Here is a 72,089-nt window from a genome sequence, read left to right as displayed (position 1 = left end):
GTTGGCTTCGATCGGTGTCAGCCCAGAGCTCTTCTTCTTTTTTTTCAGAGGCATTTCAAGTGTGTCCTCACTTTCTTCTTCAGGCTCAACTGGCCTTTTCTGTTTTTCTACTGACTTAGGTTCCTCCTAACCTTGCTTAGCATCAGCTTTCTTCGCACTTGATACAAACCGAATCTTCTTCGGAGCTGAGTTAATATCTTTGGAAGAGGTTTGGGCAGCTTTCCTTTTTTTATCCTGTCTAGTGCGGTCAGCATGTTCCTTGTTCACCACCACTTTCTTTCCTTTCTTGGTCGGCATAGCTTGTGCTCTTTCCTCAGCATTAACTTCTTCCTCATTTTCTTCAATAACCCATTTTCCTTTCTTAAACTTGATGGGTTGGCCGTATGCTAATCTGAACAGCAGTGTCGCGGTGATTTCCGTACCCCAAGTCTCAACTTCTTCGACCGTGCTCACCTGATGGTCCTCAAGAATTCTTGTGATGAGGGAGCCCATCCTGAGTTTCCCTGTGCTCCGTTGAAATGCACCGATAAGAAATACGGGCATGTTGAGCGGTTTGTAGGTCAGCATGTGCCAAATGAAGCACTGCTCAAAGTTGGAGGCAGATGAGGTGGAGTTAACCTTTGGGAATAGGAAGTTGGTTAGGATGTAGTGAGCCATATTCTGAGGCTGGCCCATGCAGGTGCTGGCTATTTCCCCTTTTGTGATCTTCTGGTTTGCAGAATACAACAGGGTAGTCAATTTTAGTATGATCATTTGTGGTTCTGAATTCAGTACCTTTGGCCGGCAGCTTTAGCAAGGTTGCGAGATAGGAGGGAGTTATCGTGATGTCCTTGCCTTTGACCTTGGTGACAAGATGGTCAGCGTTGTCCTCATCCACTATGAGATTCGAATAGAATTCCTTTACTAACCGGGGATAGGTTTTACCGGGGAGAGAGAAGAGTTCGGACCAGCCATTTTTGGAGATCCATTCACAGAACGATTGCTCAGCTGTTACAAAGCTTGGGGAGAACCAACGGCAACGAAGTACTTCACAGTTCTTCACATTGTTGTATACCTGAAGAAATGCCTTTTCCTTAGGTTGCTTCTTCTTCTTCTGTTTCTTTGACGGAGTTGCTTGGTCAGCTTGAGAGTTCTTGTCGGAGGTGCTGACCTTAGATTGGTCATGCTGACCATGTCCTTGAGACTCAGTTGAAGTCTCTTCGTAATCCTGCTGAGTAGGAGAAGGAGGATTTTCATCGGAGTGATTGTCGTCGTAACCGGCACTGGAGATGTTTTGTGAATCGTCAGACATGATTCCTTGAGAAAATTTGAGAGGTTTTGGGATTCAAGAGAGAGAAAGATTGAATGCCAAAGATTTCAGATGTAAAGAGGGATAAGTGGGAAATTGTCCACTATTTATAGGAGTGCCGAGTTGATCTGAAGGGTTGGAATAGTCGTTTTACCTCGAGATGATCAATCGACAGTAATCTCTGGCATTTATGACATGTTCGGCGCATGTGTTTTCTAATTATTGTGCTTACGTCATCCTAGGTGGCTATTTAATGTGCGTGCTAGCATTTATTGTGCAATTTTGCTTTACTCAGTATTTGGAATGCTAATCGTTTGGTGTTCTGAGTGCTCAGTTTTACGTAGAAAAGTTTTCATCATGCTTGGTAACTCAGTTTATAATAATCACTTAGTATGTATGTCTACTCAGTATAAAGTGATTTTGTATTATTCATATTAGCTCAGCATGAAATAGTTACGTATTAAGCATAAATCACTCAGCATGTAATAATCACTCAACATTCATTAAGCATAGAAGTTTATTGAAGAGGATTAGACATACCGATAGCTTCCCTTAGTATGTTAAATTGCTCACGAGCCAGTGGCTTCGTAAAGATATTCGCTATCTGTTCATCTGTTGGAATATAGGTCAGCTTGATCTCACCCTTGAGTACATGATCTCTAATAAAGTGATGCCTTATGCTGACATGCTTCATCCTGCTGTGTTGGATTGGATTCTTGGACAAGTCAGTGGCACTCTTATTGTCGCATTTGACTTCAATTGTATCAGTTTGTACTCCATAATCCTCCAGTTGTTGCTTAATCCATAGGACCTGATCCACACAGCTTCCAGCAGCAATGTACTCAGCTTCAGTTGTAGACAGGGCCACTGACGATTGCTTCTTGCTGAACCAAGATACTAGACAGCTTCCTAGGAAGTGACATCCTCCTGAAGTACTCTTACGCTCTAGCTTATCTCGTCCATAGTCAGTGTCAGTGTATCCAATGAGTGTGAAGTCATTTGTATTTGGATACCATAAACCTGCATTAACTGAGCTCTGCAAATATCTAAAAATTCTTTTTACAGCTATAAGGTGAGATTCCCTGGGGTCAGCTTGGTATATTGCACAATAACATACTGAGTACTGAATGTCAGGCCTACTAGCAGTAAGATAAAGTAGAAAGCCAATCATACCTCGATATAACTTACTGTCTACTGACTTACCTTTCTCGTCAGCACAAAGGACAGTGTCAGTACCCATTGGGGTAGATATGGGCTTACATTCTTCCATGTCAAATTTCTTTAGCATTTCTTTGGCATACTTAGACTGACTAATGAAGATGACATTCTTCCCTTGCTTGATTTGTAGTCCAAGGAAGAAGTTGAGTTCGCCCATCATTGACATCTCGAACTCAGTTTGCATCTGTTTACTAAATTCTTTGCACATAGATTCATTAGTAGCACCAAAGATTATATCATCTACGTAAATTTGAGCCAGCAAGGTATCTTTACCCTTTTTCTTAATGAATAAGGTTGTGTCAGCTTTGCCTCTGACATAGTTCCTGGTCAGCAGGAAGTTGGTTAACCTCTCATACCAAGCACGTGGTGCTTGCTTCAGGCCGTATAGGGCCTTATTGAGTTTATAAACATGGTTTGCAAATTTTGAATCTTCAAACCCTGGAGGCTGACTAACATATACCTCTTCGTTTATAAATCCATTAAGAAATGCACTCTTGACATCCATTTGATATAATTTGAAATTCATAAAGCTAGCATATGCACATAATATACGTATAGCCTCTAACCTAGCAACGGGAGCAAAGGTATCACCATAGTTAATGCCCTATTGCTGACTATAGCCTTGAGCTACAAGTCGGGCTTTGTTCCTGACTACATTGCCTTGCTCATCTAGTTTATTTCTAAAGACCCACTTAGTTCCTATGGTCTTTTGATTCCTAGGTTTTGGTACTAAATCCCATACCTCATTTCTTTTGAACTGATCAAGCTCCTCCTGTATAGCATTGATCCAGTGTTCGTCGTGCTCAGCTTCAGTGAAGTTCTTTGGTTCATGAACTGAGACGAATGCAACATTGCTGAGGTACCTCCTGAGCTGATCTCTCATCATCAGCTTGTTCTCAGCAGTATCAAGAATGGACTTCTCCGAATGTCCTCTTGGAATTTTGATTTCTTTGGGTAATGTTGAGTTGTCAGGAGTAGGTGTTTCTACAATATCTGCAGGAGTAGATTGGTCAGCAAAGGTAATTCTGGGTTCGTGTTTACCTTTGCTCAGCCCTTGTGGTGATGACTCAGTGGCTCCATTTTGGTCAGCGGAAGCTGAGCCAGGGTCATCTTTGGCGGACTGAGTTGTCTTTCCTGCAGGGTCAATTTCGTCAAACTCAATATGTACAGACTCTTCTACAAACTGAGTTCGTTTATTATACACCCTATATGCTTTACTGTTAGTTGAGTACCCTAGAAAGATCACTTCGTCAGCTTTAGCATCAAATTTACCAAGGTTTTCTTTTGTATTGAGTATAAAACATTTACACCCAAAGGCACGAAAGTAGCCAATGTTGGGCTTTTGTCCTTTCCAAAGTTCATAGGGAGTTTTCTTAAGAATAGGTCTAACTAAAGCCCTATTGAGTATGTAGCATGCTGTGTGGACAGCTTCACCCCATAAATACTTTGGAAGCCTATTTTCGCTCAGCATTGTCCTAGCAATTTCAACTATTGTTCTGTTCTTCCTTTCAACAACCCCATTTTGTTGAGGAGTTCTAGGAGCAGAAATATTATGGTCAATGCCACTGACTTCACAGAATTCGTCAAACTGTTGGTTTTTGAATTCTCCGCCATTATCACTTCTGATATGAGCTACTCTTAGGTCTTTGTCATTTTCAAGCTTTTTGATCAGTGTTGTGAACATCTCAAATGTTTCATCCTTGCTACTCAGCAAGATGATACAAGTATACCGAGAGGAATCGTCTACAATGACTAAGGAAAATTTCTTACCTCCCAAGCTGAGTGGCTGGACAGGTCCGAAAAGATCCAAATGTAGTAATTCCAATGGACGTTTGGTTGAGACAATATTTTTACTTTGAAAATACTTTTTCGTTTGTTTACCTTGCTGACAAGCATTACATAATTGATCTTTTTCAAACCTCAGTTTGGGCAATCCCTCAACTAATTGCTTTCTTGCTAATTTGGCAAGGAGATCCATGCTTACATGACCAAGTCTCCTATGCCATAGCCAGGAGTTGTCCTCCTTTGACACTAAGCATATGTTTTTCGAAAAATTCTTTTCTAAACTCAACATGTAGACATTGTCAACACGAGGGGCAATTAAAATCAAATTGTTTGTTTTTCCCTCGAGTATTCGACACTCAGTGGCATCAAATACAACCTTTCTACCGTTGTCACACAGCTGAGCTACGCTCAATAGGTTATACTTGAGACCCCTGACTAAGGAGACTGACTCAATAGTAGGGTTACCTCTGATAGTACATGAACCTACTATCTTACCCTTCTTGTTGTCTCCAAAGCTTACACTTCCACCTCGTTTACGCTCAAGTGTGATGAATTGAGTTTCATCACCGGTCATATGCCTCGAGCATGCGTTGTCAATATACCAAAGCTTTGACTTCTCCACGCACCTCAGGCTCACCTGCATTTTGAACTATTCATCTTTAGGTACCCAATTCTTTTTGGGTCCTCGTTGGTTAGCATAAACAGGTGAAACATCATATTTTGCTTTGTGACGGCATATATTTATGGTGTGGCCATTTTTACCACAGAAGTCACAGTAAGTTACCTTTTGAGGGTGATGTTGTTTTTTATCAGCATGATTATGCTGAGCATGCCAGCATACCTTAGTGGCATGGCCTTTCTTTCCACAGAAGTCGCATTGGACATTCCGCCGAGTATTCCAACACACATCTATGGTGTGTCCTCTTTTCCCACAATAGTCACACTAAGTGAACCGTCTATGCTGACCAGTACCTTGATACTCAGTATTGGGATAGAACCCTTTCTTAGCCGATTTACTCAGCTGGTTCTGTATAGTTGTGATGTCCTTTCTCAACTTCTTTGAGTCTGACTGGACTTCTGAGACAAAACCATGTATGATTTTTAGATTTTCATCTTGCCTGGTGTTGTCTTGGAGAAGATGTCGGAGATCACTCAGTTTGACCTCCTCGATCTCATCACACCGCCTACTGAGTGCTCATATTTTCTTATTGCACTTTTTAGTTAGTGCATAGAGATCACTCAGGGCGTTAACCATTTCATTTCTCAGCAAGAGAAGATATGTTACCTCATTGGAGTGTTCCTCCTGTTCAGATTCTTCTGAGAGGTCAGCTTGCTCAGATCGAGTGTGGTCAGCAGCATCATCGGCCATGAAACAGATATTTGCTGACTCGGTGGCATCAGCTTCTGATGATGTTGACTCGTCGCTGTCACTCCATGTGGCCACCATTACCTTTTTGCTTCCCTTCTTTTCTTCCTTTAAGTTAGGGCAGCTCGGCTTAATGTGCCCAGTTTGATGGCACTCGAAGCAAGTGACAGGCTTTGAGCTGTCCTTCTTATATCTGCTATCATTGGACTCAGCTTTGTACCTATCGCCTCTTTTGTATGGCCTCTTGTTGTTCTTGTCATTCTTTCTGAACACCTTCTTCATCTTTTTTGTGAACATTGCCATCTCCTCATCATCTAATGAGTCAGCTTCGGTTGAGTCAGCCTTCATGACAAGTGATTTTTGCTTCTTGTCTTCTGACTTCTCTTTTGCTTCAAATTTTTTCATGGAGATCTAATGGGTCAGCAGAGATCCGATCAGCTCGTCGTATTTGTACGTGGTCAAGTCCTGAGCTTCTTCCACAGCTGTCTTTTTAGCTTGCCAGCTCTTGGGTAGACTTCTCAAGATTTTCTTCACCTGCTCTTCTTCTGTGAAGTTCTTGCCGAGTCGTTTAAGCTCATTGATGATATTTGTGAACCTTGAGTTCATCTCCGAGATGTCTTCATTTTCATTCATCTCGAACAGCTCGTATAATCTCATGTGTTGGTTCACCTTTGATTCCTTGACCTTGCTTGTGCCTTCATAGGTCACTTCGAGCTTCTTCCATATTTCCTGTGCTGACTCACAACATGAAATTTTATTGTACTCTGCAGCATCTAACGCACAGTGAAGCATATTGATAGCTGAAGCGTTATTTTGTAATTTTCTAAGGTCATCTTCTGACCACTCAGTTTCGCTCTTAGCGACTTTCTCGTTATTTACCATTTTGAAAGGCACAAATGGGCCTTGAACTATTGCAAGCCATGTACTCATGTTTGTGGCTTGAATAAAGTTTTTCATCCTGTTCTTCCAGAATATATAATTTGATCCGAAGAACAAGGGAGGCTGACTAATTGATAATCCCTTAGGGAGAATCTGTGTTGTTTGATTTCCAGGAAAGAAACGAGTGCTGTTCTTAGCCATTTATAGGGATCAGCTCAAGATAGTTATATCTTTGAGTAGTGAGCTACTGAGCTCTGATACCACTTGTTGGTCCCGTGTGATTAGTTCCAAGGGGGGGTTAGGAACTAATATAACTTTTTTGCTTAATTATGCTGACTTAATCAATTCTTTAAATTACTTAACTCAGTTTTGGTCAGCACGGCCGAGAGATATAAGACAGCCTTAGTCAAAGGCTGACTAGAACTGTTTTACTTGTGAGTTGGGAATTAACACTTAAGGTCAGCTTCTAACTCAGCACTCTGATTACTCAGTGTCAGCTTATACAAATTATATCCTGAGTAATTTAATCAAACATCACATACATATATATTGAGAGAAAGGGTTAGAAATTACTCAGCAAGATTTATCCTGGTTCGGCCTCACCGCCTACGTCCAGTCCCTAGAGTCCTTTTGGGCTTTTTCAATCCAATACTGAGCTCTTTAAAGGTAGAGCACAAACCGTTTACAAGGCAGTTGAATATGCAAGAGTACCGTCCTCTATTCGTCTACTCAACTCCACTAAGCGCTATAACCGAACACTTAGATTTTCTCTACCGTTGAGTACTAAAACCGAGTACTCAGCACCACTCTCTTAATTTTTACAATTGATACAAACTTGTTCTTTCTAGATGAAGAACACTTTAGATGAATACAAATTCAATCTAACTTTTACACAGAAATAGAAATTTGGTGTAAGATATTCTTTTTCTTGTTTGAATGTGCTTTGTATGTATTTTTTTTTTCTCTTATATTTCGGCAAAGGATCCAAGAAATGGTCTTGTCCTTTTATAGTGGATTCTGAAGCTCTAATTATTTGAATCTGGAAGTATCTGTTGGATTCAAATGGCTCTCTTGCGTCACACGCTTGGTCAGCATTCAGAAATCATAGGCCAATCCTGTCGTCTGAATTTAGCAAGCGCCAGGCTTGTCTTCTTCCTACAGGTTCGTCTTCTAGCGCCAGTTTCGTCTTTTAGCCAAATGCCAGTTGACCCATGCGTCTCGAAATTGACTCTGTGCGTAATTCCAAGGCTTCTGTAATGGCACAGACGTTGTCGAATATTGTCTTTTAGTAAACGGATCATTGACGCTGTCCTGATGAACACTCAACTGGACTTTGATAGACGTTGCCTTTAATCTTTGTCTCTGGCGAGGCTAAGTCACGTTCTACTCAGTTTCTTAGGTCAGCTTCGTCTTCAAGCGTTTGTTCTGAAGAAGACTTATCTTCTATAATGTTGAGTTACACTCCACTCAGCTTGTGTTGTGTTCTCATGTTGACTTCGTCCTGTCTTACTTTTTATTTCTGTTTTCATTTATACTTATACTCAACATTGAACAAACACATTAGTACAATTAAATCAAAGCACTTAAATTTAATTGCCCCTTAATCATGGATTAACTTAAATAATTTTGTCAAATCAAAATCATGTGGAAAGGTGTTTCAACATAATCCAATCACTCCATTTGTGTATAACCCTTTGCAACTAACTTAGCCTTGTATCTCTTTAAGGTTCCATCAGACTTGAGTTTTACTTTAAAAACCCATAAAGACCCAACAATGGTCTGACTAAGAGGAAGCTCGGTGAGAATCCAGGTTTTGATTTGCTTCTAGAGCTTGCAATTCTGTTTGCACAGCCAGTTGCCAACATGGATGCTGACTAGCTTCTATATAGTTTATAGGTTCCGATATAATCTCTAAGTTCGTGATATAGTTTTTGAAACTAGGACCAATTTTATCATATGTCAAAACTTTGCTTAGAGAATGAGAAACTTGATGACTATCAGTATTATCTAGATATTTACTAGAACTATCCGAATCTGTAGAAACTTGATTGCAATGAAAAGCATGTAAGTAGGTAGGGGTTGTCCTTGTTCTACTAGATCTACGAATAGGTTCATTGTTAACATGTTCAATACTCTGAATAGGCTCTATGTTTATAGGTTCAACATTGTGATTTGGTATAACAGAATAAAAAATGTCAGTATCAGGATTGCTAGACTCTAAAATTTGAGATTCATATTCATTAAAATGATAACAAAACTTCACTAGGTTGACATTGGGTTTGCTCAAATAAACCAACAGCAAGACTATCACAAGGACTGTTATGGACCATAATATTACCATCATTAATGTGATTGTTGTCAATAATAGCATCATCATGACTATGAACACTTTCTAAGTTTTTAGGCATACTTCATGAGGAAAAAAGATTGTCATCAAAGTCATAAATCCCACTAATAAGAAGATCCTGATGTTGTATATCATTTTCTAGACTTCTAATAAAATCTATACTAATATTATCACTACTCAATTTTTCTACTGTCATAGGACTAGCATAAGGAAAAATATGCTCAAACCATTTAACATCTCTAGAAACATGATAAGAATGTGCAGTGAGATCAAAAACCTTATAGCCTTTTACATTAGCCTTAAAACCTAAGAAAACACAAGGCTTTCCTCTTGGCTCAAACTTATGTTTGGAACTCTTCAAGTTATAAACATAAACTAAGGAACCAAATACCTTCAACAAGCTATAATCAGGTTGTTGTTTGTGTAACATAGAATATGGTGTTTTTCCATTCAACAAGGGAGTGGGAAACATATTTATAAGATACACAGCATGCAATATACAATCTGCCCAAAAATTTAAAGGCAAAGATGCTTGAAACCTCAATGATCTATCTACTGCTAAAATATGTTGATGTTTTCTTTCCATTATGCTATTTTGCTGCGGAGTATAAGGGCATGAAAATTGATGTTTAATGCCATTCTTCAAACACAAATCATTCAATAACAGTTCAGGAGCATTATCACTACAAATGCATTTAATTTGTGTATTAAACTATACCAATACATATTTATAAAACCCAGAGTGCACTATGGTGCTTGAGTCTTGTTTTTCAGCAAGAAAGCCCAAGTGGAACGACTATAATCATCTATTATAGTCATAAAATACTTATAACCAGCATGAGAACAAGTGGCAAATGGTCCCCATACATCAATGTGTATCATATCAAAGTTAGCAGAAGAAACATTAGAACTAACAGGAAAATGAGTCCTTTTCATTTTAGACATAGGGAAAATAGAGCAATCAAAACAATATGTTTTACAACTTTTGAAATCAGGAAAAAACTGACAAAGAGAATCATATTTAGACACTGGATAGTGACCCAACATGTATTGCCACAATTGCTTATTATTTCCAAACTTATTCACTACTGCATTAACAACAGGTAAATCTAAACAAGAAGTAACAGATTCATCAAGAACATAAAGTCCCTTTGAGTATTCAGCTGAACTAATCATCTGCTGAAGTTTGTCCTAAATCTGACAATGAGATTGATTAAACACACAAGTTAGTCCTTCTTGAACTAACTTGCTAACTGAAATGATATTAAAGTGAAAAGTTGGTATATAAAAAGCTTTATGTAAAACCAATCTATTACTAAAACACACATCTCCAACAAACTCAACTTTAACACTTTATTTGTTAGGTAGTCTAACAAAAATATTAGAAACTAATCGGGTATCGAACTACAGTGGTCGATTATGGGCCTGCTTTACGGATAGCACTTCCTCGAGGTGCTCATATCCTTTTAATGCTGTCTCTGTGGGGGGATCGGTCCCTGCAAACCCTCTGAAGCTTAAGACTGTTAGAGGTTCTAAGCGAGGTGCACAACTCAGAATAGTCGAAGTGTATGTGTTTTTATGCATACCTTTAGGGGAGTAGTCCTTGGGTATTTATAGGCCTTACTAATGGGCCTGGGGTGTCCGATGGGCTTTTCGTATATGTGGGCCTGATGGGCCGTATCCATATTCCGGATCAAGTAGTCCCCCCCCCCCCCCGAAGTCGCCCGACGAGTATTTTATGCGAGGTGTCAACGACGTCCATTGCGTGTCGGGTTACACAAGAATGTGTGTGATCTGGTTGTTCGTGCGGGATGATCGGCGCTCTTTTGCCTTCCACACGTGCGTCACTATCTTTATTATGCATTAAATGCTTCTAAGAAGTGTAATTTCCCATGCGCAGTCAATTAGCATCCATTGGTCCGTTGTGCCGGTGCGCTCAGTGCTATAAAAGGGGCTGGGGACACTCTCATTTCTCTTTTCTTGCCATAGACTTTTCTACTCTTCTTGCTTTTGTTGCCTCGACCATTCCTCTTGTGTTTCTGTTCGGTACTGCTCGGATAATTTGTTGGTCATTGTTGGTGCAGGTGGGTGCGAAAGGATTGTGTCGTGCCGTCGTCGCAAAGATTGAGGTCAGTACCATCTCATCCTCTTCTTTTTTTCCTATTTTTCCTTTTAAATTTTGGGGGAGAGAGGAGTATGTTAAAGAGTTCATCACGATGGTCTTTGAAACGGTTGGCCCCTGTTGCTACGGGTGATTTTGCCCTTCGAGACGCTGTGCGCAGCTGTGTGCCGAAATGGAAGGTTAGAGTAGATGTAGAGGGTGAGGCCAAGCCTCAAGTTAAGAAGGCGAAAACCCGTCGACCACCGGTGCCGCGAGCCGAACCCAACGCCGCGCGACCTTATGGCGGTGTGGCAGTGAGTATTCACGAGGTGATTGTCGAGGTACCCGAAGGTCTAATAAAGGAGGGTGAGACTTTAGGGACTCCATACGAGAGGATGCGGGCCAAGGTATGGTCAAGGTTGCCCGGTGCCTATGGGTCTGACAGCATACGTTTTGATAAGTCTAGGCGACCCAAGCGGCCGAATAACTATACCGTCAAAGATGCTTATACTACGATAGTATCGGCGGACTTGACGTCACTTTTGGTGGCCTATCGAATAGGCGAGCCTTACGATTTGGTGGCATTAAGGGCCGAGGATCGGGCTTGCTATGCAGGGGAGGCAAATAAGCTCGTGGTTTACGAATAGCAACTCGAGTCCAAGATGCGGTTGCTGATCCTATTCTTCTTTGTGGAGGTGATGAGGGAATTTGACTTGTGCCCAGGTCAGATCCATCCGAATGGGTGGAGGATGTTGGTGGCGTTCTACTCCTTGTGTAGGTCTGCCAGTTTTCGAGCAACTAGCTTGGTCTTCCGTCACTTTTTTCGACCTAACAAGGGTCCCCACTAACAGGAGAAGATCCACGAGTGGCGACACCAGTACTTCTTAGTTCGCCAGCTTTGTGGAGTCTTTCCCTTCCGGGTGATCTGGAATGAGGACCCTATAGACTTGGGTCGCTGGTTGGTAGATCAGGAGATGCTGGAGTTAGAAAAACAATTGGTTATGTATTTGAAAGGTTTCCCATGCGACAAGGAGAGCAAGCAGGTTGTTAACCGGTTGATCGGGCATTTCCTGGCTTGCGGATATTCAATCTGGAATCAATGGAGGATGGCACAGTTGTCGGGGTGGTCAGCGAAGGACTTCGAATCGTGGAAGAAAGGGCATTAGTTCACTAATAGTGAGTTGGCAGAGCTGGAGTCCATCGTTGTGAATGTTGCCGTAGTAGGTGAGGCATTGGGGTGTTCTTGGGTGTTTTATTCTTGTTGAATTCCTTGTGTTCTCTCTAAGTGTACATTTTCTTTCTCGCAGGTGCTGGAGATCCAAGGGTAAGTATGGAATTCGATACCAACGAATTCCGTGTAGGGATTTTTACCCCGAGGTAGGGCTATAAACGAGTCGAGCCGAGCCGAGCTTTGGCCTTCTCGAGCTCGGGTCGGCAGTTTCTTATCGAGCTCGAGCCGAGCTTCGAGTTCGGTTCGAGCTCAAATTTCTGTTCGAGCTCGGCTCGTTTAGCAGCTCAATTGTTCACGAGCCGAGCTCGTTAATATTGCTCACGAGCTTGGAGGAGACGATGAAATAAGAGGGAGGCGGAGGCGACGACGTGGAGGAGACGATGAAAGAAGAGGGAGGCGGAGGCGACGACGGCTTGGAGAGGGAGGCGGAGGCGATGACGGCGTGGTGAGGGAGGCGGGATTAAATCTATGTTATGTGATGAAACTGATTCATAATATGCAGAGGTCATGGAAGCTTTGACTGGCGGAGAGAAAGCTTAAGGTTGGGCGGCGGAAGAAGAGTGAAAAAAACCCTAGACAGTTAGCAAAGAAGTCTTGATGAAATAAGGGTTGAGTTCGAGCACTCATAGGTGTAATTTGGTGCCAAAGACTTAGTTAGTCATTAGTATGGTATATGGGCTTATTTTGAAATCAAAATAAAAAGTATTTTTGAATGGTCTTTTAAGTTAGATGGAAAAAATGAATGGGCTTCGGTTATAATGGATTTGACTATATATATTTCTACCTTCTCATTTTTAATTTGATATAATATTATTTAAACGAGTTTTTATCGAGTTTGTTCACGAGCTTTTATCGAGCTTGTTCATTAACATTATATCGAGCTTGCTCACGAGCTTTCGAGCCGAGCTTTGGTTTGCTCAAGCTCTGCTCGTTTACGAACCGAGCTTGAAAATCGTGCTCACGAACGGCTCGTTTATAAATCGAGCCCAGCCGAGCCGAGCCGAGCTTAGCTTTTATCGAGCCGAATGCCGAGCTGCTCATGAGCGGCTCGGCTCGTTTACAGCCCTACCCCGAGGGAGGCATTCGAGGGTGCCTCGGCTTCCCTGGCCTCTTTTACCTCGCTGGAGGATGTGAATCAAGTCGTTCAAAGTATGGGCGGAGTACTTGGTGCGTCCGAGGATGGAGCGGTCGCTGCCGATGTACCTCTTGCGATGCCCGTGGGGAGCTCACATGAGAAGGGGGTTGAGGTAGAAGCTGAAGTTATACTTGTGGAGGAGGAGGATGTGGAAGGGAAGTCTGATCATGCTGACTGCAGAAAAAGGAAAGCTGGTCGAGCAGAGAAAGCGAAGATGTTGGAAGGTGCTGAAAAAGAGACAGGGTAAGCAAAAGATGACGGGGGAAAAAGTGAGAGTTCTAAGCGGATTCGTGCTGAAGTTGGGCCTGGTTTGGCTGCCGACCTGGTGGACAAGATTGGCGACCACCCTGAGATGGTTGCGAGAATGAATGCGAAGGTGGTGAGGTACCTTGAATTTATCCACCAACTGCTGGTTAGGGCCGATATGATGAGTTCAGACCTCCTACGCGCTTTGGCCAGAGTTGTGAAAATCCTCGGAGAATCGCAGCGGTTGTGGGATGTCTTGAAGATTGACCTCAAATTGGAGGTTTTGGCTTCCCTCGGAGTGGTAAGATCCTTATATTCTTTTGGCATAACTTGTAACTTTCGTTCTTAATTCATCTCTTGTGCGCAGGCTACATCTAATGTGAATAGGATATTCGACATGTGCGTTAATGATGAGCACTCCTTTCACTCATTGGAGATTGGTCTGTGGAATTCGATAACTGAGTTGGAGAAATCCAATGAGAAGATAGCCGCGGCAAACAAACCCCTGGATGCACAGACCGCCGAGTTGACGAGTGTGCGCGATCAGCTAAATTTGGAGAGAGGGGAAAAAGTTAAGCTGCAGTAGAAGGTAGCCGAGGATCAAGAGGAGCTTTGTTGGTCCCGTGTGATTAGTTCCAAAGGGGGGTTAGGAAAATATAACTTTTTCACTTTAATTACGCTGACTTAATTGAATTCTTTGAGTTTCACAACTCAGCTTTGGTCAGCGCGGCCGAGTGAGGCGTAAGACGGCTTTAGTCAGGTACTGACTAGAACTGTTTTACTTGTGAGTTAGGAAATGACACTTTTGTGGTCAACTTCCAACCTAGCACTCTGATTTACTCAGTGTTAGTTCAAACAATTTATATATTGAGTAAATATGGCAAGCAACACATACAGATATATATTGAAAGAGAGTTAGAGATTACTCATCACGACTTATCCTGGTTCGGCCTCTCCACCTACGTCCAGTCCCTAGAGTCCCTCCAGGCTTTTTGAATCCAATACTGAGCTCTTTAAAGGTAGAGCACAAACCGTTTACAAGGCAATTGAATATGCAAGAGTACCGTCCTCTATTCGTCTACTCAACTCCTACTAAATGCTATAACCGAACACCTAGATTTCTCTACCACTGAGTACTTAAACCGAGTACTCAGCACAACTCTCTCAATTCTACAATTGATACAAAATTGTTCTTTTTCTGACAAAGAACACTTTAGATGATTACAAAAATCACTCTAGCATTTACACAGATATGGAAGTTTGGTGTAAGATCTTTTTCTTGTTTTGATGTGCTTTGTATGTATGCTTTTTGTTCTCTTGTATTTCGGCAATCGGCTAAGGATCCAAGAAGTATACTTGTCCTTTTATAGTTGAAACCTGAAAGCTCAATCATTTGAATCCGGAATTATCCGTTGGATTCAAACGGCTCCTTCCAGTGACATGTTCTGGTCAGCTTCAGATTTGCAGGCCAATCCTGTCGTCTGAATTCCACAGTCGTCAGGTTTGTCTTTTTCTCGCAGGTTTCATCTTCTTGCGCCAGTTCGTCTTTTAGCTAACGAACAGTTGACCCATGCATCTCGAAACTATATCCATGCATAATTCCAAAGCTTCTGAATTGGTGCAGACAGTTGTCGGATCTTGTCTTTTAGCAAACGGATCATTCGCGCTGTCCTGAAGATCACTAAGCTTGACTTTGATAGCCGTTGTCTATGATTGTTTCCAATTCTGATACCGAGTTCTCTTTTACTCAGCTTCCATGGTCAGCTTCGTTCTGCAAGATATAGTTCCCAATAAGACTTCTCTACTTTTGATATTGAGTTGCATTCCACTCAGCTTCATTGATTAGCTTGATCTTCAAGCTTCTGTTCAAAGGATGACTTATCTTCTATTACGCTGAGTTGCACTTCACTCAGCTTATGATGTGTTCTCATGCTGACTTCCTCTTGTCTTACTTTTTATTTCTATTTTCATTTATATTTAAGCTCAACATTGAACAAACATATTAGTACAATTAAATCAAAGCACTTAAATTTAATTGTCCCTTAATCATGGATTAACTTAAATAATTTTGTCAAATCAAAATCATGTGGAAAGGTGTTTCAACAAACTCCCCTATTTTGATGTTGGCAAAATATTTAATTGATGAAACTCAGTGTTGAGATTCCCCATGATTGAAATTCTTTTTATGCTTCTGAAATTACTCCCCCGTAAGGGTTGCATATATTGACTTAACTTAACTCTAAACCTTCTAAGATTTAATCGAGTAAAATTAAGACATGCCTATACTGACTTAGTTCAATTCTTAGACCTTCCAAGATCTAATTTATATGCGCCTAGGTCAGATTTCAGAAGAGTTCAGTACATGTTTTACTCAGTTTAGGTATCAGAGTTATGGAGAGAAAAAAAAATGTATCAAAGCTAATGTGTACTGAGTATTTTCTTTTGTTTTTGTTTTTGTTTGTTTGTTTAATTAAGACAGATCAGCATTAAGCACAATACGTAAGTAAGCATCATATAAGATTAGTCAAGTTAAATAAGGAATGCATAAATACATAGATGGTCAGCAAGACAAAATACGCCAGATAACAAAAAATTACAAGTCAAGATCTAAACTTAGCAAATCTAGCCAAACTATTTCTTCTTGTTGACTTGGGGAGAATTAACTTTGCCTTTTCCCTTGGCGTTTCTTTGTTGCTGACTGCCAGATGCTTCTCCTCCTGTTTCCCTTGATTTGTGCTGAGTTCCATCAGCTTGTTCTTTCTCCCCCGTTTTGCCAGCATCGGGCGGAGGAGGAATGAAAGTGTCATTGAGAGCAGCACGAGTTAATCTCACGGAATACGCCTTAAGCCTTTTCGTGCTTTGACTTAGACCATCGAAAACAGGAACACCATCGTCCAAGATAGAACCGGGAATCCTGATAGAGGCACTAAGCATACTCAAAATATATTCTTGGGATTTGCCTACCCAGGTGATAGTGTCAGTCAGCATGGCATAAGCTTGATGATACATCTTGAGCAAAGCCGAATCGTAGAACTGACGTTGAGCATTCGTGTGGCGCACATATTTGAAGGTGGCTTGGGAGTATTGCAGGATTTCATTCGTCTTGACTTGGTCAGTTTCCATTTCTTCCTTACTCAAGTTGAGTAGGCGGACAACCTCACTGATTTGCTCAATGGAGCACTGGGAGGAAGAGGAGATTAATTCACGTGTTCTGGTTTGCTCAGAGTTGAGCTGGGTAAAAAGTTGATGAACCTCAGCAGAGGTCGCATACATTGAGTTCACAGCGGACAAATTATTGAGTTGACCCTGGAGAGAGTTCATATGATTTACCATTGTCAGCTGTAGTTCAGCTAGCTTCACTATAGATTCCTGCTTGGGTTGTTGAGACTGAAGTGATGTCATGACACTCAATAGATCCTTAAGACCCTTGATTTCAGTCAAAAGTTGAGTGACAGAAGAAAGTTGAGTTGGCTCAGCGTGAACAGACCCAGCGGCTTCGGCATTAGATTGATGAATATCCTGAAGTAGGGCTTGAGCTGAGTCGATGATTCGGCGTCCAGACTCAGTAGCATGCAAGTACACGTAGGATTCATCATTTTGTGGCCCAGATGTCGGAATATGAGTAGCACCGGATGGGGGAGGTGTTTGGTGCTGTCTAGAGGCAGATGTGTCAGCGAGGTCAGCGGCTGGACTTTTATTCAGATTACCAGCAAGAACTAACTAGTTAGCGTTCTGCATTGAAGGATTTGGAATAGGATGATCGGTAGAGTTATTAACTGGCTCAGTGTCAGCTGGAATTGGAGTTGAAGATTGAGGAATTTCAAAGCTGACTCGAGCAGACTTTTCCTGCGCTGACTCAGTGGTTTGACCAGCAGGAACTTCAAGCACTTGCTTGGTAAAGATTGAATTTTCTAGAGTCTTGGGATCAGCTTGTTCCTCAGCTTGAGAAACAAAGGCTTGCTTTTTCTGGAGTTTCCTTGGAGAAGGCTCAATGGCATTGGAGAAGAATTTGAATTGCATTGTAGTGAGGTCAGTGATGGGATCCCGTAGAGGAGAATCATCCAGAAGGTCAATGACTGGAGATTTATGAGCCTTTTTCTTGAGCCGTTTGAATTTCTTATCCTTTGGAGGAGAGGGGTCAGCTGGAATAGAGTCAAGAGATTCAGAAGATGAGTTTACCCCTAGGTCAGCATGATCCTTCGTTGTTGGCTCAGTTTGTTCTTCAACCTACTCAGCGTTAACTGTCTGTACATGCTCAGTAGCCATTGTCTCCTCAACATCAAACTGACCTCCGAGATCACCCAACTCTTCTTCATCTTGGTCAGTAGGGGTTTTCTCGAGATCAATCTCTTGGCTTATCACAAAGTGTGAGTCTTCAGATATTACAGAGGCTAGAGGGGGTGCGTCAATAGGGTTCAACTCAGAGGAGATCTTCTTCTTCTTTCTTAGAGGCTGCTCGGGAGTGTCCTTTTTTTCCTCCTTGGGCTCAACTTGCCTTTTCAGTTTTTCTGCTGACTTGGGTCCATCCTGACCTTGCTCAGCTTCAATTTTCTTTCCTTTGGATACAATCCGAATATTTTTCGGGGCAGTATCAATGTCTTTGGAAGAGGTTTGAATAGCTTTCCTCTTTCTGTCTTGCTTATCAGCGCGAGCTTGCTTTACTTTCTTCCCCTCTCTGGTCAGCATGCCCTGTGTTTCCTTAGTTGCGGCCCCTTACCTTTCTTGCGTACGATGGGTTGGTCGTAGGCCAGATCGAACAGTATGCCAGCTGTAATCTTCGTTCCCCAGACGTTGATTTCCTCAACTAAACTGACTTGGTAGTCTTTAAGAATTTTGGTGATTAGTGAGCCTAACCTAAGAGTGCCAGTGCTTCGTTGGAAAGCACCGATGAGAACCGGCATGTTGAGTGGTTTGTAGGTCAACATATGCCAGATAAAGCATTGCTCAAAATTTGACGCTAAGGATGTGGAGTTGACCTTCGGGAAGAAAAAGTTCGTCAGGATGTAGTGGGCCATCTTCTGATTCTGACCCATGGAAGTGCTAGCAATTTCCCCTACATGATCGGTGTGCTTGCAAAACTCAGTGGGATATTCGATTTTAGTGTGGTTGTTGGTGGTTCTGAGTTTGGCTCCTTTGTTGGTCAGCTTGAGCAGGGTGGCAAGATAGGGAGGATTGACAAAGATTTCTTTCCCTTGGACCTTGGTGACCATGTAGTCCCTGTCATCATCAGCGGCCCTCAAATTGGCGTAGAATTCCTTTACCAATTCTAGGTAGGTAGCTTCTCGAATGGAAAATAGCTCGGTCCAGCCATTTTGAGAGATCCATTCGCAGAAGGGTTTTTCAGCTTTGACAAATCCATCAGAGAACCAGCGTGAATGGTCAACCTTGTATACCCTAACACTGTTGTATACCAGTGAGTAAGTACGTTCCATTGGTTTCTTCCCCTTATCCTTTTTCTATTTCTTTTTCGACGAAGTTGCAAGGTCAGCGTGGGGGCTCTTTCTCGGAGTCTGGTCATGCTGACCATGTTTTTGAGACTTGGTGGGAGTCTCGCTATATTCATGCTGAGTAGGGGATGGAGGGTTTTCATCGGAGTGATTGTAGTCGTAATCGGCTCTGGAGATATTCTGAGAATCCGACATGATTTTCAGAGATTTTTGAAAGGTTTGGGAATTTTAGATAGAGATAGATTGATTGCCAGAAATTCCAAGTGTAAAGAGGTATAAGTGGGAATTCATCCACTATTTATAGGGGTGTCGAATTGATCTGAATCGTTGAGGTGGCGGTTTTGACCTCGAGATAATCAACCGACAATGATTCTGGCATTTATGACACAATCGGCGCATGTGTTTTCTAATTATTGCGCTTACGTCATCCTAGGTGGCTATTTAATACGCGTGCCATCATTAATTGTGTAACGGATCTTTTACTCAGCGTTAAGAATTTCAAACGTTTGAAATTTTGAGTAGTCAGTTTTACGTAGGAGAATTATTCTTGTGCTTAGTAACTTAGCTTAAGATAATCACTCAGTATGTAAGTCTACTCAGTATGAAGTGATTTTATATTATGTTTGACTCAGCATGCAATAGTTACTAATTTGGCACAAATCACTCAGCATGGTAATCACTCAACATTCAATTTAAACATAAAATTTTATTGAAGAGGATTAGACATACCGATTGCTTCCCTTAGTATGTTGAATTGCTCACGAGCCAAAGGCTTAGTGAAGATATCCGCAAGCTGTTCATCTGTTGGTACGTAGGTCAGCTTGATCTCACCCTTTAGTACATGATCTCTGATGAAGTGATGCCTTATGCTAACGTGCTTCATCCTGCTGTGTTGGATTGGATTTTTAGATAGGTCAATGGCACTCTTGTTGTCACATTTGACTTTTATTGTTTCTATTTTGACTCCAAAATCCTCTAGCTGTTGCTTAATCCATAGGACCTGGGCCACACAGCTTCCAGCAGCAATGTACTCAGCTTCAGTTGTAGACAGGGCTACTGACGATTGCTTCTTACTAAACCAAAATACTAGACAGCTTCCAAGGAAGTGACATCCTCCTGAAGTGCTCTTACGTTCTAGCTTATCTCGTCCATAGTCAGCGTCAGTTTATCCAATGAGTGTGAAGTCATTTGTATTTGGATACCATAAACCTGCATTAACTGAGCTCTGCAAATATCTGAAAATTCTTTTTACAACTATAAGATGAGATTCTCTGGGGTCAGCTTGATATCTTGCGCAATAACATACTGCGTACTGAATGTCAGGTCTGCTAGCAGTAAGATAAAGTAAAGAGCCTATCATACCTCGATATAGCTTGCTATCTACTGACTTACCTTTCTCGTCAGCACAGAGGACAGTGTCAATACCCATTGGGGTTGATATGGGCTTACATTCTTCCATATCGAATTTCTTTAACATTTTTTTGGCGTACTTGGACTGACTAATGAAGATGTCGTTCTTCCCTTGCTTGATTTGTAAACCAAGGAAGAAGTTGAGTTCCCCCATCATAGACATCTCGAACTCAGTTTGCATCTGTTTACTAAATTCTTTACACATAGATTCATCAGTAGCACCAAAGATTATGTCATCTACGTAAATTTGTGCCAATAGGGTATTTTTACCCTTTTTCTTAATGAATAAGGTTATGTCAGCTTTGCCTCTGACATAGTTCCTGGTCAGCAGGAAATTGGTCAACCTCTCATACCAAGCACGTGGTGCTTGTTTCAGGCCGTATAGGGCCTTCTTGAGTTTATAGACGTGGTTTGGAAGTTTTGGATCTTCAAACCCTGGAGGCTGACTAACATAGACCTCTTCGTTTATAAATCCATTAAGAAAAGCACTTTTGACATCCATTTGATATAGTTTAAAGTTCATATAGCTAGCATATGCACACAATATTCGTATAGCCTCTAATCTAGCAACAAGAGCAAAGGTCTCACTGTAGTCAATGCCTTCTTGCTGACTATAACCTTGGGCTACAAGTCGGGCTTTGTTTCTGACCATATTGCCTTGCTCATCTAGTTTATTTCTAAAGACCCACTTAGTTCCTATGGTCTTTTGATTCCTAGATTTTGGTACTAGATCCCATACCTCATTTCTTTTGAATTGATCAAGCTCCTCTTGCATAGCATTGATCCAATGTTCGTCATGCTCAGCTTCTGACAAGTTCTTTGGCTCATGTACTGAGACGAATGCAATATTGCCGAGATACTTTCTAAGCTGGTCTCTTGTCATCAGCTTGCTGTCAGCAGCATCAAGAATGGACTTCTCCGAATGTCCTCTTGGAATTTTTATTTCTTTAGGTAATGTTGAGTTGTCTGGAATAGGTGTTTCTACAATATCTGCAGGAGTAGACTGGTCGGTAAAGGTAATTTCAGTTTCGTTTTTACCTTTGGTCAGCCCTTGTATTGATGACTCAGCGGCTCCTGTTTGGTCAGCGGAAGCTGAGCTTGATTCATCTTCAGCGGACTGAGTTGTCTTTCCTGCAGGGTCAGTTTCATCGAACTCGATATGGACAGACTCTTCTACAACTTGAGTTCGTTTATTATACACCCTATATGCTTTACTGTTAGTTGAGTACCCTAAAAAGATCGCTTCGTCAGCTTTAGCATCAAATTTTGCAAGGTTATATTTTGTATTGAGTATAAAACATTTACACACAAAGGCACGAAAGTAGCCAATGTTGGGCTTTCGTCCTTTCCTTATGGGGTTTTCTTAAGAATAGGTCTAACTAAAGCCCTATTGAGTATATAGCATGCTGTGTGGACAGCTTCACCCCAGAAATACTTTGGAAGCATATTTTCGCTCAGCATTGTCCTAGCAATTTCAACTATTGTTCTGTTCTTCCTTTCAACAACCCCATTTTGTTGAAATGTCCTAGGAGCAGAAAAGTTATGGTCAATGCCACTGACTTCATAGAATTCATCAAACTGTTGGTTTTTGAATTCTTCGCCATTGTCACTTCTAATATGAGCTACTCTTAGGTTTTTGTCATTTTCAAGCTTTTGAATCAATGTTGTGAACATCTCAAAAGTTTCATCCTTGCTACTCAGCAAGATGATCCAAGTGTACCGAGAGAAATCGTCTACAATGACTAAGGAAAATTTCTTACCTCCCAAGCTGAGTGGCTGGATAGGTCCGAAAAGATCCAAGTGTAGTAATTCCAATGGTCTCTTGGTTGAGACAATATTTTTACTTTGAAAATACTTTTTCGTTTGTTTACCTTGCTGACAAGCATTACATAATTGATCTTTTTCAAATTTCAATTTGGGCAATCCCTCAACTAATTGCTTTCTAGCTAATTTGGCAAGGAGGTCCATGCTTACATGACCAAGTCTCCTATGCCATAGCCAGGAGTTATCCTCTTTAGATACTAAGCATATATTTTTTGAAAATTGTTTTTCTAAACTCAACATATATACGTTGTCAACACGATGGGCAGTTAAAATCAAATTGTTTGTTTTTCCCTCGAGTATCCGACACTGAGTAGCATCAAATACAACCTGTCTACCGCTGTCACATAGCTGAGCTACGCTCAATAGATTGTATTTGAGACCTTTAACTAAGGAGACTGACTCAATGGTGGGGTTACCTCCGATAGTACCTGATCCTACTATCTTTCCCTTTTTATTGTCTCCAAAGCTTACGTTTCCACCTCGTTTAAGCTCAAGTGTGATGAACTGAGTTTCATCACCAGTCATGTGCCTCGAGCATGCGCTATCAATATTCCATAGTTTTGATTTCTCCATGCATCTCAGGCTTACCTGCATTTCAAACTATTCATCTTTAGGTACCCAATTCTTTTTGGGTCCTCGTTGGTTAGCATAAACAGGTGCTATATCATGTTTTAGTTTATGACGACATATATTTATTATGTGGCCAGCTTTACCATAGAAGTCACAAAATGTTACCCTTTTGGGGTGACTTTGTTTTTGGTCAGCACCATTGTGCTGAGCATGCCAACACACCTTAATAGTATGGCTTTTCTTTCCACAGAAGTCATATTGGACAATCCGCCGATTATACCAGAACACATCTATTATGTGACCTCTTTTCCCACAACAGTCACACTGAGTGGACTGTCTACGCTGATCAGTACCTGAGTACTCAGCGTGGGATTTTTTAGTTGAACCTTTTATTTGGTTCTGTAGGGTTGCGACGTCCTTTCTCAGTTTCTTTGAATTTGATTGGACTTCCGAGACAAACTTGTGCATAATTTCTATGTTGTCATGCAAAGTTGAGTTATCTTGGAGAAGATATCGAAGGTCACTAAGTTTGACCTCTTCTATCTCGTCACAGCGCATGCTGAATGCTTTTATTTTCTTATTACACTTTTTAGTCAGTGTATATAGATCACTCGAGGCGTTAATCATTTCATTTCTAAGCAAGTGTAAGGATGTTACCTCATTGGGGTGTTCCTCTTGTTCTGATTCCTCTGAAAGGTCAGCTTGCTCAGATCGAGTGTGGTCAGCAGCATCATCGGCCATGAAACAGATGTTTGCCGACTCAGTGGCTTCAGCTTCTGATGATGTTGAGTCATCGCTGTCACTCCATGTGGCCACCATTGCCTTCTTGCTTCCCTTCTTTTCTTTCTTTAGATTAGGGCAGCTTGACTTAATGTGCCCAGTTTGATGGCACTCAAAGCATGTGACGGGCTTAGAGCTGTCCTTTTTGTATCTGCTGCCACTGAACTCAGCTTTGTACCTATCGCTTCTTTTGTATGACTTTTTGCTGTTCTTGTCATTCTTTCTAAACAGCTTCTTCATTTTTCTTGTAAACATGGCCATTTTCTTATCGTCTGATGAGTCAGCTTCGGTCGAGTCAGCTTTCATGACAAGAGATTTGTGCTTCTTGTCTTCTGACTTTTCTTTTGCTTCAAAATTTTTCATGGAGATCTCATGAGTCAGCAGAGATCCGATCAGCTCATCATATTTATATGTGGTCAAGTCCTGAGCTTCTTCCACCGCCGTCTTCTTAGCTTGCCAGCTTTTGGGAAGACTTCTCAATATTTTCTTCACCTGTTCCTCTTCGGTGAAGTTCTTTCCGAGCCTCTTGAGCTCATTTATAATGTTGGTGAACCTTGAGTTCATCTCCGAGATGTCTTCATTTTCATTCATCTCGAACAACTCGTATAGTCTTATATGTTGGTTCACTTTGGACTCCTTGACCTTGCTTATGCCTTCATAGGTCACCTCCAGCTTTTTCCATATCTCCTGAGCTGACTCGCAACCTGAAATCTTATTATACTCTGCAGCATCTAGAGCACAGTGAAGCATATTGATAGCCGAAGCATTATTTTGTAATTTCTTAAGGTCATCTTCTGACCACCCAGTTTCACTCTTAACGACTTTCTCATCGTTAACAGTTTTATAAGGCACATATGGGCCTTGAACTATTGCAAGCCATGCACTCATGTTTGTGGAATGTATAATTAGATCCAAAGAATAGGGGAGGCCGACTAATTGATAATCCCTCAGGGAGTATCTGTGTTGTTTGGTTCCCTGGAAGGAAACGAGTGCTGTTCTCAGCCATTTATCGGGATCAGCTCAAGATAGTTATATCTTTGAGTAGTGAGCTATTAGGCTCTGATACCACTTGTTGGTCCCGTGTGATTAGTTCCAAAAGGGGGGGGGGTTAGGAACTAATATAACTTTTTCACTTTAATTACACTAACTTAATTGAATTCTTTGAGTTTCACAACTCAGCTTTGGTCAGCGCCGCCGAGTGAGGCGTAAGACGGCTTTAGTCAGGTACTGACTAGAACTGTTTTACTTGTGAGTTGGGAAATGACACTTTTGTGGTCAGCTTCTAACTCAGCACTCTGATTTACTCAGTGTTAGTTCAAACAATTTATATACTGAGTAAATATGGCAAGCAACACATACAGATATATATTGAAAGAGAGTTAGAGATTACTCAGCACGACTTATCCTAGTTCGGCCTCTCCACCTACGTCCAGTCCCCAGAGTCCCTCCGGGCTTTTTGAATCCAATACTGAGCTCTTTAAAGGTAGAGCACAACCCGTTTACAAGGCAGTTGAATATGCAAGAGTACCATCCTCTATTCGTCTACTCAACTCCTACTAAGTGCTATAACCGAACACCTAGATTTCTCTACCACTGAGTACTTAAAACCGAGTACTCAGTACAACTCTCTCAATTCTACAATTGATACAAAATTGTTCTTTTTCGGACAAAGAACACTTTAGATGATTACAAAAATCACTCTAGCATTTACACAGATAAGGAAGTTTGGTGTAGGATCTTTTTCTTGTTTTGGTGTGCTTTGTATGTATGCTTTTTGTTCTTTTGTATTTCGGCAATCGGCTAAGGATCCAAGAAGTATACTTGTCCTTTTATAGTTGAAACCTGAAAGCTCAATCATTTGAATCCAGAATTATCCATTGGATTCAAACGGTTCCTTCCGGCGACATGTTCTGGTCAGCTTCAGATTTGCAGGCCAATCCTGTCGTCTGAATTCCACAGTCGTCAAGTTTGTCTTTTTCTCGCAGGTTTCATCTTCTTGCACCAGTTTGTCTTTTAGCTAATGAACAGTTGGCCCATGCATCTTGAAACTATATCCATTCATAATTCCAAAGCTTCTGAATTGGTGCAGACAGTTGTCGGATCTTGTCTTTTAGCAAACGGATCATTCGCGCTGTCCTGAAGATCACTCAGCTTCACTTTGATAGCCGTTGTCTATGATTATTGCCAATTCTGATACTGAGTTCTCTTTTACTTAGCTTCCATGGTCAGCTTCGTTCTGCAAGATATAGTTCCCAAGAAGACTTCTCTACTTTTGATATTGAGTTGCGTTCCACTCAGCTTCATTGATTAGCTTGATCTTCAAGCTTCTGTTCAGAGGATGACTTATCTTCTATTACGCTGAGTTGCACTTCACTCAGCTTATGCTGTCTTCTCATGCTGACTTCCTTCTGTCTTACTTTTTATTTCTATTTTCATTTATATTTATGCTCAACATTGAACAAACATATTAGTACAATTAAATCAAAGCACTTAAATTTAATTATCCCTTAATCATGGATTAACTTAAATAATTTTGTCAAATCAAAATCATGTGGAAAGGTGTTTCAACAAGCTTCTCCATCATGAGTTCCTCCTGAAGAGCGTTGTTCGCTGGGTGCGGCTTGTGAAAGGGGCCCTTGCTGAGAAGAAAGCGCAGCTGACTACTGTGACCGAGGAGAGGACAACCATATTGGTGGAGAAAGAAAGGCTCGAGCAGGAACTCAAGGTGGCTCTTAAAGAGCCTGCCGATCTTTGAGCCTTTGCGTCAAAACATGAGGATAACCTTGTGAAGATGGACCGAATGATGGTCATAACTGCAGCGCATGCCGCTGGTTTCGCCGTTCCGCCAGAAGTGTTCTCTCTGAAGATCTATGATCGAGAGTAGCAGTCGAAGGCTGTGGATTTCTGCGAATGTTTTAAGAAGTAGCTAGGTTGATTAGACTAGCATTTTTGTAATTATAACTTGTACTTATATGAATCTTTGTGTGGATTGTGCGATGCTTATTTTCAACGTTGCTATAATTTCCTGATGTTTGATTTGACTGTTGCTTCTTAGTACTGTCTTTCATGTCGTGTCAAGTCTGTGCTATAAATTGGTTCCGTCTTTCTTCACTTTAACATCAAAGTTCCTTATTCTTGATATAATTGTGCTTATTGCTTGCGATGTCTCTCCACGATATTTGAATTCCGCGAAGATCCTAGAAGTGCAGTAGGCTATTTCCGCGATGCCCCATCCCTACATTTACCATCCTCCTCCAACCGTGGACCATACTAGCGAGAGGAAAGCCCGATACGCGTTGTCGGTTTGGATGAGTCGAGGAGAGAGTTCCAAAACTCGGATTATAGAGAGTGAAAGTTCTGCGCCTTATACTAGCTCAGCTACCGATTCGTGTGATGTCGTTGTCAGTGCTTTATTAATGCATTATATCCCGAGAGGATTGGCTTCGTGGGTCCGGATGAGATGGTCGTGCATGTGTTGAATCCGTATCTGTCGTGGATTAGGAGGCTTCTAGCTGACGAGGCGGATCGAGTTTTGAGTCTGCCTTTGGAAGTAGATTATCGACGAGTGGGTCATCATACTTCACCGGCTCGACCAAACAGACCAACGTACGTGGACCCTTTGAAGCCACGCAGTGTTGTGTTTTTGGAGTTTGCTAGGCGAGGCATTATAAGACCTATTATGGCTGACCCAAGCCATCGAGTGACTCACGTGGGTAAGGCTTGCTTGTATCATAGACAAAATAGGCACAACACTAATGAGTGTTGTGACTAGCGATCGGTGCACCAAGCTTTGATGGATGACGAAGCCATTCCGAACCCGGATTATGTTGTGCCTCGCTAAGAATAGGTCAAATTCTGTGTGTAACCTATTTTTGAAAACTCCCTTAATGTGTTGCTCTTTGTTCTGTTGTAATCGGTATTAATTGTCGTAATGCATTGTGTTTTGAACTATTCGAGACATTTTGCTAGGGAGGAGTGCTTGCTACCCTTGCCATGTTTCTCGAATGTGAATTGAATTATTACGATGGGCTTTTCGTATATGTGGGCCTGATGGGCCGTATCCATATTCTGGATCAGAAACTGAGGTCACATTCTTTAAAAACTTTAAAGAAGTAACAATATGATCAGTTGCCCCTGAATCTAAAATCCAAGTTTTGGACTTAGATTCAATTCTTGAACAATTAGAGATAATACCTGAGTGTGATTAAGTAATCACATTACCAATGTGATGAAAACTTGGATTTGAAAATGACTGCCTCTGAGAGTCTGGGATCAAAGACAGCAAGTGTTGATACTGAGCCTAAGTTAATTGAAATCCTTTATCTCCAGTAGTGCCAGAACCATCTCCAGAATCTTCATCATATGAGTAGATTGAGACACAACAATAATTGAACCTTGAGAACCCTGATTCTGTCCTGAACCACTTCCAGAATTTTGCCATTTCTTAGTGAATTTAAAATTTACAGGAAAACCATGTTTGCGATAACACTGATCCACAGTGTGACCAGGCTTATCATAATGACTGCACCTTTTCTTATTATCCCTTTGCCATTTAGCATAGTTAATAGAAGATTCTATAGTAGGAACTAAAAGACTAGAATCAGTGCCTAACAATTGTCTCTCTTGTTGTATAACGAAAGAGAATACTTCAGTTATCTTTGGCAAAGGCCTCATTAAAAGAATCTGGGACCTAATGGCAGCAAAATCCATATTTAAGCCTTTTAAGAACCTAATTACACAGTCCTCATCTTGATAAGTTTTAGCCTTTTTCAAAACAGTAGCACAAGCACAAATAGGATTACAAGAGCACAAATACAAAGGTCTATAGTCTATAATCTCTTCCTAAACAGACATAATCTTTGTATAATAATCTGTAACCGAATCATATCCTTGAATTGTTGAATAAAATTCATCCTGAAGATCAGATATCTTGAACGAATCTACTTGAGAAAACCTTAACTTCAAATCATTCCAAGAATCATAAAAATTGTTAAACCAGTGAATACTCTTAGCAGTAGCAGGTGTAACTGACCTAGTAAGCCATGTATAAACAACTGTGTTGCATCTGTCCCAAGCTGGACGATTAAGATCACCAATAGGAGGAGAAAGAACAGATCTATCAATAAATGCAATCTTTTTCTTTGCACGAAGAGCTCTCTCGATTTCTCTGTGCCAGGAATGATAATTGTTGCCGTTTAAAACTTGTGAAACAGAATTAGTCCAGTATTTTCATCTGAATGGAGATAAAATTGACTACCCGGATTCAGCGACGGATCATGAAAAATTGGAGGCGGTTGTGGTTGTTGTGGTGTCGAAACAAGATTATCTTTGGGTATTTTATTGAATGGTTTGGATTTAGAGTTGTATAAAAAGAGAGAGAAATGGAGAGTTAGAGAGAGAAACTGAGAGTTAGAGAGAAATGAGGTGGTTAAAAAAATGAAGAAGAGAGAAAATGGGTTGAAAGAGATGGATAAATCCCACTTTACTGAAATAATGAGTTAAAAATTTGCGATCAACACAAATCGAGCTCACCATTAGATTAGTGGTTTTTGCTCTATTTGTATGCATGCTCTTTTTCCTTTTACAGTGGAAATCTTTTTTGAGCTCGATTCATTGATGTAATTTAAAATTAAAGGTGAACTCGCTTTACTGGACAAAAAACCAAACGAATGGAAGGCAGCTCTCTAGAGAAAGGCAGCCCTTCTTTGATCCCGGAAGACGAACTACGATCGACAAAGCGAGTGAAGAACAGAAATGATCCTGGTGGAGACCAGATAACAGCACCTTCATCCTCTTTCAAGGATGTGCTACTTGCTCAAACAAGCTTAAAGGAGACCGAAGCCGTGAAAAGGAGGACGAATTCGAAGTTAACGAAGAAAATGTTGCTCTAGAGACTAAGGATGACCTCCCCTCAATCGTCTTCTCTGACAAAGTACACAATCTGATGGCAAAGGCTATGTAAATGACTGTAGTGGTTATACTTCTAGGCAAAGGAATTGGTTACAAAGTTTTATATAACAAACTCATGACACTATGGAAACCAGCCAACGACATCAAGGTGGTGGACCTCAGTGATGGGTATTATCTGGTAAAGCTGGTGACTGTAGAAGATTACTCGGCGGCACTACTGAAAGGACCCTGGACAGTAATGGGGCACTACTTAACAGTGCAACCATAGAGCCCCTCCTTCAACACAGGATGGAAATATCTCTACGGTTGCTGCATGGATCCGCTGCCCAGGATTACCAATCCAATACTATCAAAAGAGAGTACTAAGGGAGTTAGCTAGAACCTTGGGCAAATTCATCAAGGCTGACTACAACACAGCTTCGTCAGAACGGGGGGAATTTGCACGAATGGTAGTGGAGTTAGACCTCACAAAATCCCTGGTGTCCTAAATATCCATTGACGGAAGAATACAACCGATAGAGTATGAAGATTTGCCCTTTATTTGCTACAAATGTGGCCGGTATGGGTATATCAGCGACATATGCAAGGAGGCGAGGAGTGAGGCCATGGATATCCCGGGGCAATTGGAGATACAACAATAGAGGGACAGCAGACTTTAGGCTAGTTATCACGGAGCTCCGACAACGTTGAACGACACCAACGAGCAAACAGCCACACCGGTGTCTGAAAACAAACTTGGCCCATGGATTCACGCAACCAAGAAGCACAAAAATGTCAAACCAAGAGGACCCACTCTTGTGAAACCTGCAAAAGACGATAATGGTATTAATGAGGAGGCAGTTTCACAAAATCCCTAGTGTCCTAAATATCCATTGATGGAAGAATACAACTGATAGAGTACGAAGATTTGCCCTTTATTTGCTACAAGTGTGGCCGATACGGGCATATCAGCGACATATGCAAGGAGGCGAGGAGTGAGGCCATAGATATCCCAGGGCAATTGGAGATACAACAGTAGAGGGACAGTAGACTTTAGGCTAGTTATCATGGAGCTCCGGTAATGTTGAACGGAACCAACGAGCAAACAGCCACACCGGTGTCTGAAAACAAGCTTGGACCATGGATTCACGCAACCAAGAAGCGCAGAAATGTCAAACCAAGAGGACCCACTCTTGTGAAACCTACAAAAGATGATAACGGTATTAATGAGGAGGCGGTTTCACGTTTTCAAATATTATCTAATCTAGAAGATGGCCCTGGAAACCCAATTATTTCTGATCCCCAAAGCCAAGTGGGACCAAGGCCAAATGAGACAAATCCAAGTAACCCAAAGAAGATGGGTCAGAAAAAACAAATTCCACTTCCTAAGGAAAAAGATACTGCCAAGACATCCAAAAACACCAATCTCAATCTCAACACCCCCATCCAAATCATGAACCCTCCACACATGGATATTCCCAAGGAAAATCTGAATCCTAATTGTTTAATGAACACCACCCTCAGCAAGTCCCTCCCCACTCCCACCAATCAGTTTATCCCGTTGAGTAGCACCCCCAAAAGACCAACACAATCCTCGACCCTGCGTTTCACTCGGTGGCAGTGGTACTTTCTGACCAACCCTAGGGAATGATCGAGGACCTACAAATTGCCCCCTGACCAGTTCCTCCTCTCGACGACATTGAAGTGGAGGCGAAAAATCGCCCGAGCAGATGAAAGCTGTTAGAATGCGTGCAAAATTCAAAGCCAAGGCCTCACTGGTTAAAGCCTCATCACGGGGCAAGGGCATTCACCGCCTCCTCATAGAAGAAGGGGATTACCTAGAGCTCGACGACCAAAATGAAAAGGTTTTTAGCGAGAGTCAAATGGCGGAGGAACAACATGTTTGCTAGCCTACGGTTCGGAAACCCTCAAATCTACCTTATGGATCTTCCGATGCTAATTTGGAACTGTCAAGGTGCTGCTAGTAGCAAGTTTGTTCAGGTATTTCTCACCCTTATTAAAATTCATCATGTCAAAATTTTGGTATTGGTTGAAACTAGAATCAGTGGCTCAAAAGCGGAGAAGACTATTGCAAAACTTCAATTTTGGAAATCCCACAGAGTTGAAGTCGTGGGTTTTTCTGGAGGCATTTGGCTGCTATGGACCTCAAAGGTGGACATTTCAATTCTAGTGAATAATAGTCAATTAATTCACACTAAGATTAGTATAAGCAATGATACCTCTTTCTATTTCATTCCTATCTATGGTAGTCCGAATCCGTCTATTCACATAAAACTATGGTCGAATCTCTCGAGCTTGGCACTGTCTATAAATAGACCTTGGATGGCGGCGGGGGATTTCAACGCCTTGCTCCATGCTGATGAAAAGATTGGCACAACCTCTCACAAGAGCCGGGGGTGCAATTTTTTTAGAGAATGGATGATGAACTGTGACATGGTTGAATTGGGTTTCACAAGCGCAAAATTTACATGGGTCAGAGGTTTATGTCGTGAGAGACTCGATCGTGCAGTAGGTAATTGGGACTGGTTTGAACATTTTGCTTGCTCTATAATTACCCATCTTCCCAGAGTGATGTCCGATCATTGCCCACTTCTTATACATGCCCGAATGAGTCACGGAAAGGCCGTGCAACAACCCCGCTTCAGGTTTATCAATGCTTGGACTACGCACCATAACTGGAACAAATTTGTCTCAAGCAATTGGCAATATGCTGGATCCTGGACTGAATGCTTACTGAATTTTACTTCAAGACTGAGAGAGTGGAACAGGGAAATCTTTGGACACATTTTTCAGAGGAAGAAAAGGGTCCTAGCTCGGATTGCGGGTGTGTAGAAAGCCATGGAAACTAATTCAACCCAATGACTCTGCAATTTGGAAATTGAACTCCAAGAGGTATTAGAACACATCCTCACCCAAGAAGACCTACTCTGGCAACAACGGGCGTCAGTAAACTTCAATATTCATAGTGATCGTAATATTGCGTTCTTCCATGCGAAAACCAAATTCAATAAAAAACAAAAGTCAATTGACGACATCCAGCTAGACTCTAACCATTGGTGCTCGGATCAAAATATCCTGAAGGAAGAAACTTCTAATTTCCTTCAAAAGGTATACACAGGGGATTCAGCAACAGGGTCAGAATTACCTATCACTTTCAGTATGCAGAATAATCAGAGCGAGTTTATGGATACGCTGTGAAGTGCAGTAACCTTGGAAGAAATTCATAGGGCCTTGTTCGACATAGCTCCGGCCAAGGCCCCAGGTTTGGATGGATTCACAGCACTATTCTATCAGCATAACTGGAGTGTGGCTGGTCAGGCTATATGTGAGCTGGTCTAGAATACATTCAGAGATGGGGTGGTTGACCCGTCGATAAACAGTTCCATCATATTCCTTATTCCCAAAGTCCTGAAACCGTCTCGTTTTGGCCAACTAAGACCCATTAGCCTTTGCAATGTGTGCTACAAGATCATTACAAAAGTAATTGCCAATAGGTTAAAACCCATCATGCCACTCTTGATCCACCCATCCCAAACCAGTTTCGTGGCAGGAAGGAACATTCATGACAATATTATAGTTGCTCAAGAGATCTTACACTCCATGCATCAGAAGAAGGGTGGAACTGGATGGATGGCATTTAAAATAGATTTGGAGAAGGCTTATGACCGTTTGAAATGGTCTTTCATCCAGGAGACACTAAACATGATTCAACTTCCAGACTTTATATCCAAAATTATCATGAGCAGCCTAAATACCAGTACGATGCATGTGTTATGGAATCACTCATTGGCAAACCCATTCCGCCCGACTAGAGGGGTACGCCAAGGAGATCCGCTCTCCCCTTACATCTTTGTTCTTTGTATGGAGCGCCTCTCTCAAGCTATTGTGAATGCTGTTAGAGACAGGATTTGGAGACCCATTTATTTGGTCAGAAAATAGTTGGTGTTTCACATCTCTTTTTTGCAGACGATCTTGTTCTATTTGCTAAAGCAGACTTAGACCAGGCTCAAGCCATCACTTGGATATTGGGTGATTTTTGTAATAATTCGGGGCACAAAATTAGTCATGAGAAAACTCAGTTCCACTGCTCCCCAAATGTCCACACAGATATAAAGGTAGCTCTATCGGAGTTCTTTGAGTTTAATCACATAGATGATTTGGGGAAATATCTTGGTGCCCCGCTAATTCATAACCGGGTAACAAAGACAACATACATGAGTATCGTGGAAAAAACCATAGGGAAGACTGTGGCTTGGAACCCGCATCTTTTCTCTCTAGCAGGTAGGTTCACCCTTTGCAAATCGATCTTGGCTCCCCTCCCCCTTTACACAATGCAATCATCGACCTTTCCGAGAGCAACTAGTGATCAGATCGACGGTATTTATCGGCGCTTTGTTTGGGGAACTACAAGATCATCGAACAAGATGAGCTTACTCGGTTAGAACTCTCTTTGTCAACATAAGAATCGAGGAGGAATGGGATTGAGAAGAATAAGGGATATGAATGACGCACTGCTAATAAAACTTGTGTGGGGTCTCCTTAACGGCACGAGCTCTTTCTAGACCGATGTGTTTCGGGCTAAATACAAGTTGAATTTCACCACACCCCATACTGACTTGAGAAATAAGCCTGGGTCAAGCCTCTGGCATGGTCTTAAGAGAGTTTGGAAAGCTAATCTTCATGGTATGCGCTGGGTTTTGGGTGATGGCAAGACTGTGTCGTTCTGGAACGACGTCTGGACTAGTCTGAACATGCCCCTTTATCGCTGGGCTAACCAGTCCATATCGGAAGAAGTTTTATCTTGGAAAGTTAGCAATGTGGTTGCTGCAATTGGCACATGGGATTGGGATGTCCTTCGGCTTTGGCTTCCTGACTCGATAGTAGCATCAATTGCTATCGTCAAGGCACCGAGTACGGAAGATGGTCCAGATTGTATCTATTGGGGCCCCTCATCATCTGGTAAGTTCTCTGTCACTTCTGCCTTTGAGATCTTAACTGGGCATCTTTGGGAGGATAGGGACAGAAAATGGAGATTAGCCTGGGATTGGGAGGGACCTGAACGTATAAAAACATTCCTCTAGCTTGTGTTACATAAGGCTATCTTAACGAATAGTGAAAGATGTAGACGCCACATCTCAAATGACAGCAAATGTTTAATATGTGAGGATCCGGTTGAATCAATTGACCATGTCTTTCGAGGGTGCTTGCATGTTGCATTTGTGTGGCATAAACTCGTGCCACCCCCTGCCAGAACCCTGTTTTTTGAGGATCAATTTGATGAGTGGTTTAGTTGCAACTTATCAGATAGCAGACCAGTGAATATCGTGCCTTGGAACACCGTATTCGGTGTCTCTTGCTGGATGCTTTGGTCCTGGCGCAACGGCTCTATCTTTGGGAATACTTCAATTACCTATTCTTCCATTATCCCGCAAATTAACGCAAAAGAAAAAGAAATAACTTTTGCATTGGAAACGTTCAGACAGGATGCTGCTAAACGAGATAAAGAGGAGAAGCTCATAGGATGGCAACGCCCTCCTAGACACTGGGTTAAGATCAACATAGATGGAGCCTCAAAGGCAAATGGAAGTTGGGCGAGTGCAGGAGGCTTAATCAGAGATGACAGCGGGGCTTGGTGCAGTGGGTTCACTATATTTTTGGGCGCCTATTCATCAATGACTGCTGACCTATGGGGCGCTTTTTACGGCCTTCGGCTTGCGTGGGACCTAGGCTACAGACAAGTGATCCTTGAAATGGATAATGCGAACGTGGTTAAAATCCTCCTCAACAAAGAAACTGATATTAACGAACACTGGCACCTAACATGACCTCTATTATCCATGCTACAAAAGGACTGGAGAGTGCAAATATGCCACTCATACAGGGAAGGAAATAGAGTCGCTGACTGTCTAGCTAGCCTAGCTGGCCATAATTTTCTTGGCTGTCATATTTTGTCTAGATGTCCTCAGTCCGTTAAAGATATAATTGTCGATGACATAGCTGGCGTCTCTTTTCCAAGAGTATGTAATGTGTAACGTCTTTTAGGCCGCTTTGGTCTCCCTTATAATAATAAAAAAAAAATTGGCGATCAACCTTCATTTTTATCGGTTGTACGTTTTAGTGGGAGGTCATCCATAAAGTGGAGTTTTGTGTGAAAAAATAAAAGTTATACACCAAAGTATGAAACATGCTAAATGTTGCACACCTCGTATGGAATTTACCATTAATTTTATAAAAAAAACTGAGAAAAAAAGTTAAATATAAGGAAAATTAATGATACAAGTTAAACATACAATTTCTTTTTATTGAATCTATATTTATTTATTTTTTTTACAATTACTCGATAATAGGTGTAGAAAAATTTAGAGGAAAGACAAGTACCTTCCTTTGAGGATCGTGAAAAGACTTAAAATTATAAAGAAATTTATGTGAGAACTTACGTATTACTCTATATATGGAGACTTCAATAATATCAACGGAAATGAAATCCGGATAGAAACACCACAAAAGATGTTTCCTTAGCATTAAAACGGCCCTCATAGACCAATTATTCGATATTTAAACCGGTATAAAAACCCTAATAAGATGTTAATTACTATAGTATCCCTAAACATTTGCAACAATTTCTAATTGCTCTCTTGCAGAGTCTTTCAACCTTTGAACAGTCTTCTGAACCTACAAAATCACCAACATTGTTATAATTAAAAAATATATAAATAAAATAAAATTAACATGTATAATATATAGTTAAATGAGACAATTGTTATAAAAATCAAAATAGTAACTCACCTCATAATCCCAATTAGTTTTTGCAGTAAGAAAAATTAGAGTAATTGTCTGGAAAAAAACTCCTAGAATAATTCCCCACCAAATACCCTACAAATTAAAAAAAAAAGAATATTAGTTAATTATAATCACATATTGATTTTCAATTTAAAAAAAAAAATGGAGTGAAATATTACAGGATAAAGTACAAATTTAGCTTTATGATTATCAGGGAAGATTAGATTTAGCATTCACGTACAAAAGAATGCAATGTTAAATCTAATATTTATCAGACGGTGTAATTTCAAGTCTCATTAACGAAATACGATTTTTTTTTTCATTATTCGAAAACGTGTAATCTCAAGTAGATGTGGCAATGTCTGACACGAAAACACGTTTACAGAGACAACTCGATTTACCCGACACGATTGACACGAAATTCATTTTTCTTACATTTATATCATATATGATTATATGAAATATATACATGAAATAACACGATTTTGACACGAAACCTGAATTTGCCACCTCTACTCAAGTCTTTTTCAGTTGCAAGAATGTCAGAGGTTGGAGAGTGATCCGGATATGAAATTGCACGTAAAAAAACTCATTCTGGTAAATGAAGTTTAAAATTGCATATTCTGATAAATATTCGACTTAAAATTATATTGTTTTATAAGTGAAACTGAATCTGTTTTCCCTAGTAGCCATAGGGTAAATTTAGGGTTAAATTCACAATTGGTCACCGAATTTTAATGATTGTCTCAAAATGATCACACAACTTCAATTTATCTCAATAAAATCATTCAACTTTGAATTTTGTCTCAATTAAGTTATTCTAGCGATTTCAAAAGCAAAAAAGACACTGCAAAAGTGATGTGACTTCTATGTCAGCACTAGTCAACTTTCACTACTCAACGAAACGACATATGACGAGTGAAATGACATGTGGCTATCAAATAGTTGACACATGTCGTTTCGATCAGGTAGTTAGTAGCCACGTGTCATTTCAGTTAATCGTGAAAATTGACTACTATTGATGTGACAACCACATAACTTTTCTGATATTATTTTTTTTGTTTTTCAAATCGACAGAGTTATCTAATTGAGACAAAATTAAAAGTTGATAAATTGAAATAGAGTAATAATTTGAAACCACTATAAAATTTAGTAACCAACGATGTATTTAACCCGATAAATTTATAGTTTATACCAAAGATAATAAAAACTTACTGCCACTCCTAAATTGGTTTTAAAGCCAAGTACGCATCCAATGGGTAGACCTATTATATAGTATGTTGTTAGATTAACATAAGCTACCACTCCTTGCCATCCACTCCCAATTGCCACACCTGTCATTTAAAACAACAATTATTATTGCTTATTTAATAAAAGAATTATAGATTTACTTTTAACATACGAAATAATATAATTTTACCTCTAACATAGCCAAGTAATATCAGTTTTACCCATTTAATAGAAAAATTTGAACAACTAATTTGACAGACACGCCTTCTAAGCAAGATTTTCGATAAATTGAATTTGTTTCGTATAGTTTGACAAGTTATATATTTATAACTGTTTTAATAACATAGTAAGCAGTTTTTGCATTTTTATGTGATTAACTTGTATAGAACATACTTAAATATTGACATTTTGACAAGTTGTTTACAACTGTATTAGTAACATAATAAATATTTTTAATATAATTAATCTTTGAAAAGTCCAATTTTATAGTTAAAAAATGAGTCAAGTAACAGTAAATCAACTCGTATAATTTTTTTTTGTTAGGTAATGATAAAATTAATCTTATTTAAAAACATTAGAGTTAAAATGGTATAATTTCGCATGTTAGGTTATTAATTTACTATTCCTAAAAACAATAGGAACAAATTTAAACATTATCCAGAAAAATATATAGATATAGATATTTAGAGAGAATTGGATCTTTTTTCCTAAGGCTCCTCTTAAAATTGGAACACGTGTCGTTACATTAGATTTTGCGATACGTGTCATAATTTTAAAAGAAGTTTTTTTTTTAAATAATCGGATTACTTGTTCAGATAAAAAAAGAAACTGGATTTGATTGCTTTATACGAATACCCTTTGGGTTTGAAGCATTAATGGTAAAAAGCATTCTGATACCATGTAAATAAAGAAATAACTTATTCCAAAAGGTAACTCAAAGGGAAATGATTGCTTTCATTTGGTGTGTGACACTAATATCAACGTTGAACCACGACTCTGATACCGTAAATAAAGAAATAACTTATCCCAAAGGCAACTCAAAGGGAGATGATTGCTTCATATGAATACCCTTTGGGTTTGAAGCGTGTACAACACAGACTCATCCCACCATATATTTAAATTCACCAATAAATGAAATATTTGGGATTCGAACTCTTGACTGTTTGATTCAAGAGGCTCTGATCTCATGCCAATTAACTAATTTAATTAAAAGGTTAAGCTAATCATTAACATTGAAGAATAGTTTTATTATTAGGGATGACAACGGGTAGGGTACCCGCAGTAATATCAATCCCAAATCCGTACCCGTCCAATTACGTACCCTAACGGGTATACTTTTTACATCTCATATCCGTCCCATTTAATTCACGGGTACCCACGAGTACCCTTACCCGTTAGAAATCAATAAATAAAACAAAAAATATTACAAATTTAACAAAATATAAATTTAATAAATTATCTATCTAAAAATTGAACAAATTGAACCTTAATTAATAAGAATAAATTTGCTTAGTGGTATCACTCTATGGTTGAAAAACAAAAGGTTGAGGTTCAAATGCCATGTCTTACATAAAAAAACACGGTGGTTTTGATCTGGTCAGTGACTGACCAAGTGAATTAAAAAAACAATAATATTTATTAATATATAAAAAATTTATGACGGGTAACGGATACTGGGTACCCTAGGGGTATTCCCATACCCGTTAGAGTAATGATTTTGATCCCGTACCCGTCCCATACCCTTTTATACAGGGTATGGATAGTCTCATTAAAATCGAGTAGTGCCGAATACCCACGGGTACAGTACCCGTTGCTATCCCTATCTATACTATATATAATTACGGAAGCAGAGAGAAATGAGAAGAAGTGTTTTAGAGGTTTTTTTGATGAGTTGTCAACGTAGTAAAAAATCAGATTAAAAATATTTAATTAATTAAAAAATAAATATTTAATTAATTAAAAATAACAAATTTATATTTATAATATATTAAATAATTACTAGCCTATTAATTAAAATAATAAAAGAAAGCAAGAGTTACGGGAAGATGAAAAAATACAAAGCAAAAGAAATCCAAAAGTCACAAATAAACTTCTATATAAAGCATGATAGATAGTATTCCACCATTATATTCATTGGTCACGATAGATAGTATTATATTTCTGAAGGTAAATATTCGATTTTTTTCATATGTTGTAGCTATTTTGTTCTCAATTATGTTGTTGTTTTATTTTTATTAAACAATAGTTGTTATAGTTTCATCTTTCAGATTCATTTCTGTTGTTACCCAGGTTCTATACCTCTCGCTATCTTATCCATGTTTTCTTTTTTATTTGTCTTTTTTTTTCCAAACTGATAGCTTCAATTGAAGAAATCCGACAGAAATAGAAGATGCATAAACAACTAAAACCGGAAAACACAAAAGTGTCAAAAATTACAAGAAATTCTTATGTTTCTCAAGGTAATTATTCGATTTTTTTTCATATGTTGTAGTTATTTTTGTTATCAATTGTGATGTTGTTTTCTTTTTATTAAACAATAGTTGTTATAGTTTCATTTTTCAGAGATTAAATTCCATTTCTGTCGTTACCCAGGTTCCATACCTCTCGCTACCTTATCCATGTTTTCTTTTTTATTTGTCTTTTTTTTTCAAAATGACTAAAATAAAGATTTTATAAATTTGTATTCTTTTTTAGTATATGTTGCTAGGTGTTATCGTTTCGATTGCTAACTCTTAATTAAAATTTAGATTTTCGGCTTTATATGAACTCAATTTTTGGCTTTCTCAATTGTGCTGTTGTTTTATTTTTAATAAACAATTGTTGTTATAGTTTCATCTTTCACAGATGAAATTCCATTTATGTCGTTATCCAGATTCCATACCTCTCGCTACCTTATCCATGTTTTTTTTATTTATTTATTTTTCAAAATGACTAAAATAAAGATTTTGTATATTTGCATTCTTTTTTAGTATATGTTCCTAGGTGTTATCGTTTTGATTGTTAACTCTAACTAAAATTTAGATTTTCGGTTTTTTATGAACTCAATGTTTAGTTTTAATTGAAGTTAGATTAATTTTTCTAATTCGGAACATGTTGAAATCCACTCATTTTTTTAGTTTGAGTTTAGCTAATTGATATGGATTGTATTTTTTATTTTTATGCATTTTGGTACAAATAGATATAAAGTTTCACACGATAGTTGTTCATTGAAGTTTGAGACATATTAAATAAAATATTAAAGAGATATTGGAATATTATACTTACAATGAAGTTTATTTCAATATAAATTATGTTATATTATTATTATTATTATCAAGAAGTTATTTTTTCCCAATTTTCTAGACAAGCAGATTCTAAGCGTCTAATACGCTTGATAAGATGTTTATTCTTGAAGAATGTGGATTATGCTAGATACGAATTAAAAATCAAGGTAAATAAAAATAAATTTTGATGCTCAAAATCCTAAAAATGTACATTAATTATGGATATTGAGATAATTGCTTTTGCAACATTGGATTATATAAATTTTAACTATTATATTATGGTTCGTACAAAATTGTTAGCATTTCAAGAGTTTTTAATAGATGAAAATGAAATATGATCATAGGACAAATTATTGAAAAATATTAATTAAGAAAATATTATTATTTGAATATCTTCAAATTCTCAAATGTTGAGCATAATTATTCTAATTAATATAATTAATTTCACATATTAATTATAAACGTTTTTTTGTACTGAGTGGTTACAATTGCGATTTAATTCTATTTAACTAAAATTAATTTATGGACTTAATACTTCATTAAGAAAAAATAAAATGTTTAATTAATGGGCAAAAAATATTTTCACTCTCCTCTTTATACGCTTATGTCTCGATATTCTCTCTAATTTTCAAAAAAAAAAAAAAAACCGAGAGGAAGATGGTTCTCTCCTAATTATCTTTTTCGTCCCTTCATTTTTTTTTCAACTCTTTTGTTTGTTTTTCTTACTTACAAAATTCAAGAATATATAATTATTAGAAAATATTAATGAAGTCAAATAAGTGATATCTGCGAGTATGACTGATATTCTATATAGTGAAAGAATGAAGAACAAATTGATCGAATGTCTTGATGAGATATTACGAGATGAAAATAGAAGAAATCATTATCTTAAACCGATTCAATTAAATATATTGAGTTATTGTAGCAGAATGAATAATTGAATTCGAATACTTGGTGATCATGAAATTCCATCAACCAAAATAATTATCATCAAGATGAATTTGTGACTAATTCTTACGAATTTTATTTTTTTTATATGTAACATATTGAATTGATAAAGTTTCTTCATATGCAACATTATAAAAGTATTGATTGTAATAGTTTATAGAATAATATATTGATGTTGCTTCCATTTTAACATAGATTGTAATTCTTTTGTATCGTAGATATAATATTTAATTTTAATTGTAGTTTAATTCAATTTTTGTTTAACCTATATTGTAATTCTTTTGTATCGTGAATATAATATTTAATTTTAATTATAGTTTAATTTAATTTTTGGTTTTTTATTACATTCTAATATATTTCTTAATTAATCTGCTATTTTATTATTATTGTTTCACAGAATATTTGGAATATGATATGTATTAAAATTCCTAAAAAGTACAAATCATTGAATTTTGTAAAAATAAATAAAACATTTATCTTTAGTTAAAATTCTATAAAAAAGTAGTCAATTATTTTTAAAATTAATTTAATTTGAATTATCATTAAAAAATATATATTAATTTCAAATATACATAATATAAATTTTTTTCATAACATGATATAAAATTATTTAACAGTAAATATGTCAATTTATTTATTTATCTAAATTATATAAAAGTTTCATACTCCATGCATCGCACGGGTTTTCGACTAGTTTATTATAATATCTGACGTTTTGAAGAATAGTTTTATTATAATATTTGACGCTAAATTCCGTAAATAAACAAATAAATAAAAAAACCAATAAAATTGTAATATATATATGATTCATACCTGAGAGTATAGGTTGAATACCATTGAGGAAAACAGAGATGGCAAGTAATGGAGTCAAATTAGAAACAGCTTCTATAACCTCTGAGTCAGTTGTAAAGAGTTGACTCAGTTCAACTCGACATACCAAAACTATAACACTCAATATTGTACTAATCACAATGCTTGTTCCATTGACTACCATCACTGAAAATTTTGCTACCTTTGCATGACCCGCCCCTAACTCGTTACTAACTCGGATACTGCCATTAATTCAACCCAAAACATTAATTAACATAACTGATTAAATAGGCATAACACCCATTTGGGTCCCTAAACTATGGCTTCAAAGTCAATTAGAACCCTAAACTATCAAAATCATCAATCAGATCCCTGAACTAGCTAAAAATCATTAATTGAATCCCCATTCTAAACAAAAATATTCAATTTAGGCCTCATCGAAAATCATTCGGTTGAACAATTTCATACCTTCTTTCTCAAATTCATTTTGAATCAACACAGATATTATTACAGTCTATATCAAATAGTCACAGTTTCCGATTTTAGGATAGGATAGGGGCTCAATTGATGATTTTTACTTAGTTCAGGGACCTAATTGATGATTTTGATAGTTTAGGGTCCTAATTGATTTTGAAGCTTTAGTGTAGGGATCCAAATGGGTATAATGCCAATTAAATATAGGGATAAAATGTAAAAATAACCCTAACATTATCAATTAAGAGCAATTTTATCCTCACCGTCTATAATGTTGCAATTTTACTCTTAACGTTGGGAGTGAAGAGCAATTTTACCCCTAAAGTTAGCATATTTGGTCAATTGAATCATCGTTATAGAATATGAATATTTTGTTCTTTATTTTGCACCAGTTGCCTATCAGTTAGTTCTGGAAGAAAAATTCACATTTAATAATAGAATTGGAGATAAATATTTTTAAATTCGATAAAATATTTGAATTTTTATCGAATTCCTACAAAATACAATATATTATTTTAATTTTTTAATTTTTTTCACGTCTATTTATGTGTTTGTGATATATATGTTACTAATAAGCGATAAAATGACGCACATGTGAAGTGTAGAAGACAAGATTCGTGACTGAAAATACAGTTTAACGAATTATTTCTCAAAATTGACCCAACTTGTCAATGTTAGGGATAAAATTGCTCTTGGATGCCAACGTTGGGGATAAAATTGCACTATTTTAGACGTTACGAGTAAAATTGCTCATTGTTGTCAACGTTAGAGGTATTTTTACACTTTATCGCTTAAATATGTTTGTAAATTAATTAATTTTAATAAATTGTGCTAATAAAGATGTTACAAACCTGGTAGCTGCAGCTAGACCCAGCATAAATTGCATATCCCAATTCAAGTAATTCATGCTGAATATCATAGTATGATTAGAAATTAGAAGAACAATTGGAGGCCAAAACTCATATTTCAAATTGCTTCAATTTCTTCAATAAGTTCATGTAATTTAATTTGGACTTACTTAATTTTTATGCTTTCGTTTATTGAATAATCTAGTTGTTGCGTAACGATTTACGTCGGAGTAGAAAATCTGAGCAAGAAGTGATCCTATGGGTCGACAATAAGAGTAATATGACATCGTAAATGCAGATACAATTACTCGAGATATTAGTAAGACGTGTTTCTAATACATATAGACGGGTTTTAAAGCCACAAAGGCACGTTAGGTTAGCTTTATGCCAAAAAGTTGACAATATGCACATGGTATTGGAATCAAGTTATTAGAGCATCTCCAATAGACTCTTAGCGCACTCTCTAAAAATAATATAAATATTTGACTCATAGTCATCTAAGAGTATCAAAATAGATGTATCTCCAATAATACTCATCGTACTCACTCCTTATTTATTTTTTATCATTAAAAAATCCTCAATAAAAAATGAAATAGGGAGAGAAAAAAGATTCTCAGTGATTTGAGCAGGGTTACGGGGCGTTTGGTATTCTATTGGGATAGGGATAGAGATAAAGGTTGAGATAGGGATAATGATAAATGGTTGTGATAAGGATAAAAATATGATAGTCGAGAATTATTATTCAATGTTTGGTATGTAGGATAGGGATGAGGATAAAATAATACATTTTACTATTTTAACCTTATTTAAACTACATAACATTAATTTGAGGGATAAGATGGACTTTTCCATCCTATTAAAATCCCAGGAGCTTATCCCGCCTCCTTATACCACCCCCCTCATGAGTATAGGATTTGAGGGATAAGAGGCTTATCCATCATCCGTCTCACTCTTCTATCTCCCAAACAAACACGGGATAACTTATCTCGTATTTTTTATCCCTATCCCACCTCCTATATCCCTTCTAACAAACACCCCGTAAGAGTTTCTTTGAGTTGGTTTTTAACCCAAACTCTTCAAAATTTAACTTAATTAGAACTTTCGGGAGCCACTTTTGAGAGGGATGGTCCACCCTTTCTATTTTCATAAATGGGGCTGCTTTGGGGTGTACATTGACAACTTTTGAAGTCTTTATTCGCCCTTATATATTTTTTTACCTTCAATTTTAACCAAACCCATAAATATGAAAGTTTTATAGATTGATTATTCAAGGCTGAATTTTCTGATAATTGAGAGAATATTGGTTGACTAAGTCCAAATCAAAATACATGAACTATTGAAAAAAAATTAAATAAGTACAGGGATCAAAATATATATTTTGGCAAAATTGGAGATGGAAAGGGAATTTGACATACCAAATGGAAATAGAGTCTAGTGAGATTGTTGGGTTAGAGAGAAGTCCTGATATCAGCACCATTCCTTGACTATACCATATCTCCAAACTACAATTCAAAATCCACAATGTGAAAAATGTAGCAATGTTAGTCTGTTTGTTTATCGAAATATTGCGCAACAAAAAATATTTTTCTAATTTTTTTGGTGTTTATTTATTTAATTTAACGAAAAAATTTAGGTCAATAAAAAATGTGAAAAGAATATTTCATCATTTTGAAAACAATAGTCACCCATTAATTCTTTCTGTTTTCTGGTATTGTAGCTAAATATCGGAATTTTTTTTATAGCCACACATATTTTTTATTTTCAAATGTATATAAAGGGATTAAAACTCTTTTTAATTGAATTTTATGTTCCTAACCAACTCTTATGACGATGATTAAAAATTTAATGTGTGATTATAATTAATTGAGTGCTCCACTTGAAAATAAAAAAAGACTAAATTAACAAAATATGAACAAAATCTAGATATTAAGATGCTTTTTTCCTTAATACATCATTGGTTCTCTATATTTAGTCAAATAATCCAATCCGTTCATTGAATTTTAGGATATCTCGTTAACCTCGTAAACTTATTTAAGATGGCATGAATTACTATATAAACTGAACTCTCATAATATCTCATTAGCTCCTGAAACTTATTTAAAAATGTGGATCATTTTAAATAAGTTTAGGAGCTAATATGTAAGTTTAAATAAGTTCTAGAGTTTACAGGCCACTTTAAATAAGTTTAGGCTAATAAAATGATTCCAAAATTTAGAAGATGAATCAAATTATTTTGCCAAATGTAGGGATGATATGGCTCATGAATTTGGTTCAAAAAATTGATGGGCTTCTAAACTTACTTCTAAACTTACAGTGATCTATTGGCCCCTGAACTTGTTTAGAGTGATATACATTTCGATTTGTGCAAATCATCTCTTGCTCTGCTGCGTGTACTTAAAGCGTCAATGATGTACTTTAAACAAGTTTAGGGAGCTAACGGAATACTACATAAGTTTAGGGCTAACCGACTTGTTAGACCAAGTTTAAAGGTTCCATATATATTAATGGGGCGTTTGGTTTGGGGTCTTTAGGAATGGGAATGAGAATGGGAGGGTTTCATTCCTTTGTTCTTGTTTGTTTACAAAAAAACTCATTCTCTTTACCCACTTTAGGTTAAGCCATTACCACATGCCCTCTAGGGAATTGGATTCCCTTTACCCCATTTCCTTTCCTAAACACATCCAAACACATAGGGGAATTAATGGTTATTCCTTTCGTTTCCTTTAGTTTCCCTTTCTTGATTCCTTTTCCCTTACCCATTGTGAACCAAACGCCCCCTAAGTCTATTCTTTTTCTTTGGCTTAATACATTAGTTTCCTCTTGAACTTGTCCAAAAAGATTGATTAGCCTCTGAACTTACATGGTCTAAACTTTCTTAAAGTGTCATTATTAAGTCCCTAGATATATAAAAAACGCCATAAAAATGTATAAAATAAAAAGTTAATTTGTTTTAAAGACTTAGAACCACAAATTAGACCTTTATTTTTGAAATTTTGAATTTTTTTTTAAAGATTTAGACATATTGCAATATATATCACTTTAAACAAGTTCATTGGTCAAATAGATCACTCTAAGCAAGTTCAGGAGGGCAATAGGTCACTTTAAACAAATTTAGGTGGCCAATAGGTTATTTTAAGCAAATTAAGGGGACTAACGAGACATTATATAAGTTTAGTGGGTCAATCAACCTTTTTGGATAAGTTCAGGGGGCTTTTGATGTATGAATCTTTTTTTCCTATTAGTTGGATACCAGTAGCATGGACCATTGAATTTGATCAATCACCGTTAAATCTAGCCTTATTAATAAGGAGGTGTTTGGTAACTCCATTTCATGCTCCTATTAAAAAATTAGGTGTTTGGTTAGTCACCACATGTTTGCCTTTTACAAAAGCAGGGAATCCCTACTTCTTGGAAAATCAGTTTTTTCCAATAGCAAACAGCAACAAACGGTAGGTAAAACAAACAGGTCCTCTAAAAGTGACTGAACAAATCATACAGGATCCATGTGAAAACTACAGTAATTGATACATACCAAAGCATGATGGCAGAGGCAGCAGTGAGCTTGAAATAAGGCCAAATTCCTCTAAAAGCAGAAAAAGATAAGCCAGTCCAAGTTTGCTTGCAGTTGGGGCTAAAAAGAATGTAAACCCCATTTAAGATAACAAGAAGCCACCAAGATAGACTCAGTACTAATGCAGCACCAAGAAGTCCATAATTCAAAACATAAACTGCAAGCCAAGATAGAACAATGTGAACCAAGAACACACCAACTGCCATGTATGCTAAAGGATTCACTATGTTCTGTGCTTGAAGAAATCTCTGCATAGGGCAACTTATAGCAAATGCATATAATTGCGGGATCAATCCCCGTGCGAAAATTTGACCTTGCTCGGAAATGCTTTCTGATTGCCCGATAGCTACTAGAAATGGGCCTGAAAATTGAGGTAACAAAACGAGTTATTATGTCATGTGATTTATGTAGTCCACGTAGCCCTATTAACGGGTCTGAGTACCCGGCGGATCCATCTAGGCCTATGTCTATGATCTATCGGGTCGGGTTTAAGACAAAGGAAAATTTATATTAGGCTCAGCCTGGCCCAAACCCATCAAAACCCATCTATTCTATGGACGAGTTTGAAATTTATAACAATAGGATGAACCAGACCGGGCTGGGCCGGTCTAGCACAGCACCCCTTAGTAATAATTTACGTATTTATTTTAAGTATAAATTTTAACCTTTATTATTAAGAAAACCCTTATCATCATGAACCGTTTGAATTTGATCAAAAAATTTGATTGGCCATCTGAACTTACAAAATTTGTCGTTAGCTATTTGAACTTGCTTGAAGTGACATGGTTAATCTCCTAAGTCAACGTGACAGAGCAAAGGAAAATTTGGACAAATCGAATGTATATCACTTTAAGCAAGTTTAGAGGACTAATATATTACTGTAAGCAAATTTAGAGAGACAATATCTCAAGTTAAATAAATTCAGCTGACCAATCGGCTTTTTAAACCAAGTTCAAGGGACTACTAACTTATTATTAAATCTTAAAAAAAATATAATTTTTTTTTAGGTGAACTTATTCAGACTGGGCTTGGAATTCGACTTTAAGTCTGAGCCCACTTTGATCCAAGCCCCACCTAAATTAACAGCGAGATGGACTTGTTTGGGCTGCATACTTTTAGGCGAAAACCTGATGGGCCCGACCCGATCCATAAACAAGTCTAATTCCACGTGATTATATATATTATACATATAACAAAATTAATAATCATGTGATATGAATAGTCTCAAACGAGTTGCTTGTTATCGTATCAGAAATTAACAGTCGTACCTGAAAACCAGTAGAGGAAAGTGAGGAGAAATGCTGCACCCAAATGTAGAACAATAGCTTTTTGACAAATGATGCCCATTTTGGAGTATTGTTTGGCACCATAGGCTTGTCCACAAACTGTTTGCACTGCACTAGCCATACCTAACTGCGTTTTATTAATACTATCTTTTGTTAATTTATCACATCAAAGAATCATAAAATGCATAAATTAAAGAGTTATTCTTCAAAAAAAAAAAAAAAAAAGTTACGTGCAAAATCATCATCGTAAATCGAAAATATTGAAAAAAAAAACAGTATTATTTGGTTTCAGGTATATGTTCATGGATTGGGCCTGAGCGGACCTACTCATCAAATTATGGGTGTTTTATATAAAAATCATAAATGATAATAATATTTTGTTTTTAATCAAATTGATAAATTTTTATTTGTATTATATTATATGGGTTCATTTTTATTTTAGAAATGTCATAAGGTAAAAGGTTTCCACTATTTCAACTTTTTTCCAAAATAATTAATGACAAAATTCAAAATAAAATTTGTCATAACCATAAAATTTTTTACGGTATATACTTTTCTACGTAATTTCCCCTTAAAGTATAGGAAATTTACATATAAATTTACTTTTAAAAAATTATCTACAATTATGTCAAATTGTAATTTTAAATTATATCAATTAATAAATTTATTATTTTTAATATATTTTAAGAATTAGAGTTTATAAATTAGAGGTCTAAAATATATTGTGTAGAGTTTAAAATTTGTAAATTTAAATTTAAATTTTTTAAATTAGGATGTAAATATAGGTCTTCGCTATGGTTACTTTATTTGTTATATACGGAAAATAATTTCATATTCAATTGTAATTTTTATAATTAATTATAACATTCATGAAGCACAAAAAAATAGTTATTTGTCCAAAACCCATTGGTCAGACTTTGGGAGGACTTCCCAAATCCGGCCCAAATTAACCAATATCATTTTGTATATAATTGGGCCAATAATTTACTCTACATTTTTTTTTTTTTTTTTTTTGTCTAATACACAAATAACCCCTGTCCAAATATTGTAACTGCCCCCTCAACTTTCAATTGTAACAACTTACTCCTCAAACTTATCCAATTATAAAACATAACCCCTTAAACTTATCCAATTATAAAACATAACCCCAAATTGGGATTTTTTTTACCCCGTACTTGAAGCAACCGTAAAAACGTTTCCCCGAATTCGTACCATACCATGAAATCTTCAATGGAGCTATTTCTCTACATAAACACTTTTTCACCCCCATAATATCCCAAAACTTTGAATTAAGAAATCACTAAAAAACGAATAGGAATAACAAAAAGAAGAAGAAGAATGGAGGATTTATGATTTACTGTTGGGTTGAAGAATAAGTCGAAGAATTGAGAATTTGGTTACTTAAATACTGATTTTTTTGGTCCAAAGATTTGATTATCACATTCCACGAGCGTTGCAGCTTTTGTACTTCACGTGTTTCTTCAATTGCAGTTCATGTCAGCAATTTGGGGTTATGTTTTACAATTGGACAAGTTTGAGGGGTTATGTTTTACAATTGGACACGTTTGAGGGGTAAGTTGTTACAATTGAAAGTTGGGAGGGGGGGGGGGGGGGCAGTTGCAACATTTGAACAGTTTCAGGGGTTATTTGTGTATTAGGCCTATTTGTTTTATATAACGTACTGTTTTCTTTTTAAATATAACATACTGTTAGATCTTTATATATTAACAATTTATTATTAAGATATAAGGACTAAATAATATATTAGGTAAAACTATAGGGACTAGTGAGTTATTCACCCAAAAAAAATAAAATATCTCTTGACTAGACCTGACTTATTATTAGACCTGGCAATTATCGTGTTTCGTGTTAAAATCGTGTTATCTCATATTTATGTTCCATATGGTTTTATATGTTATAAATGCTAGAAAAATGATTTTCGTGTCAATCGTGTCGTGTCAGTCGAGTTAGCTCTGTAATCGTGTTTTCATGTCAGAAATTGTCACCTCTACTTATTATGTGAGCTGACAATTTGCTGTGTATTATTTATTAGGAATGAAGTTGCAACATTGATTGATAACCATATACGGGTCATTCAGCAGTACTAATAAATTATTGCTTTTATCCAAAAAAAAAAAGAAATTATTGCTATATTTGAGTGTATCAGTACATTAAACTAATAATTTAATTGTTATATGATATTTTAATTAGTTATTTATATAAAATTTAGATTCTAAAAATACAAAATATTGAAAAACATATTATAAGATGTCTAACTTTTACCAATATTAACCTTTTAATCTTTTTATCTAGTTTTTTTTAAATTTGTAACCGTTATATTTGGCATAAACAGACATATATAAAATAACAGAATAATATGGTCATTTTATATTGTGTTGTGGCTGTCCTAAAAGCTAAGATATATTCGGTTAAAAATCTAAAAAAATAGATAAAAGGACCAAAGAGTTAATATTGGTAAAAGATAGAGACCTTAAAATATGTTTTTCAAAATAGGGGAACCAAACAGTATATTAAGTAAAAAGTAGGGGACTAATAAATTATTTACCCAAATATTAATACTGAAGAATTAAATAATAAAAATAAATTTACTAATTAATTATTTATATAAAATTTAGATTCTAAAATATAAAATTATAGACTAAAATATATCACATATGTCCATGTGATAAAATTAGCTTAATGCAACATCAACACCTTGTTCTTATAAAAAAATTAGCTCCTGAATTTATAAGATTTCTTGTTAACTTGCCATTAAACCGTACTCATTTTTACCGTATAATATACTTTAATAATATACTTTTAAAACGTAATATAAAAACCACTCAATTTTATACTTTCTAACTTCAATTAACGTCTTAAAATGACGGTTAATGATTTTAAAATGAAAATATTCAAGAATTAAAATTACTTAGAATCACATATTTTTATTTTCCAAAATCGCAATTTCTGAAGCTCTCTCTTTATAAACATTCATTTTCTCTCTCATAACCAAACAACACCTAAATGATCTCAAAACGAAAAATTTTACGGAATTAAAGTTGCTTAAAATATCATCAATTTTCATAATTTTCTATTTTGAAACGTTAATTAAAGTTTAATGGTCGTAATGTTAGAAAGTATAAAATTAAGTGGTTTTTATATTACATACCATACTATGAAAATCGGGTAAATTACACCCATGACCATTGAACTTTACTCATTTTAACATTGTGACCACTGAACTTCAATTCTTAACGGTATGACCACTGAATTTTATTTTTTTAACACCGGTGGCCATTGAACTTTAACTAATTCCTCAAAATGACCAGTAACGACCTCAAAATGAAAATATTCAAGAATTAAAGTTGTTCAGAACGACATTTACCATGAAACCATATTTTTTATTTTCCAAAATCACATTTTTTTGAGCTTTCTCTCTCTACAAATTCACCATCTCTCCTAACCAAAAAACACTTAAATGACTTCAACACGAAAATTTTCAAGAATTAAAGTTACTTAGAATATCATTAACTCTTCGAATTTTTTATTTTGAGACCGTCAACTGTCGTTTTGAGGTGTTAAGTAGTCATCAGTGTTAAAAAGTGTAAAGTTCGGTGTCCATACTGTTAAGAATTGAAGTTCAGTAGCCACAATGTTAAAATGGTAAAGTTCAGTCGCCATCGATGTAATTTACCCCAAGATAATATGATACTTTAAACAAATTCAAATAATTGATAAGTCACTTTAAACAAATTCAAATATCTCGCTAACGACGAAAGTGAAAGATACATACCATAATGCCATAAGCAAGGCCTTGAATACCAACATTAGCAATAGAAGCACCAGCAAGCTCAACAGCACCCAAATGCCCAGAAAACATTTGAGTCACAAAACTAAGCATAAAATTGAAGACCGAAACAACAACAGAAGCTCCAGATAGCGACCAAAGCAGTCTCGATTCCCATCCCACCAGACGAATCCACCAACGGAACGGGACGACATTTTCCGTCAGTAAATCCTCCACTGCCTCCGAGGGTAAATTCGGAATATTTGAATTAGAATCAAGCCTTGGTAATAAGCCTTCATACCCTTCCCTTCTTCTTGAACCCATTATAATAAGTATAACTAACTATGATGTCATGTCTTTTAATTTCATCAATTTGAAGGTTTAAATGGGAAATATAAAGTTTTTTTCTTTTTTAGGTAGCTACCATTCATTGCTACCCCCATATGTTAGAATGTTAGGGAAGTAGTTAGACCTACCACCTGCTGTTTTTTCTATATTTTGGGGAAAAAAATATACCCGTCTTTTAAGGTTAATACATACTAATTAAGAAATACAATTAATTTTAAGTAAAAAAACTTTGTTATCCTTGTATTAATTGCATTCACTAGTAACTTTATCTATTCCCAAAGCAAAAAGTCAACTTAAATAGGGGTATATTTGGTAAAAGTAAATTAATGTGCATAGATTGAAGCAAAATGTCATGTATTATGAAACAAAAACACTTCTCTAGAAAGACATGTATTGTGGAACGGAGGGAGTATATGATTTCATTAATTTGCGGATGAGTGTCTGTGGGTTTTTTTTTTGTTAAAAAATGAGTGGGATTCCCGTTAAGTTGCAAATCAATGAGTTTTAGATTGACATTACCAATTTGACCGTTGATGACCTCAAAAATAGAAAATTCCAAAAATTAATGATATTCTGAAAAACTTTAATTCTTAAACTGTTTGGTTTTGAGATCATTTAGGTGTTGTCTAGTTAGGAAAAAGAAAGTGGAAGATCAGAAATGAGCTAACTAGAACTTAGAGCTCGTTTGTCTTACCTATTGTTTGCTGTTGGAAAAAACTGTTTTTTCAAAAAGCAGAGATTCTCTGCTTTTGTAAAAAGCTACTTTTCATGTGTAGAAGGCAAACATGAGCTCCCTAACCAAACACACATAAAACTCTCATTTTTGAAGTGAAAAGACCAACATGAGCATGAAAAGTAGCAACCAAACATCTCATTAGACTTGTGACAACTAACTCTTTTAACTTGCTTATTTGGAACGAATAACCCCTCAAGTTGTTCAATTTGAACAAATAACTCTTCAAGTTTCTTATTTGGACAAGTAACCCTTAAAAAAAAAAAACATTCAACATAATATTACATCAAAAATAAAAGATTTCTAAAATATCGATTGCTACATCTAACTAATCTATTGATACATTAACTAAAAAGCAAAAAAAAAAAAAAACACTCTCGAAATCACAAATATTAACCTATTTGAGTTATTTATTCAAAATAAGCAAGTCGATGAGGTAATTCGATATAAGACTAAGTTCTGAGTTCAGTTGCAGTATTGAGACAACTTGAGTAACCGATAAAGTATTAAGCCCACTTTTTTCTACATTTTTTGAATTTGTTAGCTCTTAGGATAAACTTTATTGGAGACAAGTAAATAAATAAGGTGAATTACTGAACTTCACTTTTACTTTTAAATTTCACGGTTAAATTGTGGTATTTAAAATTTGTATTTTGGGAGAATTATAAAACTAGTAACTTTTAAGGGGTAGTTTATATTTCTAACTCATTTTAAAAAACTAACAAAAACTAACACATTTCAACAAGTAACTTCCAAGTTTACCTTTGTCTTCTTCATTAACATAACTGTGTGTCTTTGTCTTTCACTTTCTTTCTTTCTCGTGCTCTCTCTCTAAACAACAGAACAATCTACAAAACGACTACCAATACTACAACAATCAATCCAACCCACAGTTCATAGAACAAAATTTCTACAAGCATATAAGTTTTTCATTGGTTTTTAGTTTCATTGAAAAAGTTTACACAAAACTACGTTGTTTTACGTTTCCCAATTATATAAATATTATTATTAAGAAAATAATCGAACAAAACTTACTCAAGAGCGTATCCATAAATATTATAATCGAGCTTATTCATGAACAATTTAACGAGCCTGCTCGCGAATTTTCGAATCAACTTTCTTTATGCTCAAATTCAGCTTGTTTATAAATCAAACCGAAAGTGACTCTGCCTTATTTATAGCTGTCTAGATATTATTAGTTAGATCATTTATACACATGAGTAATGCTATTTTGAATTTAATTGAATTAGATTTTCATTACTAATTAATTTGGAAATGAAAAACCAAACTTAATATGATTAAGAACATTAGGAAAAAAAATATAAAAATAAATCATGTGGTTTAAACCATTTATCAATACAAGTTATGTGTTTTTAAACATATATTTTGAGAACCATTCCATTAACAAACAAGATTTGAAAAAGCTAATGATGTAAAAGAAAATTAACATGGCAGTAAAAGTTAAAAATATTAAATAGGTATTTTTTTCATTTTATATTTTATTATGTTTTAAAATTTTAATTTATTTAATTTGAAATAATTCAAACTATTTTTTTTTATGTTGATAATTTTTTAAAATTGAATTTCTATGTAAATTTCACTTGAGTGGCTTATACACATAATAAATTTATTTTGTCATTATGATCAATATGAACGCTAAAACTCAATGGGCTGATAATTATAGGGTTAATTTTAAATAAATGTCCCGTGATTTTATGGCCCTGTTTAGTAAAGAGCGTTTTGGGATAAAAAGAGCGGTTTTGACCAACTTTAGCAGTTTGACCACTGAAACCGCTGATTGGAGTGTTTGGTGGAGAGAGGTTTGGGAGAGAGTTTTGAGATGAAAACACTAATTTAGAAAAAGCTCATTTTAGGAGCTTTTTCAATTAGCGTTTTACAATATTAAAATTAATAGACTTCTTTAACCCTAATAGATAGACTCCTCTTCCAATATTAAAAAAAGAAATGTCCTTATTCGTCTTTTTGCACAAACCGCTATTATCAATCAGCTAATTTTTACCAAACAGGTCTACACAAACAGCTAGTCAAATCAGCTAACAGCTAATTCCCAAACATGGCCTATATGTTTTGCAGATCAGTATCTGTGGTTAAGAAAATTTTTATTTTTCTAAATTTGGCCGATAATAACCTCAAAATGAAAATTTTCAAGTATTAAAATTGTTTAGTTTCATATTTACTATAGAACCACATTCCTTATTTTTCAAAATCTTCATTTTTTGAGTTTATCTCTCTAAATATTAATTTTTTCTCATAAAAAATATCTTAATGACCTCAAACTTAAAAAGTTGAATAATTAAAGTTGTTTAAAATATTATTTAATTATTGAAATATTTCATTTTAAGATTCTTATTGGCCAAATTTAAAAAAAATGAAAATTATGTCAACTACAAATACGGATCCGACAAAAATGAAACCTTTGAAACTAACCCATACCTATATAATATGGACCACAGAAGTAACCTAACCTTAAAGGACACAATTATTGTTGGAAAATTAAGTGAATTAAATTGTTTTAATTTTGACGTTTGTACATTTACAAATGTTCTATCAAGTTCAATTGTATTAAATGTATTTAATTTCTTTCTTTGACGTTTTCTAATTCTTGAAGTCACATATTTGTTTTCTTTGATTCCAATTGGAGGATGGATGAATAGAGATTGGAATAGAAATAATTAAATTTTATTTGTAATTTGTAATTTTCTTTTATTTCATTTACAGAGGAGAAAGAAATTTATTGGGTGAGTTTTTATAAAATTTTGATTGGATGAGCTTAATAAAAATAATGGATTGCTATTTACTGCCCCCAAATTACTTATCACCGTCTCCTTTTGGACACTTTTGTTCTTTTTTATTTTTTAAACTCAAAAAGTGAAATTCTCTCAAATTTCTTTGAAATTCAAAACCCGAACATCATTCATGGAATTTAAACACGGTAAAGGAAAAAGACGAATAATAATTCTATGGATAAATATTTTTATTTGAAAATCGAATCGAAAACACGAGTTCCATTTCCGGATTCAGAAAAAAAATTCATCCAAAATGTACTAAACGGGTGATTCACACTATTCCGCCTAGGCAAAAATGGGTGGAACACCCGTTTCTACTATGGCAGAAACGGGCGGCGGAAATGGGTGGATCACCCATTTTTGCCGATCCACCCATTTTTGCCATGGCGGAATGGAAATTCCGTTCTGCCATGGCGGAAATGGGTGATCCACCCGTTTCTGCCATGGTAGAAATGGTTGTTTCACCCGTTTCCACCTAGGCAGAAACGGATGGTGTGAATCACCCGTTTAGTATATTTTGGATGAATTTTTTTTATATATTCATTGGATCAGTTAGTTTTTGGAGACGAATTTCAATTAGTGTAAATAGGAACGGTAGTTATTTGATTTCCTCAACGTTCTCTGGTTCATTTTTCATAAATCCAATTTTTGACTCGGGAGAGAGGATATTAAGTTTTTGAATGGAAAAATGAAAAGGGCAAAAATGTCAAAGAGGGACGGTGATAAGTAATTTGGAGTGGTGAATAGCAAAACCCAAATGAACGAGATATAGGTTGATAAATATTGGGTAAGTGGTAGGATTTTAAAAATAAAATAAATAATAAAATATAAACTAATCTCTAACTTTTTTATTTTGACTTTTATTAACACATTAGCATTTTCACACTCTATTCGCTAATATAATAGAATGAACTTTTTTTAAGATAAAATACTTCTTAATTATTAGAATTAGAATCGGAAACAAGAATAACATTGACGTATGGTAATGGACATACCCATATATCACGAACAGATTGAGAATTGATCGTCTTAGCTAAGAGATGAGCGGCCGAATTCACTGAACGTTTTATATAAGAGACTGAGCAATTGCCTAGCTCTTTTAAGATACTAACACAATACAAAATGACCTCAAAAAATATGAATTGTCCGGCACATGGTGATTTAATAAGTTAACAACTTGCAAGCAGTCAGATTGAATCTCTGAAGATTCTCGAAAGGAATTCTTCAACCAGTAAAGAGCTTCCTAAACTGCAAGGGCCTCAGATAGATTGGGATCAAAACAATCCGCCTAGTGCTCCATGACTCATTGCGATACATTCACCTTGGTAATCTCTAATGAGAAAACCAAATAAACTATACCCTGCTTCTTTGAAGATATCAGCATCTACATTACATCAAAAAATTTCTTCAGGTGGTTTACGCCAAACTGATGTGTTTGTGATTGTTATAGGGATCAGGCTGCCAAAGGGTGTTGGTCCCGTGTAACGTGACAATATTAGTTCCAAGGGGGGGTTAGAAACTATTTAAAATTTTCACGTATGGCTGACTGTTAATTTCGAACTTAGACTTTCTCGAAGTCTTTTAGCACGGTGAGATTGAGTAAATTCTAGATACAGGCTTAGTCAACAGGTGACTAAGACTGAATCTATCATTGAGTCAGGAGATAGCACTTGAGTCTATTCCTGAACCCAGTTTCTCAGTTCACACAACCCAGCTTATGTTTTTTTTAGTGTTTAACTAGGCAGTGTTATAGCAAGAAATAATTTAAGGAGATAAGGGTTAGAAAGATGCTACTCAGCAGACGTATCCTGGTTCGGCCTCTCCGCCTACTTCCAGTCCCCGGAATTCCTTCTAAATTTACAGATTAGTACATGTGGTTAAGAAATTTTTTATTTTTCTAAATTTGGCCGATAACGACCTCAAATTGAAAGTTTTCAAAAATTAAAATTGTTTAGTTTCATATTTACTATAGAACCACATTCCTTATTTTTTAAAATCTTCAATTTTTGAGTTTATCTCTTTAAATATTAATTTTCTCTCGTAAAACATATCTTAATGACCTCAAACTTTAAAAGTTGAATAATTAAAGTGGTTTAAAATATCATTTAATTATTAAAATATTTCATTTTAAAGTCGCTATCGACCAAATTTGAAAAATGAAAATTTTGCCAACCACAAATACTGATGTGAAAAAAAAAAAAAAAAAAGTCAAACCTTTGAAATTAACCCGTAGCTATATAATATGGACCACAGAAGTAACCTAACCTTAAATGACACAATTATTGTTGGAAAATTAAGTGAATTAAATAGTTTTAATTTGTGACGTTTTTACATTTATAAACGTTCCATCAAGTTCAATTGTATTAAATGTATTTAATTTCTTTCTTTGAGGTTTTCTAATTTTTGAGGCATTTTTGAAGTCACATATTTGTTTTCTTTGATTCTAATTGGAGGATGGATGAATATAGATTGGAATAGAAATAAATTATATTTTATTTGTAATTTGTAATTTTCTTTTATTTCATTTACAGAGGAGAAAGAATTTTATTGGGTGAGTTTTTTAAAATTTTGATTGGGTGAGCTTAATAAAAATAAAGAAGAGAGCGAGATATAGGTAGATGAATATTGAGGGGGCGTTTGGTTCGCATAGGAGTAACGGAATGGAATCAATAAAGGGAAACAAGGAGAAAAGAATGGAATGACCATGAATTTTCTTCTCTGTTTGTTTCTGTTTCACAAAGAGAATGATATGACAAAAGAAAAATATTTGTCAAAATTATTTTTTAGAATAAAAAAGTAAAAATAAATAAGTAGAAGGATCAAAAGTGAGATTATCTAGGGATAAAAAAATATAAGGATCAAAATAATAATAAAAAAGTAAAAATTAGTCAAAAATATTTTTTGAGAATAAATAAATAAATAATATATAAGTATAAAGATCAAAAGCGAAATTAATTTAAGGATTAAAAAAGTAAAAATAAGTAAATATATGGACCAAAATAAAAATTAAAAATAAAATAGAGACTAAAATGAAATTTTATAAGGAGAGTAGATGAGAGAAAAGGGAAAGGGAAAGGGAATGAAAAATCTTAGGGGGTTGGGTAGGGGTGGGCACGGTTCGGTTAACCGGTCTATTAGGTAAAAAAATTAACCGAACCATTATCAACGGTTTTTTAACCATCCAAACCGAAACCGGTCCATATCAATCGGTTAACCATACAACCGGTTAACCATTAATTTCGGTTAGGTTTTTCGGTTAACGGTTTTTAACCAATTCTCACTAGTTAACCAATATTAAAATACATATGATATAATCATAACACACGTAACTCATTATCTACCTAAATAACCGTACCCACGTTCAGTACGGTATCTTACCGATAGCTCACAAGTAACTTCCTCCCTTATTCCTATAAATAGGTTTAAGTTCGAAGGAGAAAGGGTTGTCTTTTAGAGAGAAAAAAGAATACTATATTTTACGATATCTGACTTAAGCATTGGAGCGTTTGTGGGAAGATCGCTTCCCACACTATAACAGGCTTGATCCTCAAAGAAGACGTCCAACCTTCATCCAGGAGGTTCGATCCTCAAGGAACGTCGACGGTCATCATCCTGATTGGAAGGACCGCCTTCCTTCAGAAGTTCAACGATTGATCTCTCGTCTTACAAATTTAATGTTTAGTTCAGGCTACAACAATTGGCACCGTCTGTGGGAAATCATCGATAAAAAAGCCATTCATTCTACGTCATCTACTTTTCGTAATAAAAAGGGATGCCTCCCAAGAGATCTCAAGTTCCACCTTCTCAAACATCCCATATTCCGGACGAGCACGATGCACGCCAAGCCAATGAAGAAGAACGTGTGGAACACGTTGAAGACCAACATGGTCCATCAAGAGCTAATCCGCCAACCGTTCCCTTAGCGGACTATGAGGAGTTGAAGAAAAAATTTGAGGAAAACAATAATCAACTCCAAGAGTTAATGCTTTTTGTTCAAGAAGAGATGCGGGACAAAGAATTTCGGAACAAGGAAAAGCGTCCTGAAGTCGAGTTATCACACGATGAAATCTCAGAACCACGTGAAGGAGGAAAGCGTAAGGGAAACAACTTAAAGATCCATGAGGTTGTGGAGAGTTCTTGTAAAGAAAATTCGAAAGCACATGAGAAAGCCGGAGAAGAATCCATGTTCAGCGCGAAAGAGACAGTAGATCTTAAGAGGATGATCGAGCAGGTGTTAGAACAAAAGAAGTTGGTTCCGAACAGTGACGAACAAACGGCAAGAAAAGTTCCCTTTTCAGGAGAGATCATGAATAAACCTCTCCCTCGAAAGTTCAAGATGCCACAACTCATCACTTACTCCAGAAAAGGTGATCCCTATGATCATATGCAGAATTATGAGGCAGTAATGCTATTACATGGATGGGAAGATGCTATAATGTGTCGAGCTTTCTCTCCCACTTTATTAGATCATGCTCGTACTTGGTTCAATAGCTTAAAGGAAAGCTCCATCTCTAACTTTGATCAGTTGAGAAAAGAATTCATAAAAGCATTCATCATCAACACCAAAAGGAAGAAGGATGCAACGTATCTCCTTACAATAAAGCAAGATGAAAGAGAAAGCTTGAAAGATTATGTAGAAAGGTTTCGCGCTGCAACTCTCGAGATTCATGATCTCCAAGTTGGAATGGCAGTTGCGGGAGTACTTCAGGGAACAAGATCGCGGGATCTCCAAAAATCTCTTTCCTATGATCAACCTTCAACCTTGGGCAATTTGTTCAGCAGGGCTAATAAATTCATCCTTTCCGAAGATGTGATGAGGAATATAGGGGCGAGAGCAAATCAAGATAAAAAAAAAAGGAAGGAGAGGGATGAGGTTGATGATGTAAAAAAGGAAAATCTAAGAAGAAATGAAGCAAGACATGCTCCAAAGTTGAGATATGAGAATTTCACACCTTTACTCCAACCACGTTCCAATATCCTGGCAGCCATTGAAAGATCCGGACTCCTTACATTCCCTCCCAAAACTGACAAAACGATGGGCAAATTTACGGATGCTTATTGTCGATTCCACAAAACTCATGGTCATTCAACTGACCGATGTAGACAATTGATGAATGAAATAGAATCATTGGTACGACAAGGTAAGCTTGAAAATTTTGTCTATGCAGAAATGTGGAGAAGGGAAAAACCACAAAACTTAAAGGAAGAAAGATACATGGAAAACAGAGAGAGGGATGGTCGAACATATGCCAAAGGAAAGGAAGACAAAAAAGATAAAGCCATAGCTCTTGATAACAAGCCAGCCTATCTAGCAATAAATGTTATCTTTGGAGGGGAAACTTTAGCTGGTGAATCCTCTTCATCAAGGAAAGCTTATGCTAGACAAGCTTATGAAGTCAATAATGTGATGAAAGTCCAAGAAGAAGAGTCCATAATTTTTACCCCTGCGGATCAAGGAAATGTGGTTATACCCCATGATGATGCTTTAGTGATTTCCGCTACCATAATGAAGTTCCCAGTAGAAAGAATTCTCATTGACAGTGGGAGTTCGGTCAACCTCCTCTATTGGAATTGTTTTAAGAAGATGAACTTATCTTTGGATAGATTGAAGAAGGTGTCGTCTCCACTCTTTAGCTTCTCAGGGGAAGCTGTCCAGGTGGCAAGGTCTATCCAATTACCAATCACGTTGGGCGAGGAGCCTTGTAATGTTACAAGGATGGTGAATTTTATGGTAGTAAAATCTATATCTCTAGCCTACAATGTGATACTAGGAAGACCATTAATTATTGGCATGGGAGCCATGATATCGCCAGGATACTTATTGATGAAGTTTCCTACACCAAACGACATAGGGCAAGTGAGAGGAGATCAAAAGAAAGCTCGTAATTGCTACGTTTCTTCCATTAAAGGAAAACATGGTGTAAGTGCAGAAACAATGGCAATTTCAGAAGAATCCGATAACAAGCCAAAACCGAAGCCAGTTGAAGAAGTTGAAGCAATACGGTTGAAAGAAGATGATCCGAGAAAAATAACATATGTTGGGAGTAAAATGGCAGAAGAAGTGAAGGGTGAAGTAATCGCATGCCTTAAGAGAAATGTGGACGTGTTTGCTTGGGTTCTTGCAGATATGCCTGGCATAAGTTTGGATGTAGCTTCCCACCATTTGAATGTTGATCCAAACATGAAGCCCATCAAGCAAAAGAAAAGGAGAATCGCTTCGGAGAGGCAAAAGGCTTTAGAAGAAGAAGTTGATAAGTTACTGGAGGCAAACTTTATTCGAGAAGTTTACTACCCGGATTGGCTTGCAAATATTGTGATGGTGAAGAAACCCAACGGAAAGTGGAGAATATGCATAGATTTCACCGATTTAAACAAGGCTTGTCCAAGGGATTCATATCCTTTGCCTCCAATTGACAAAATGGTGGATGAAACCTCTGGATACGAGTTATTGAGCTTTATGGATGCATACATAGGATACCATCAAATCAAGATGAATCCTTCTGATGAAGAAAAAATTGCATTTATCACTGAGAAGGGCACATACTGCTACAGGGTTACTAGACTGCTTTTATGTCGTTGGTTACCTGCTGATTGTGTCTTAGATACTCCATTTTTACTAAATGGGGGTTTTACTAGAAAACCACTTATGAACATAGTAGGAGTACCATTAAGCAGACAGTCCCAGCATACAGCGCAATGCGTATTCAGATTTTCCTCTGAAAAGAAAGGGCCATTTAAAACCGAAGAACCAAAGCTTCCCGGATCTTTTCTCAATGGTAAAATAAAGGTAAGAAAGATAGACTCGTCGAGGTCTACGGCATCGAGATCTAAAGAAGAAAAACCGGAAGAAAGGGAAGACTCAGAATTAGACTCGGACATAGAAGATTGACGGATCCCCCTAGGGGACATATGAACTATACCTTCTCTTATCACTTAGCTCCTTATGGCTTCGCCGCCCTGCGCCGATTCAGGAGCTTCTTCTTTTCTTTAGTCTAGGATTCTAAATAATAATCAAATCAAAAGAAACGGCTGGGCGAGAACAAGAAGCGGTCGTCGTCCGGCGGCCGGTAGCTCTACTAAGCGAAGAACCGCTCGCTGCCTTTTCTTCTCTTCGCGAATAAGATGTGCAGGTAGCCTAGGAGAAGGTTATGCCTTTTGGACTTAAAAATGCAGGAGCAACATACCAAAGGATGGTAAATAAAGTTTTCAAGCCTTTATTGGGTAACACCATGGAAGCCTATGTGGACGATATGATCATTAAAAGCAAGAAAGGAGAAGTGCATGCAGAGAAGCTCGACAAGGTGTTCGATGTATTGAGAACCCACAATATAAAGTTAAATCCTAGCAAATGTACTTTCGGAGTACAATCAGGAAATTTTTTAGGGTATATGATAACTGAAAGGGGTATTGAGGCAAATCCAGAAAAAATCCAAGCCATCTCAGAGATGAAGCCTCCTACCTCCATTAAGGAAGTTCAACGTTTAACAGGAAGATTAGCATCGTTGAATAGATTTCTGTCTAAATCTGCAGAAAAAAGCCTGCCTTTCTTCAAAACCTTGAGGGCAGGGAAAAATTTCCAGTGGACAACGAAATGTGAAAAAGCTTTTGGAGAATTAAAGGATTACTTGAAGAAAATACCACTTTTGACTAGGCCAGAACCATGTGAGATATTGTTTGTATATTTAGGAGTAAGCAACGTGGCCTTGAGTGCAGTCCTGTTGAAAAGAGAAGGAAAAATTGACAAGCCAATCTACTACGTCAGTAAAGTACTCCAAGGAACAGAACCTTGATACCTTTTTGCAGAAAGAGTTGCACTTGCACTAGTGATGGCCTCCAGGAAGTTAAGACCTTATTTTCAGGCTCACTCCATAGTGGTATTAACTGATCAACCTCTGAGGCAAATATTGCAGAAACCTGAATGTTCTGGACGTCTTACGAAATGGGCGATTGAGTTAGGAGAATACGACATCAACTTTGAGCCTAGACAAGCGATCAAGGGACAAGCCTTAGCCGATTTCATTGTGGAATGCACTGGAGAGAGAATAGTGGCAAGAGAGAATGGGCACACATGGAAATTATTCATTGATGGAGCATCAAGTTCAACACGGAGTGGAGCCGGAATAGTATTGATATCTCCCGAGCAAGAAATAATCGAATACTCCTTGCGTTTTGCTTTTCCAAGTTCAAATAATATTGCAGAATACGAAGCCCTTATAGGAGGAATGAAACTTGCCAAAGAATTACAAGTTCAAAAGATAACAGCTTACAGTGACTCACAGTTGGTGGTTCAACAATTCAATGGAGAGTATGAGGCTAAGGAACCTATCATGATTAAATATCTACGAAAGGCCAGATCTTTATCTCGAGAGTTTGAAGATTTCCAATTGCTACAAATCAATAGGTCTTCTAATAGCCACGCAGACGCTTTATCAAAACTTGCATCATCAATGGAAACAAAAGGAAGAATGGTGCATTTGGAGGAACTTAAAAGGCCGAGCATAGAGGAAAAAATTGTAGCATGTATGGAAGAAATACAAGATTGGAGAACACCATTTGTAAAATTCTTGAAGACGGGGGAGCTTCCTGTTGAAGCTACGAAAATAAAGAAATTGAAGATAAGAGCAGCACGTTTCACTTTGATAGATGATGTCCTATACAAGAAGGGTTTCTCGATGCCACTTTTGAAATGTTTGGGTCCCCAAAAGGCAGATTACGCTCTAGCTGAAATACATGAGGGGATATGTGGGCAACATTTGGGAGCAAGAGCTTTAGCAAGTAAAGTGTTGCATAGTGGATTCTTCTGGCCTACCTTGAGGGATGACGCTTTAAAGAAGGTTAAAGCGTGTGATAAATGCCAAAGATTTGCAACCATTCAAAGTGCTCCAGTCTCACTTTTGAGAACCTCAATCGAACCAACTCCATTTGCAAAATGGGGATTAGATTTATTAGGACCTTTTCCCCAAGCAACCGGAGGAAGGAAATTCCTGATAGTAGCAACAGATTATTTCACGAAATGGATAGAAGTAGAACCCTTAGCTACTATTACTGCGAAGAAGATAGAAAACATGGTATGGAAAGATATCATATGCAGATTTGGGCTACCAATGGTGATAATTACAGATAGAGGGAAGCAGTTTGATTGTGATTCATTCAAAGGTTTTTGTGAAAGGCTTCATATCCAACTCAGCTTTGCTTCAGTAGCATACCCACAAGCCAATGGGCAAGTAGAAAGAAGCAATCGAACAATCCTAGAAGGTTTAAAAATGCGACTGGATAAGGCAAAAGGAGCATGGGCGGATGAACTTCCATAAATCCTCTGGGACTATAGAACAACCAAAAGAGTCCCAACTGGAGAAACTCCATTCAGTCTAGCTTATGGAATGGAAGCTTTGATCCCTGTTGAGATTGGAGCAATTTCTCCAAGAATGGTTGATTTTGACGAGGAATCAAATTCTGATGCACTACAGGATAACTTGGATTTGTTAGATGAGCATAGAGATCAAGCGTGCATACAGTTAGCAACATATCAACAAAGAGTCTCTCGTTACTACAACTCAAGGGTGAAGGAAAGAGTGTTAGTAAAAGGAGATCTTGTTCTGAGAAAGACAGTCATAACCAATGCACATTTGGAAGAAGGGAAGCTTCGTCCAAATTGGGAAGGACCATATCGGGTAAGAAGGATAGTTGGACCTGGAACTTGCTTACTCGAAATGATAGAAGGAAAAAAGATTCATAAGACGTGGAATGCAAATCACTTGAAGCTCTATCTCCAGAGCAATTGTATTAACACTTATTATGAATAAAGATACTCAGGCCGTAATTATGGTCCCATGGTTTTTCCCCACATTGGGGTTTCCACGTAAATATTGTGTGTTTATCTTTATCATTTGTTTATCAGCTTATTTTATTCATGCTTTTAATTTATTATATAACGCTGAAGAAAAGCTAATAAATCTTTAAAGATTATCATTCTATGCTAATAAGCTTTAACATATTTTCCAAATGTGTTAAGGAAAATGGTAAAATAAAAGCCCATCTTCTACGAGGGAAGATACGCTCTTTACCATGGCTCTTTACCATGATGCACGCAGTTGTGTTCCATTAAAGCTGTTAAGACACATGGTATAGAAAAAGCTCATGCTTTTACCATGATGCACGCAGTTGTGTTCCATTAAAGCTGTTAAGACACATAGTATAGAAAAAGCTCATGCTTTTACCATGATGCACGCAATTGTGTTCCATTAAAGCTGTTAAGACACATGGTATAGAAAAAGCTCATGCTTTTACCATAATGCACGCAGTTGTGTTCCATTAAAACTGTTAAGACATATGGCGTGGACAAAATACAACTTCTATGGGGGAAGACATGTTTTTTGCCATAATGCAAGCAGTATCAATAAGTTCATCAAAATCACATTTAATTCGGATTGAATTTCAAGTGATTGGGGAGCAGGAAAGATGAAATAAATATAACTCAAAAAGGTTTCCAAAACAAAAGGAAATGATAAAGTTTTCCAATAAAATGAAAATGTATCTCTAAGAAGTAGGGGTGGCAGAGGCATCATCATCATCAAGATCCTCATCAACTCCATGATCTTCATCCAAGTTTTGCAAAACAGCTATTTTTTCATCTTCTGTAATCCCATTCTTCCTGTGAAATGTCCAAGGCCCGCTAAGATTCTCCAAATCATCATAGAGACCTTTATTAAAAGAGGCGGTGACATCCTCTTCGTCGGGGTCGAAACTTTGCCATGGACGGGAGTCAGAAACTGGCGCAGTTTTTAAGAACACTAACTCGGGATACATTCGACCATGTTCTTCCTCAAGAATTTGGCGAGCTAGATAGAAACCTGTCTTGCTAAAAGAGACCTGTACAACACATTTCCTTTGGTAACAATCAAAAGATTCTCTGTATGATTGAACGCTAGTAGTGTGCACCGATTTAAGTTCTCCTTTCAGCGTTTGAACCATCTCACGCTCAACGTTTAACTCGCTTTGGAGTAAAGTAACATCGTTAAGAAGCTTACAAGTCTTCTCTCCCAACTTCTTATTATCATCAACCATGGCTGAATATTTAGAAGCATCCTCTTTGAAATGGTCACACTCAGACTGCAGCTTTTTGTTATAATCTCGAAGATCTCTAATGGTTTGCTCCATTTTCTCTTGATGTGTATGATAATTCTCTAGCTTTTGGTTCTGCTCTTGAAGATCTTTGATAGTCTGATCCATTTTCTCATTGCGAATAAGACAATCGTCGAGTTTTTTCTTCCATGATCTTGCGAACCCAAAAGCAAGAGAAGCACGTTGAGCTCCCTGTAACAATAAGAAGAGGTAAAGAGACATTTTTGGTTACTTCTAAATTCCCGATTATATATAAAAGAAAACAATATATATAAGCCTATCACCTCAACGATTCGGCGCTCGGCTAAGTCCATGTTTTGTTGGATATCTTTAAAATATGTTTCTTCATCTCGAGGAAGAATGGAAGAAAACATTAATCTTGAAGCTACCCCAGGAAGAAAAACAGAATCTGTATCAAGCAACCCAGGATACACTCTAAAATCATCGCCGTTTAAAGAACGAGACATGGTAGGTTCATCCCTATATAGCTTCCAGAATGATTTAGGTCTATCTAACAAGGGAAAAGATGGACGAATGTCATTTAAGGACTCTAATCGAAGTGTCCTCCTTGAAATGCATGGGGTTTTAGGGTGTGAAAAATCTGAGCCACCATTGTCAGCATGGAAGGTGTTTGCATGTAAATTGGGAATATCTTTCTCAACTCCACTCTCAAAAGCAACTTGGGGATCTCCCATCTTTGATGAGTCGGCTTTAGCTTCCTTACAAGGATCTGTATCGGCAGATGCATCAATAGGTTTAACCTTTTTAGAGGTTAAGGTATCATCTCTAGAATTTACCGAATTATGAACATTTTCTCTGCTACGTTTCTGGTTGCCCGTCTTCAAAGCGATGAGAGCAAATTTTCCAAGCGTGGAAGTCATACCTGTAAAAAATAAGAGAAGCATTAAAGTTAACAAAGCTACTTTATTTTTAGAAATATAATTTGCTATATCAACTTAAGTCATTCACCAAGCTCAGATATGGTGTGTGTAGAAATTTTCGACATTTCAGACATTGAAGAAACGCTAAATTTCTTGACCAAGGATGGATCATCTACAGAGTCGGATGCAGATGCCATATTTATAAATTTAGGAGCCATATTTGTCTCTTCCGATGAAGAATTAAAACTCAAAGTCTTGCCATTTTTCACATGTATCAAAGATGTAATTCCCCAACCAGTCGTGATACAGCGGAAAGCATTTAAAGCGTGGCTGAGAGGACTTTTCGCATATTGAAGAACAGGAATCTCGAAAGAATATCTCTCTAAAAGATTGGGATGCGATGGTCGTGAGACACCTCTTTTAATCCAACACCAACTCCATGGAAGAGGAATATTCCATGCCATTTTAGGAGGAAACACGAGGATCCATCTATCTTCATATCACTCGATAGGAGGAAGATCGTCAATAAATAATCCATCATTGCACATATCAGTCCTCTGAAGAGAAAATCGCCCGGAGTTGTATTTTAGAGGTCTAAGAATGTAAAAAAGATGAAAAAGGTTGACGGCTGGAACTACTCCTTTTTTATTACAAAGAGCATAAAACGCTACAAGCAATCTCCATCCTTAAGGATGAAGTTGAGACCGAGACAATTTGTTGCTTTTCAAAAACTCCATGAAAAAAGAAGGTAAAGGAAAACGAACTCCCATCTCTAGTAGAGCCTCATGTATGGCGAATGATTCTGAAGGAACAAAGGCAAAGGAGGTCTTCGGGTCTGGAGGGAGGCGGCCCTCCCAACCAGACGGAAACGAGAATTTTGTCTTGAAAGTATGAACATCATCTTTTGATAGGCGAGTAGGAACACACAAAGCTAAAACGTCCAAGGAATGAGGCCTCAATGCTTCGGATATGTGTTTTGATGTTTGCTTGGTACGAACCATGATAATGAAACAAGCCAACTGCGAAAGAAAAAGCTCAAAAACGATTGAAAACAAAGGCGATTAGCATCAGACAAACGGGTTTTTTCGCCATTCTGAGGGCAAAATCGAACCAATAACACAACACAAATATCAATTTCAAGAACCTAACCATAATATAGTAGTTCTTTTGCGCACTACACACCACGAATGGCCAAAGTTCATTAGTGTAAGGTTTTATTTAAGCCATCAAATGCAACTCACATCCACACTTTTACCTCATCAGACACGAGTTCCTCGCGGAACAATGAGCCAAAATGATTATGATTATGAAGTTGTCATATTTTCCCTTTATCCATATAAGATATACTTTCTTGATAAAACGTTATTTATCATGAAAGTAATAATCTTTGTATAAGCTCCCACTAAAACAAAAGAAGGTATTCAAATTGATTTATTAGACTGGAAACTAGTTTCTGGCCCTACTGGTCATAATTTATCTCCACAACCACAACTATGTAATTATTTAGCTACCTACATATTTTCTGCCAACTTTGTGACTTCAATTCATGCTTTTTATCAGTCTAATAACAGATTGTACTGCCGCCATTGCTTTTCTCCAAGTTCATACGTTCATTAACATGCAGATAGATGATTGATTCATGCACATGATTTTTGCTGTTCAAACTTAGAACTAATTTTAGATGAAGGAATAAAGAAAAACTGCATCCATGTGGTTGATTAAATTGCATTGCATTTTTGTATTACAACCCGGAGAGATGCACATCATATTGACATATGAACTTCCATTTATCTCGTTTATTGGGGTCAATTTACTTTCTTAAATCAGGTAAATCTAACAAGAGATGGCTGTTCTATGTCTTATTTTTATCAACAATGCATAGCCACTCCATGACACATTATCTTATATAATACAATTATTGAAAGAATTCCACATATGGACAAAAAATGCATTATCCCTTTTATCTAATTGAAAATAGAGCTCAATATCTGGACAATCTATTACCCCTTTTTCTATCTAGATTGAGCTAATTCACCCCATTATCTTAAGTACTTCGGCTTTCCAATTGTACTTGCTGCATTAATTATTAAATTGCATAATCTAGCCCCTCTTTCAAAGCATGGTCATGGATTATATTTTATAAGTCAGCTTTGAACAACAATAACCATTATCGGTTGTGAGGTCATAGACATTGAGGTAAACAGGTATAACCGAGGTCCATCCATTCCTTAGTCTAGTTTTCATGTTCAAGGGTGAAAAAAACATGAGAGAGTCTACCTAGTTATAACCTACAAATACAAAATTTCAGAATCAAGGGTAAGGATAACCTGAAAACGGAGCTTTTCCCGAGCCAAGAAATCGAAGGCAGGAGCAGGATGAAAAAATTCCACAAATACACCAAGATTAGGTACGAAGGAGAGAAAATCGGTATGCTTGAAGAAGCTTGGAAAAATCAGTGCACGTGAGGAAGAGGGCCGACGCGGGTCGGAAGGCTTGAAAAAGCTTGTAAAAATCGATGTACTTGAGGGAGCTGACTGGTGCAGAAAAGCTGTGCCGTGGAGGTAAAAAATAAATCATGTACCGACATCCTTAAATACCAGAGGTGCCTCATGGAATCCTAAACGAAATAGGATTCTAATATTTATTATAATTCTATTTTATCTAATAAAATCCTAAACATAATAGGATTTCGATTCCTACTAATATTCTAGATTATCCCATGAAATCCTAAATGGAAGAGGATTCTAATATTTGTTATAATTCTAATTTATCTCATAGGATAGGGTTCTGAACCTATCATTATTTTAATTAGTGGAGATAGAAATTAGAAAACTTATCCTTATCAGAATAAATAGGCCAAGCTTTATACTGTGAAAATACGAAAACGGGAGGAACCCGATTTTTTTTTAATTCAACGGGAAGGAACTCGATTTTTTTATTCATTGTTCTAAAAAAACTTATTCCATTTTACTTCCCATGCGAAATTGATAATCCTGACAGAAGTTATTCATGCAACCATTTTTTAAAATCATTTTTCAGGTGGTTAAGAAAATCTCTTTCTCACTCTTATTTTTGAAAATAATCCAAAAATAACAGTGGGGAGCAATTGATATAACCATAACACACGTAACTCATTATCTACCTAAATAACCGTACCCACGTTCAGTACGATATCTTATCGATAGCTCACAAGTAACTTCCTCCCTTATTCCTATAAATAGGTTTAAGTTCGAAGGAGAAAGGGTTGGCTTTTAGAGAGAAAAAAGAATACTATATTTTACGATATCTGACTTAAGCATCAGAGCGTTTGTGGGAAGATCGCTTCCCATACTGTAACAGGCTTGATCCTCAAAGAAGACGTTCAACCTTCATCCAGAGACGTTCAACCTTCATCTAGGGACGTTCAACCTTCGTCCAGGAGGTTCGATCCTCAAGGAACGTCGACGGTCATCATCCTGATTGGAAGGACCGCCTTCCTTCAGAAGTTCAACGATTGATCTCCCGTCTTACAAATTTATTGTTTAGTTCAGGCTACAACAACATATAATTTCAAAAATTCAAACGAAACGAATTCATATAAAAGTTCAAAATTTAAACATAAATATCGAACTAAAAAACAATCCATCAAGTTTACATTTAAAACATAAAAAAATGTAAATAATATT

At 37.0% G+C, this 72,089-nt stretch overlaps 1 protein-coding gene across 1 annotated transcript; it reads right to left on the bottom strand.

Annotated features, from left to right (window-relative positions):
• Positions 1-35,831: 35,831 nt before the first annotated feature.
• LOC136234222 (protein DETOXIFICATION 41-like) lies at positions 35,832-52,901 on the bottom strand. Its single transcript, XM_066024014.1, has 9 exons — positions 52,541-52,901; positions 48,730-48,874; positions 47,423-47,822; positions 45,306-45,392; positions 43,894-43,950; positions 42,572-42,810; positions 37,533-37,651; positions 36,324-36,410; positions 35,832-36,209 (listed from the first exon to the last, which is right to left on the bottom strand). Exons 1-9 carry the CDS (start codon positions 52,856-52,858, stop codon positions 36,141-36,143), a joined length of 1,521 nt encoding a protein of 506 aa, XP_065880086.1. The 5' UTR covers positions 52,859-52,901; the 3' UTR covers positions 35,832-36,140.
• Between the last annotated feature and the right edge of the window lie 19,188 nt (positions 52,902-72,089).

This window comes from Euphorbia lathyris, chromosome 6, assembly GCF_963576675.1.
Source record: "Euphorbia lathyris chromosome 6, ddEupLath1.1, whole genome shotgun sequence".
Classification (NCBI taxonomy): Eukaryota; Viridiplantae; Streptophyta; class Magnoliopsida; order Malpighiales; family Euphorbiaceae; genus Euphorbia; species Euphorbia lathyris.
The sequence above is the reverse complement of the archived record's forward strand: the minus strand, read 5'-3'. Positions and strand labels throughout refer to the sequence as shown.

What these genes read in the sequence shown, in the direction of transcription:
- LOC136234222 (XM_066024014.1), bottom strand. Translation starts at nt 52,858, where the DNA reads ATGGGTTCAAGAAGAAGGGAAGGGTATGAAGGCTTATTACCAAGGCTT. An exon ending in GCCTCTGCCATCATGCTTTG is followed by an intron (nt 45,393 to 47,422) that starts GTATGTATCAAT and finishes TTTGAATTGTAG; the next exon opens with TTTGGAGATATGGTATAGTC. An exon ending in TATTCAACCTATACTCTCAG is followed by an intron (nt 37,652 to 42,571) that starts GTATGAATCATA and finishes TTTAAATGACAG; the next exon opens with GTGTGGCAATTGGGAGTGGA.